Source organism: Mya arenaria, chromosome 4 (genome assembly GCF_026914265.1).
Source record: "Mya arenaria isolate MELC-2E11 chromosome 4, ASM2691426v1".
Lineage (NCBI taxonomy): Eukaryota > Metazoa > Mollusca > Bivalvia > Myida > Myidae > Mya > Mya arenaria.
In genome coordinates, this window is record NC_069125.1 from 8,643,489 (window position 1) to 8,715,577 (window position 72,089).

General features: G+C 34.1%; 1 protein-coding gene across 1 annotated transcript; it reads right to left on the bottom strand.

Moving 5' to 3' along the window:
* Positions 1-41,072: 41,072 nt before the first annotated feature.
* LOC128229868 (octopamine receptor-like) lies at positions 41,073-42,374 on the bottom strand. The gene is made up of 2 exons (XM_052941746.1): positions 41,543-42,374; positions 41,073-41,404 (listed from the first exon to the last, which is right to left on the bottom strand). Exons 1-2 carry the CDS (start codon positions 42,372-42,374, stop codon positions 41,073-41,075), a joined length of 1,164 nt encoding a protein of 387 aa, XP_052797706.1.
* Positions 42,375-72,089: the final 29,715 nt, after the last annotated feature.

Here is a 72,089-nt window from a genome sequence, read left to right on the forward strand (position 1 = left end):
ATGTAAGAACGGCATCAGCATAACATGAACTTTTTATTATGATATTTACAGTGAAAATGGATATATTTGTCTTGTTTGTTTTTTGTTATGAGAATGGCACATGAGTCTTTTCCGATGATCTTTGTTGGAAGCTGTTTCGACAAATTTCATCTAGCCTTTTCCCAACGTACACCTAATGTTTCCCTTGGTATTGCATTTCTGTCTGTGGGTGCTGTCGCTTTCTTTCTGCGTGAGGCCAGTCTTGACCTCACCTTGTGATCAAACGAATGCTCACTGAACACTTCTTTTGTTTTGTTGTATCGCTGTCATTTGTTTTGGTTGGCTGTTTAGATATCCTGCATTCATTTCGTTTAGGTTGATGAAGGGAAAGACTCTCTTATTCGTGTCATTGGTCTAAAAGATAAAAATGCATTCCATATGATATATCGAAAATTGCAAAACATCGATTGACACGTCATACAATAAAAGTAAACTGGTGTGCAGATTTTATCACAGATAATGGTTTAACAATTCAACTCTAAACGTGTAATACATCAATTTGTCACAGAAAACAAATCATTAATGATGGTAACCTTATAAATTTGTAAGCAGAAAAATCAAAAGTATAAAAACAGCAGTCTCGATGTGATTTTCAATGATTTTATGATTTTAGATGATGTTATAACTATGTAAAAAGAACAATGGTATAGAAAAATATCAGTTGAGTTTTATGGGAACCAATATGTTTGGCTTGAACACTAAAACTAAGTCAAAGAATCTGCAGTCCAGACGGCAACCTAAATATGGAACTGCAACCTATCTCTTCAAAAATCGGAGCTGCAACCTATCATTTTCTTTTCATTCTCATATCTTTTAAAATCATTAAAATATTCGTTCCCAAATGCATGTGCCCGTTATATTTAAACAAAACTTAAGTGTTTTATGCGATTTTCCCAAATTAAAACCTCATTTTCCGCTAAATCCGAGCCAAAATGATAAATAGAACTGTAACCTACCAGTCGGATTTCGTACATTTTGGAAACATTGCAGAAGTGTTCTCGATAACGGTTAAAGTTTCAAGGAAAACATGGATATGCTAATACAAACTAGGTAGGTGGGCATATGATAGGCTATGTTAAAAATTAAAGAAACTATTATAATTATATGTATTACCTTGATTTTCGGCTCGAGTCGAGCGTTTTGGTGAGGCCATCTTGCACTGAAACCTATCATTTGGTCACGTGGATTCCCCGCCGTGTTGTCGTATTAAGTCCATTAAGTATCGTACTTTCTCTCATAAACACTTGTGTACCTCAAGAACCTCTCCTTCGGATCTTGTAATTCATCCGAGCAATTTCGAATAACAATCGTTAACGCCTGTTTTCGTACGATAACGTTGTTCAAAAGCAGCTACCAAGTCATTGCGACAAAATTAGATAAACGGCTAGTGACATCCTGCGACACAATGCGCTGAGTGATGCCGGACCAACCAAGACATTTAGTCGAGTATGTTTAACGTATGTACGACACTGTGCGACTGTTCTTCAAGAATAATACACGAGAAGTGTATCTTACAATGCTATTTAGTAAAGTTGCTGCGATTCCTTCAATACATTAAAACTTCGGGTTGTTAAAATCATAAACACATATCAATTTATATAATTTTACAAATTGATAGGTAGCATCTGCAGGTGTTGCGTTTTCTTTTGTTATGAAATATTTTATAATATAATATCAAAATAAAGTCAATTTTACATATACTTGTTTCCAATAGCATCGTGAGTTCTTCTTAATGCCGATTAGAACTACAAATTCTGATAAAGAAGCTATATTCCGGGGCAAAATTTCAGAAAATCTCCGATAAGAAATACACGTAATGATGTAGTTCTAAGCTATATTTCTCCAACCTCAGATAAGTACATCCAAACATGTGTCCATGCTGGACATTCTTATCTTGCATACTGGCAAAAATAAAACAAGAACAAGCATGGACTCCCTTTTTATTGTAATTACAAAGTTACCTCCCTTGTTGAAGACCGTCGTCTATTGCATCATGGAAACATTGTCTTGTTGCAGTATTTAAAACCCAAAGTAATCATTTCTTGCTTCAAATGACACTAAAGGAAAGTTTTCGCGTTGGATTTAAGAATTAATGTTGCACTCTCACTCTCGAAGAACGATTTGACTATTTACATAGTCTGAATCACTGCGCGCATATCCATGACAACCACGATATAACACATATTCACATGCATAATATGTTCACAATGCACAAAAGAGTTGCAGAGAAATCATACATTTAAACTTTATTTTGTTTCACTGAGGTGGGAGAAAATACATCTACCACAGCCGCTCGTGTAAGATAGGTTCATACAAACCCTCGCACAGGGTATCCTGCTAAATAACGGTATCTCTCGTTTCCCAACGCTCGGATTGAGATGAACCTATCTTACATGAGCAGCCATGGAAAAAAAATTATATTCTTGCCAAAAAAAAACAACAACAGAAAATTACTTTTAAGTTTAGCTTGGTCAAAGGTATCCAAGGTATTGACTATCAGAGTTTTATAAAAACGGCTACTGATTAACGTATAAAGTTAATGAATTAAATGTGCACGCGATAATGTTAATATAATGTAGTTTAATCTATATTCTATATAGCTTATAACTAAATTGGGCTGAGTTAATAAAATATTCCCTAGTCTCCCCTAGAATATAATTCCTACTCTATATGCCTGTAAACGTGTGGTCTTAAAGAACCTATTTTAATAATTTGTCTCCATGTCAATCCAGTTCACGAAGGAATTCTATACAGGCATAAATATCACTTGGAAAGGACACGTTTAGAAAACTCCTGGCAATTCTTTGCTTGACATAAAAGCCTTCTCCTTTTTCGATCTCTTTTTCACTGGAGACCATTCATTCTCAGAAACCAGAGACATTCATTGCTCAAATATACTCTGAATCATGTTTGTATTCAGATTAATTCAATATTGCCGTGTTACTCTTTCGCCACGGTCGCTATTCAACATCAATTATAATTATAGCATTCTCTTATTGCATTAGAAATGTCTTTCCGCGGACATTACAGGAAGGGAATTTACCAGAATTTTGTTAAAGCCTATCTAATGGCTTGTTTATTGATTAGTCACACGCGTGACGTGAAAAATAAAACTGACATAGAAAAAGAATTCGAAGAGGCTTCATTCGTATGGAAGAAGTAATTTTGTTCCGAGGTTGTTCAAAGGTCCCAATTAGATACGTTGATGATGACTTACTTTTATAATGATCATGGCATTTCTGTATATTTCAACATGAGCTTAGCGTATAATTGGAAAACACTATTTTCTCATTGTGGCAGTCTGTTTGTAAACGGACTCGCGGACTTATAGTTTATAAATAAAAAACAGCAACAAATAACCATCGTCCACAAAAAGTGACACAAAACAATGTTGAACAGGAATTTTGTCTTTGGCGGTTGAAAACTTCAGACAGTTTTATAATAATGTTTTGATTTGTAACCTATCATCTGTCCCTTTGATGATAGATGATGATTTAAGGACAGAAAAGCAACATCCGGTTTTCTGTTTCAATATTGATACCTGACCTATGTTTAACCCTGTCATGTTATACTGTGTAGTGACATCTTACATGTCTGCATTTAAGAGTCGGTATTTCCTTGTCAAATCCTATAAAATGTATTGTCCTCGAGTTTTATGAATGGACGTCAATTATGTTCCTGGTAAGCCAATACCACATAGTAAGCATGTAGCATGTGGGTTCAAAAGTTTACGGAGACATTCGAAACTGAATGGAAAATTTGTGGCCGTATAAATTCGAGAAATGAATACCACTTAATATGTATCTCATGGGGCTTGTTAGTTGAAGGAGACCGAAAAAAATCACGTTTTGCACTTTGACAACCGAAACGTTCGTCTCCTTTCACAAGGCACGATTCCCTGTTGCCAGTTGAATGAAATTCCATATAACGGCTGCCTTAAATCGCCAATTTGTCTCTAGCGTAAATTGCAACACATACGTCGCGTCACATAGACTTAAGAAAGGCATTAATCATTCCATCAAAGCCTTCATTTCTAGTGAAAAAACAAATCCTGCTTCCATAAAACAAATAAAGAATGACATTTCTCCAATGGCTAATCCGTCACCAAGGCTTCTAAAAGATTCAAAATATGATTTTTTTTTAAGAAAAGACATGTGCGAGGTTTATTCATATTTGTTTTACCTAATGTTTGGGAACTCGCACTGAAGATCCCTACACCAATACAATGTCCTCACGTATGAGTGCAATATTTAGTTTATACATGGTTCATAAATAAACATGTGTGTTATCTCGTTGTGCTCTATTCTGTCTATAATTGTTCTTGTGACAATCTCGTGTTTGGCAAGTTTATATTTTTATTTACGAACAAATTATAGATAACAGGTTGAACAAGGCCTTTTGCTACACTATTACAAGGCAGCAAAACGCGTAGTATATCTATAATTTCCTATACCGCTCGGTTTTGTCTCGGTATTTTGTATTTAAAAAAATAAATTCTAAAAATTAAAAAAGTATTGCACTATTTTAGACCGCATAACACCATACGTTCTTTTTGTAACCCCGGCGCATTAATTCTAGTAATATGTCATGTCAAAAGTAAATCTTACGATACCTAATTTCGATTTGAAATATGCATAAAAATAGACAGGATTTTTTTCGCAGAAACTGTCACAAGAAAAAAATATTAAGCCTCGATCATATCAATGATTTCTTGCGCTTATGAACTGTTTTGCATGATACAGAATGCAAGAAGCGACATGTTTCTGCAGATGAACTGTTTATGTCGGTTTTTTTCTTACAATGTATTAACTGATAGATGCGTTTCAAGGCAACCGAAAAATAATAATAATCTTAACCAACCATGACACGAGCCTGACATCTGAAGAATAATTGGTAAAGAGTAGCACGTATCCTTTTCCCCATTTTTTGTGTTTTAAAACATTCTGGAAATTAGTTTAAATATATTTATTTTACAACGATTGTAAAATATATTATTTCAAAATTATGTTAATCACTATCGTTGGCGCGATGTTACGCGAGAGTTCGGTCATGTGTTGTGGAGGTAACCGGAGTAACTGGCGGAAACCAACTAGTACAGCTTGGTGACCATAAACCAAGCTCACATTCGCCCAGGCCTGGAATCGAAGGCTTACCTTTCGCAAGAAAGGAATATCGTTTGGGATATCTTTAAGTTGATGTTTCCTTGACAGAAATGGTAACAAAACAACTGTTGGCGCCCCTTAGTCCCAGTTTAAGAAGAATTATATTACAGATTATGTAGGATTCGGATATATATCACTACTATGTGGGCGAAATGAATGACACATTCGTTCGGTTTCAGATATATATTGTTCAACAGCCAATTCAGTTCAGAGGTTTCGAAATAACGTTTATCAACGTTAAAACAATATATTAACGCTGTTATCATTTCAGTAAATCCGACTCTTCCATCCGATAGCGCAATGTTTCTGCCCATCGAGATGGGGAATAAAACAAATAGCATCATTTTTCATTTGCGATAAATCTCATAATAATTCCTTTTGTCTCTCGCCATCCTTTATAAGATCTTTGATTCACGGAGGCGGAAATCAAAAATAAGTATATGTTTTTCACTACTTCTAACAGTTTAAAAACCACTTACTCAACCTGAAAAATGAGAATATCCAGAATATATTTAAGGTCCTTGTCAATCGTTTGAATGCAACTACTTTACCGATGCACTTTAAAAAGGGTGTTGTCCGGTCTGTTTTTCAATCTGTTCATTTTGAGAGAACATAAAACTGACTGAAAAGCGTGAAGGATAAGAATTTCTTAAATGACTTTATTGACGGAAAAAGTCTCTTGTTTACTGGTTATTACATTGAATAAAGCGTCACGTAGATGTATTGGCGTCATCAAGATATAAACGGTTAAGCAATTGATATAGCTTTGATAGCGACGCAATTGGGAAGGGTTTGGTTCAATGCGTTGTGTTAATAATCCAAAACAAATGTTATCGTTTCAACTGTTTCCTAGTCGCTGTATAATTCGCTCAATGCAAACCGTTTAAAGACTAAATTGGTGTTTTCGTCCTTGTTGACTGACCTCAATCCAAGAATTAACTTTCCACGTCCAGATATATATACCTATGATGACTTTTGGCTGTTTCTAGGCTCATAAGCTTTATTCGGTTTTCCGTTTCAATAATTATACCTGAAAACAGATTTTGTCATATTATCTTAAGTGGTGGAATAGTATACGTCGGCATTTCAGAGAGGTGACTTCCTGATCCAATTATGTAAAACACAATTCCGGATACAAGATAGAAAGTTAGCATCATACGCAAGTTCAAAGGTTCACAGAGACATCCAAACTTGAATGGAAAATTAGTGGTCGTAATATAGCAAACAGAATATTCAACTTGTATGAATCTAAGCAGGCATTTTATTTAGGAACAACCGGAAAATCTAATTTTGCACTTTGCGACCATGACTGTCACAGCAGCATGTTTTTCTGTTATTAATTTTAGAGCATCTCGTAGTCCTGTTACCTAAAATCGACGATGTGTATCTTACATAAATAACAGCATATACGTCGCGTTACATAGTCTTAACAAAAGCATAACTCTTATATGCTTTCATATATAATGATAATCCCGTCCTGCTTCGGTCAAACAAATCAAAGTTTTTTTATTTCCCCTATTGCTATAATAATACAATATAATCCGTCGCTTAATCATACCACAAATGTTAAAATAAGAAAAAAAATTGACATATTTATGATTGTTCATTTTAAAACTAGGTTTGAATGTGTCTGCATTGTTGAATTAATTTTATTATTGTTCGTATGCAATTTTTAAGTTTGGTAATTATTTGTTTCATATACAAATACAGACACGAGAAACCTAAGTACAACGCATACTTCAGGGAGAAGCCCATGAGTCGAACATAATAAACAGAAATAATCCTGTTTAGAGCCTCATGGAATGGTGTACTAGACCTCTTGAAAAACGCGTATTCAAAATGTTTTAAAGTGTGAACGATTTGCTGCATATATAAACGAAATCATTGAATGTTTGCAACTTCTGTTACCTTGTTGAGGAGGTCCGATTTTATTATTACGAACGTTGTATTATATTTTCAATACCTACTTCTACTATACAAGAATGCTTCTGGCCACGAGACAAAAAGGTCCCGTGATTTAATCGTTAATCCCTATTACCTTTTGGAACCTTATTTTAGTTTTAGTTTTATCATCCATTGCACGACATGCATGGCTTAATTGTAATTTGGCCATTGCGGCCAAGCTTAGTCCAGTACTATGGCATGGCTTGCTATGTCCAGGAAATTAAATAGGTTTAATTGTTTTACAAATAAAAAATCACTATAACCTTTAATAAAAAATATGGTCATTGAGCTATGCCGGTCAGTTCAAGCGAACAGAATTGTAATACAGTACACATTACAATTTCAGTACCTATCTTTTCTCGCATTGAGAGTAACAAAGAGTTTTCTTTGCAAAATGGTGGTTGGTTCACTAAGACTTTTGTGAGTTCGCAATGCTTAAAAATCACAAGAATTAACAATAGGAAATAATTGTTTTATAATTCTTCCATAAAATATACACATATCAAACAATAACAACACATAAACATTAAAAATACGTCCAAGTTAATCAGCACAGTTTTAGAGTAATACGGTACTCATAAAATATATATTTATGATGTAGAATGATTAGTTTTTACATATGAGTGTAATGGTAAAACAGTGTAACATTTAAATGTTTACCACTTATAGCAGTTTTTGTTTATAAACTTGATGCTAATTATAATATGTGTTTCCATAATTCAATTCGTTTGTTTGAGATATAACAATTATTCATGGTGGATCTGAATTGTTTCACTGGCTGAGAACTGACGTATAGAATTTCAAATGGCCAATTGACATGCTAGTAGGTCGGAACAGGTCCCTTCGTAATCGATTTTAAAGATTTATCAGATAACGTCGTTACAAATTCGAAGAGCGGTTAGATTTTACTTATTTATGTGGTCGTCTTTCAAAAAAGGAGTATTTTGTTCCAACTCAATCAGGGTTACGTCCTCGTGGGACACCAGTATTGGTTTCCAACCATAGATCCGCTTCACTTAAAAAAAACGTGCTTCCAGTATGTTTCGTATTATAGTATATAATACTATAAAGGAATCACCACATTGCAATCTAATAGGTTTTTATAACTTTAATCATATTTTTAATAGTCATTTTAAGGTTCAATATTTAGCTAATATAATACATGTGTCCAAGTATCTTTTGCAAAAAATGGTTTTAACATTTATATTCAAATGCAAAAGAAAAGGTTTCAGGTGTCCAAATGTTTGGATTTGTGGTTGTTATTTTTCAGGAATTTATTTGCGTTTACCAGATTTGCGTTTACCAGGAAATATTTACACCTCAACTTCCATTCCTTAAATGAACTGCCTTTCGGCAATTGCGTTTATCAATCGATGTACGCAACATCTTCGGATATGTTCGGATCCCAATTAATCGCATAACAATATACATGAAAACTATTGATCTTGTTATTGTTTGTATTGTGTCAGCAGGTCCCGTGAAATATAAATCAACATTTTAGAAAGTGTTAATTTATTACATTTTAAATCTATTGTTGCCATAAGTGATTCAATTTTATGTTTAAAAGTTATTTCAAGTGGTTGATCTTTTCCCGCGTTATTGTGACGTCATTTGAAAAAATGTGTCAGGTCGTTCTGTTTACAGAATGGGTAAGAAAGGATAACTGAAAGGTTTTCTTAAATAAAATGAAGTATTTTTTTTAACAATTATTGAATGAAATAATGAACTATAGGAGTAAATATAAGTAATGAATTGCGGGGGTGATGTCATTATCCGGGATTTGAACGTGATTGGGCTGGTCAAAGTACGCGTGGAGTCCGAAGGACTCTTCATACTTTGACCAGTCCAATTGCGTTCATACTCCGATAATGACATCAACCCCGTAATTCATTCCTTAAGTGAATTTAAGTCACTATTTTTAATATATTTCTAATCTGAAAATATATCATCAAGCAGCAAATATACATTGTTGATTGAATAGTGTGGAAAATATAACACAGAAATATATTCATTCAGTCTAATGACTTTTCCGTTTGAAAACAAAACGTATTTTAAACAATTTCAAAAACTCTTCTTATATACTCAATTCGTGAACATGTAGCAAAAGATGAATGTTGTACTTAAAAAAGACTTATTATTATAATTATTTTTTGGAGAGTATTATGTTTATCCCTTTCTACTAATTTTGTATTGTGTAAGGCCCTTGACTGTGTAAAGATGTGTCTAATTTCTCTATATAAAATCCGTTTTCATTTTGGCAATCATTAATTAAATCCATTACCAGATTATAGAGTATGCCAACGTATGTCATTAAGGAATTCGACCCAAAACTACACTTGCTCTCTCGATGCTTCTTAATCAATTATGTCTTGATTCCTGCTGACTTATCCGTAAAGTTACATCTTTGTTCCTGCTGACTTATCCATAATGTTAAACCTTAAATCCTGCTGACTAATCCATTATCTTACATCTTGATTCCGGGTGACCTATCCATAAAGTTACATCTTTGCTCCTGCTGACATAATATTTAATCTTGAATCCTGGTGTCTTTTCCATTATGTCACATCTCGATTCTTGCTGACCTATACATTATGTTATATCTTGATTCCTGCTGACTTATCCACTATGTTACATATTGATTCCTGCTGACTTATCCATTAAGTTACATCTTAATTCCTGCTGACGTATACATTATGTTAAGTCTTGATTATTGCTGACTTTTCAATTATGCTGACCGGATACAATTGTGGAGTCATTTGAAAATTTATTTCTTGCTAATTACTAGCATGTTAAATAAATTACAGAGGATCCACTAAACATAATTCTACTGTTTTTGACCTGAATAAACAGATATCGCACCTGAAAAGACATAGTTGTTTGCAATGTTTTCAGACCAACGGCTTGTTATTATAGCATTTAAGGTATGATCTTTACGTATTCTTATACTACACATAAATCGCGTACCTAAATGGTTCTTAGGTATGAATTTCAAATAATTCAATACCTGATACCTTAAACATATAATAGTTCCTGATCCGGTATAAAAGATCAGAAAGATTTATGTTTGCACAGATACTGTCGATCTGAGTAATAATAATACTTTATTTATGACATTGCCTTCTGTCATAATTTAGTTTAGACAAAAACAATTATCGTCGGTTTCCGACAGGTCTGAAGAATGAACGTTACGAAGATCAAACAGAACAGACCGAAGCAGACGTTTATTTCAAATCAAACACATAACATACACTCAATGAATAAGGTCAAAATGACCTATGCTTATTGCAGAAATATAAAGAGTACCTAAAATTCATGGCGATCGACATATCAGAATTAACAAATATTTAAATTAATGATTTCGTAACATACATTGAATAATTTACATTTGTACAAGTTACAATGTATGCTGCTTTCTTATATCGAAATCTCTGTATGCAAACACAGCAAGGTTTCTTCACATTCTTTGACATACATAAATAGTTAAATGGATTTAAACATACTTGGGTGTCGGCAATACTTGAAATACAAGAAATGTATCCTGTGTTAATGCCAAATAATTGCTACATTCAAAATGGAAGTTGAATTCATCTTTCAAGACATTACACGAGGGCCAGTTTCTTTAATGTTTTATTCCATGTACCGGTTTCTATACTTAATCTATGGGACGATACCCTTAACTTGCTGAGAGCAGTTATATTTTTCAATGTTGACACATTTTAAAACTGAAAATTCAAATTGGAAAGTATTTCTATAAAACAAAGCTGTTGGTGAATCGTTGAGGCTCTATTTGGAGACTTTGTTCAAAGTTGTATAATCTTTGTTAAAAAATAAAAACACCTTTGGATAACCATACATCATTTAAGCTAAAATAAGTCACCGTAGCCCCTTTAAGGTGTAACGTATCTAACATGAAAGTAAAGAGAAAAGAGTATGAGAGTAAGGTAGTTCCATTGTCTTAACCCTAGGTAGCTTTTAAATATTGCACCAATTTACTCATGTAAATACATTACTATACATTGATTGTATAACGAGAAACAGCCTACGACGAACATCTAGTCTATATATTTTGAACAACATATGTTTTCTTACAATATAGTCAAAGGCTTTCGTAAAGACAACAAGAGTACAAAATAACTCCTTAAAATGATGAATTGATAAAACCGCAAAGCAAAAACAGCAACTCAAACGGATAAAAGCCGTATTTAGGATCTGCATCAAGGTTAAAATTATGTTATGGCTAACTGTTTCATATGTGTATAGCAAAACAACGCAAGATATCTAAAGGGAAAGCAATATGGTTTTTAACTGTCAAAATATTATGTTATCGTTTTTTATGTTTTTTTGTATTAGTATTTGAGTATGAGGCGCATTGATTCTGCCCTTTTTATTGTGGTAGACCCAAATGCTATCTTTTTCCCCGGCATGGCTAAATAAATTTCTTGGCCTCACTCTGTTTTGAGAAGTGATTTGTTTCACAATATGATATATGGTTTGTCATTATATCCACGATAATGAGTATCCAACAGTTTAAAAAATCAATATCTCGACGGTAATAATTGTTATAAAGGATTGCCAGGATCTAAGCAATTAAATCTCAATAAGTTTCTGATTTGCTCTAGATGGATAGTGCTAGTTCTACAGATAATTCAAAAAATGCTTGTACCTTAAGGCTTGAATGATAAAGTATTTGTAATCTACCGGACAAACCATTGTATTGCCTTACCGAAATAAGCTTCATAATCACTATTACTTTAAACGTGAAGTTTTGCATTTTCTCTGCAGCTCACAGACGTCAAATATCTGTCTTGTTCAAAGGCATAGATAAACAGAATAAAAAATCACAATCGAAAGTATAGACAGTTTATATGGATAACAATCGTTATTCAATTAATAATGAATTGACCATCTTTGAACGACCAGTGTTAAAAATAGAATAATTTCTAGAGCTTAACAATGCAACACACAGTTTTAGAGTTTTATCTAAAAATTTAACAGAACAAAGGCCTTATCAATTGTTATTTCATTCTACGGATTCACATACAATTGAGATAACGCTACTATTTTAAACCACAGAATCGAAGAAAGATGTAGATAACGCAAAACATGTAAAATTGTGTATGTTACAACTTCAGTAAGACTAAAATAATAATATAACATGAATATCTCGTGGAGTTTTTCCTTTGCTTACACTTAGATGGTTAAATAATGTATTAATCGTTCAGGATCATTTTGAAGTTGGACTAGGACTAGGTTTACATATGGGTTCAGATTTTATGTGGAAAATATTTTTTATTTTAAAAACATATATGTCATAGTAAAAATATGTAAAAGTTTGGTCTAAATGTTTATTTAAAACAAAAGCCGTAGCCCCAACGATGCATTTAAACTGTTCCTGATATTTATGGAATTTTGAATATAGAAAAAAATCATTTTGCCTCAAAACTTACAATAAACCGCCTAAGGCACGCCGACTTATTATCTATATAATAAAAAATAATGACAAAAAATGACAAACAACGTCATTTTGTTATCTGAAGTTGAAAAATTCAGACAGTTTCTAATACTGTTTAGATTTTTAACCGATTCATCTGATGATCAATCGATTTGTTTGTGAAAAGTAAGCAACATCCGGTTTCCCGTTTCAATAAATAAATAATACCTGAACAATGATTCACCTTGTCATGATATATGTGGTGAAAATTAATACGTTCTGCATTTCGGAGCCGTCGATTCCTCGTCAAATCATATCAAATGTAATATCCCGGAGTTGTATGAATGAACGCTAATTATGTTTCTGGTGAGCCGATATCAGTTAATAAGTATTTTTATTGCTAGTTCAAAAGTAAATGGAAACATTCGAAACTAAATGGGAAATTTGTTGCCGCAACAATTCGAAAGATAAATACTATTTAGTATGCTTCTAACGGGGCCTGTTAGTTGAAGATGACCGGTAAAATGTAAATTAGCACATTGACAACCACGACTTGCGTTTGCTTTCAAAAGGGCACATTTTCCTGATTATAGTTATAGGAAATTCCTTAGAACGGCTGCTTTAAATCGCCAATGTGTCTCTTACGATAATTACAACACAAACGTCGCCTCACATATGTTTAAAAAGGCAATAATCATTTCAGCGAAACTTTCATTTCTTATAAAAATACCTCTCCCGCTTTGTTAAAACAAATAAAGAATGACATTTCTCCAATGAATTATCCGTCACCGAGACTTCTGAAACATTCGGAATATGAAAAACATTTGCGAGGTCTTTATTTTTGATGGTTTATACCAAGTCCATTCTGCCTATCAAAATAAGTAGTTTTTCATAACTTGCTTGACCTCAAGTGTGTGTCCTTGCACTGAAGTTAACTATACCAATTCAATGTGTTGGCGTACAAGAGGATGACGTGATGTATACATTGTTTATAAAACACCTTTGCAGTCGTTACCATTTGCTATGTCCCTTAAATTGATTTATTACGCTTGCATGCTGAATCACATTTTGCGGTACTCTGCGGTACTCTGCACATAGTTAAGACGTTCATAAAGTTGTTTTTACCACTGCGCCTAAAAACTCAATGTAGTTTAAAATATGTTCTATAGAGCTTGTAACTAAAAGGACCTTCATGAATATGCATGACAATTGGTTTGGAGGAACACGTTTAGAAAAGTCCTGGCAATTCTTTGTTTGACACGAAAGCTTTGTCCTTTTTTCCATCTCTTTCTCCATAGAGACCATTCTTCATCAGAAACAGAGACATTAAATTCTCTAATACAATCTGCATTATGTTCATATAGAGATTAATTCAATATGACCGACCCTGTTACTCAATTCACCGCGGTCGCTATTCAACATCAATTCTAATAATAGCGTTCTCTTATTGCATTAGAAATGTTTTGCCACGGACATTACTGGACTCAATATTGCCTGGAAAGTACCGTCACAAGAAGGGAATATACCAGGATTTTGTTAAAGCCTACCAAATTGCTTTTATTTATTTGTCACGTGCGTGACGTGAAAGATAAAACTGACATCGAAAAGAACTCGCAGAAGCTTCATTCGTTTGGAAGTAATCTTGTTCCGAGGTTGTTTAAATGTTACAATAATATACCTTCATGGTGACTTACCTTATTAATGATCAAGGCATTTCTACATATTTTGACATGAGCTTAGCGTGTAATTGGAAAACAACATATTCTCATTGTGGCATAGTATTTGTTTAGCTTTTGGCAAAGCACCGCTTAAAAACTGTCTAGTTGTTTAACGTATGTTTAACAACAGAATTATGACATCAATTAATTTGTCTTTCGAGTTCTTTGTATAAAACTTCTAATCATTATCATAACCAGCGCTATCGTAATCATAATCATTGTCTTGTTTCTTGAAGATAAAAGGTCGCGGTACTGTAATAGCAGCGGAGTCTTTGTCGTCGACGTCGGTATGTTAAAAAACCTACTAGTATAAGTACTAACAATAGCAGTAGTAGTAGTAGTAGTAGTAGTAGTAGAAATAATAGTAGTAGAAGTAATAGTAGTAGTAGTAGTAGTAGTAGTAGTAGTAGAAGTAGTAGTAGTAGTAGTAGCAGCAGCAGCAGCAGCAGCAGCAGCAGCAGCAGCAGCAGCAGCAGCAGTAGTAGTAGTAGTAGTAGTAGTAGTAGTAGTAGTAGTAGTAGTAGTAGTAGTAGTAGTAGTAGTAATAGTAGTAGTAGCAGTAGCAGTAGTAGTAGTAGTAGTAGTAGTAGTAGTAGTAGTAGTAGTAGTAGTAGTAGTAGTAGTAGTAGTAGTAGTAGAAGTAACAGTAGCAGAGGTAGTAGTAGTAGTAGTATCAACAACCGCAACAGCAGCAGAAGTAGTAGTTTAGTAATTGTAGTGATTGTAGTAATAACATGTTATGCTGTTGTTCTTTGTTTTTGATAATAATTGTAATCACGATATATTATGGTTATATATTAACTTTTGCTTTAATTTCTGGCCTTCCTCACCCACTTTTGCACTGTGAAAGACCCATAGCGTGTTCTGTACCCGATACGAAAAGCACTTATTTCGCACTTTAAATATATATAGTTCATACTTAAGTACGTACTGGCAGCATAAAACACATGAATGCCCTCTCGATACTGACAAACATACTTATATAATGTATGCAACATGTGGATTTAACTCCCAAGAATTCAGTTTTTGCTGACAGTACAAAAGCCGTAGCCCTAACCATGCATTTAAACTGTTCCTGATATTTATGGAATTTTGAATATAGAAAAAAAATCATTTTGCCTCAAAACTTACAATAAACCGCCTTTATCTATAAAATAAACAATAATGACAAAAAAAAGACAAACAACATCATTTAGTTATCTGAAGTTGAAAAATTCAGACAGTTTCTAATACTGTTTAGATTTTTAACCGATTCATCTGATGATCAATCGATTTGTTTGTGAAAAGTAAGCAACATCCGGTTTCCCGTTTCAATAAATAAATAATACCTGAACAATGATTCACCTTGTCATGATATATGTGGTGAAAATTAATACGTTCTGCATTTCGGAGCCGTAGATTCCTCGTCAAATCATATCAAATGTAATATCCCGGAGTTGTATGAATGAACGCCAATTATGTTTCTGGTGAGCCGATATCAATTAATAAGTATTTTTATTGATAGTTCAAAAGTAAATGGAAACATTCGAAACTAAATGAGAAATTTGTTGCCGCAACAATTCGAGAGATAAATACTATTTATTATGCTTCTAACGGGGCTTGTTAGTTGAATAAGAACGGTAAAATGTAATTCGGCACATTGGCAGCCAAGACTTGCGTTTGCTTTCAAAAGGGCACATTTTCCTGATTATAGTTAAAGGAAATTCCTTAAAACGGCTGCCTTAAATCGTCAATGTGTCACTTGTGATAATAACAACACAAACGTCGCGTCACATAGATTTAAGAAAGGCAATAATCATTTCAGCTAAGATATTTGCGAGGTCTTTTTGTTTGATGGTTTTATACCTAGTCCATTCTGCATATCAAGTGTGTGTGTCATTGTACTGAGTTTAACTATACCAATTGAATGTGTGGGCGTACAAGAGGATGACGTATTGTTTACATTGTTTATAAATACATCTATGCGATCGTTACCATTTGCTATATCCCTTAAATTGATTTATTATGCTTGCATGCTGAATCACATTTTGCGGTACTCTACGGTACTCTGCAGATAGTTAAGACGTTCATAAAGTTGTTTCTACCACTGCGCCTGAAAACCCAATGTAGTTTAAAATAGGTTCTATAGAGCTTGTAACTAAATGGGCCTTCATGAATAGGCATGACAATCGTTTGGGAGGAACATGTCCTGGCAATGTTTTGTTTGACACGAAATCCTTGTCCTTTTTCGATCTCTTTCTCCATTGAGACCATTCTTCATCAGAAACCAGAGCAATTAAATTCTCTAATACAATCTGCATTATGTTCATATTGAGATTAATTCAATATGACTGACCCTGTTACTCTATTCACCGCGGTCGATATTTAACATCAATTCTAATTATAGCATTCTCTTATTGCATTAGATATGTTTTGCCGCGGACATTACTGGACTCGATATTGCCTGAAAAGTACCGTCACAAGAAGGGACCATACCAGGATTTTGTTAAAGCCTACCTAATTGCTTTTTATTTATTTGTCAAGTGCGTGACGTGAAAGATAAAACTGACATCGAAAAGAACTCGCAGAGGCTTCATTCGTTTGGAAGTAATCTTGTTCCGAGGTTGTTTAAATGTTACAATAATATACCTTCATGGTGACTTACTTTTTTAATGATCAAGGCATATCTGCATATTTTGACATGAGCTTAGCTTGTAATTAGAAAACAATATATTCTCATTGTGGCATGGTATTTGTTTAGCTTTTGACAAAGCACCTCTTAAAAACTGTCTAGTTGTTTAACGTATATTTAACTACAGAATTATGACATAAATTAATTTGTCTTTCTAGTTGTTCATATAAAACATCTAATCATTTATCATAACCAGCGCTATCATTATCATAATCATTGTCTTGTTGTTGTTTTTTAAAAGAAAAGGTCGCGGTACTGTAATAGCAGCGGAGTCTTTGTCGTCGGCGTCGGTATGCTATATTAGTAGTACTAACAATAGCAGTAGAAGCAGTAGTAGTATTAGTAGTAGTCGTAGTAGTAGAAATAAAAGTAGTAGTAGAAGTAATAGTAGTAGTAGTAGTAGTAGGAATAGTTGAAGTACTAGTATCAGCAGCAGCAACAGCAGCAGAAGTAGTAGTTGTAGTAGTACTAGTATCAGCAGCAGCAACAGCAGCAGAAGTGGTAGTTGTAGTAATTGTAGTGATTGTAGTAAGAACATTTTATGCTGTTGTTCTTTGTTTTTTAAGATAATTGTATTCACGATATATTATGGTTATATGTTAACTTTTGCTTTAATTTCTAGCCTTCCTCACCCACTTTTGCTCTGTGTAAGACCCATAGCGTGTATTGTACCCGATACCTTAAGCACCTATTTGGCAACTCAAATATATGCAGTTCATACTAATGCAGTGAAGACACATTATGTGCAAAACATGATGGGGTGATAATAAAAAACCGGGATTCAAAGGACAGCGCGAAATAGCCGAACTAGTGCGAACTCATACTTGGGCCGCAATACATTTGGTTATGGTTTTGTGCCATTCTGCTAAACAGAGAGCGTAACGTTGTAATTGTACAGGGTCATCATTCTTAATATTAATTATGTGAAAAAATGGTTTCGCCTTCGCCCTCTCTTGTTTTTGACTGAGTAAATTTTTAAATTTATTGTAGTGTATTTGGAAAAAAATGTATGCTCTGCATACGCTCGAAAATATCTAAAATATTTATTTGACATGAAATGAACCGTAAATTGTAACGGTAGTGTGAACTATCTATGGCGACATGCATATCATCTCGCTAGTGAGAACAAATTTATAAAATCATATGCAAACAATGTGGATTTAACTACTAGAATCTGTTTTCGCTGACTGCCCAAAAGCCGTAGCCCCATTATTAAGGCGTTTTGAAATGTTTTATCGATATTTATTGAGTTCAGAACATACAAACATTCGTTTTCCATCAATGTTTACAATCAACTTCCACGAGCTCGTGTTCTTATAGTTTATTTAATAAAAATATCAAATAAACATCTCCAAAACATGCCAAAATATGAAAATATAGAACCAATATTGAACATTTTTTTCATGTGCAGTTGAAAGTTTTGAACATTTTCTGATAATGTTTAGATATGTAACCAATTAAATTGACACCTTTCTGATAGATAGTGACCTCTTTTTTTCATTTCAGAGTCTTAAATTCCTGGTCAAATCATATAAAATGTATTGCCCTAGAGTTTTATGAATGAACGCCAATTATGTTTCTGTTGAGCCGATACAACAAATTAAGCATGTATCATGCAAGTTCAAAAGTTCACGGAAATATTAGAAACTGAATGGGAAATTTACAGCCGTAAAGTAAAAAAGTCGAGAAGTAAATACCATTTAATATACATCTCCTGGGGCGTACTAGTTGAAAACGACCGAGATTTTCTATATAATCTTGCACTTTGACAACGAAGACTTTGATGTTCCTTCACAAGAGCACGTTTTTCTGTTGTCGATTAAAGGCAATTGCTTATTGCTGCTCCCTTAAATCGCCGATGTCTCTCTCGCGTTAATTGCAACACATACATCGCGTCACATAGGCTTAAGAAAAGCATTACTCATTCCGCCGAAGCTCTCATTTCTGGTGAAAATAGCAGTCCCCGTTGGTAAAACAAATAAAAGAATGACATTTTCTTTAATGGATTATCCGTCACCGAGACTTCTGAGTGATTCGAAATACGAATGGCTTAAGAAAAGATGTATGAAAGGTCTTTATGTTTGATGGTTTTATACCTAGGTCTATAAGCTATCATTCTGCTTATCAAAACAAATGATATTCATAATTTGCTTTACAAGTGTGTGTCCTTGAACTGAAGTTAACTTTACCAATATAATAATAGAACCAACAAGAAGAAGACTTATTGTATACATGGTTTATATATAAACATGTGTTTTATCTCGCATTTTGAATCGTGGTTCTGACTTTTATTTATAATGGTTCGTCTGGCTTCGGTTCTCAAGTTTGGCAATATTTAAGTGAAAAACAACAGAAACAAGATCAGTATCCAAAAGTTTAAACATAAATACCGTTTAATGACACAGGGTAAACGCCAAAGACATAGACATAGAACACAACAACAAAAAATCACAAACAAGAAACATGGAACAACAGCACAAAACTCCACAAACAACACAGTGCATTTATACTTTTAAAAAAAAAGGTATATTTATCAGTAAAATGTTAATTTACTTGGGGTTTAAACCAGTTTACGAGCACAAACTTCACTCTTATCCCAACAATCCTGAATAAAGTAAAAAAGTAAAAGGTAAATCTTATCAAAGTATGCATTAACTTGAGGAAACTTTATAATAATAAAATAATAATAATTTAATCAGTCAACCCCAAGTATTTCAATGATTAGGGCAAGTTTGTTGTGCTTTTTAAATAGATAATTAGATAAATAAATAAATAAAAGGTTGAATAAGGCATTTTAATTACTTTTTCTACACAAGTGGATTAAAGCAAAACGCATCGTCAAATAATACAGCTATTTATGTAAGATTCAGTTACAACAAAAAACATAAACATTTCAATGTTAACAACTTTTGATGCAATGTTGACGAGTTCCAATACATTTTAGGTATATGCAATACATTTGAAATTTAAACCATTTATCGTTTAATACTTAATAGACTTCTACGGCTCAGAGATAACGATCTTGTTTATGGATCAAAAAATATTTGGTTTAATCAATCTTATATTGTTTATCTTTTATGTTTACATTTAGGACAATGATTGTATGTTTAATCTCTGTAGCTTAAATGTTTTATGCATTTGTACACAACAATGTATGTAAAATACTGTCATTGCGGTCAAGTAAAGGTCATTATATTAGCTTGGCTGTCTGTGTCCAGGAAATGAATAAGCTTATGTGTTTCACAAAAACAAATCTCAATCACAATCAATCAAACATCATGGTTAATATACTCCAGATTATGTCGGACAAAAATAAGTAAAATGGTACATGTTATGATTTGAGCATTTGTCAAACCTCGCACTGAGAGCATCAAAGAGTTTATTTGCAATAGGCATTTGTTTAAAATTCAACAAAATTAACACTAACAAACCATTTTTTAAATTTCTCCAGAACAATAGCAACTTGAAATAAATAATGCGATTCCAACTAACAAACATTAAACAGGTGTAAATGTGTATCTGATAATTCTGATCCCACAATTTGAGACAAGACTGCTTAAACTAAAACATCATCACCAGACCGAAACGTTTATAATGGCATTTCCCAAAATAAATTCATCTGTTTAGGAGCCATGAATAGTTTATGGTTGACCAAAATTGTTTCACCGTCTTGGAACAAACGTGTTTTAAATACTGTCTGTGGTTTTGAAATACCTAGTGGCATACTTGTAGGACGAGACTTGTCCATATCTACGGTGGATTTAAATTGCCATTGTATTCACTGCCTAGACATTGTCTTTGTATCTCGTGACGAAAGCTTGAATAGTGCGGTATTTAAGATGGAACTGGTGAGGTCGAAACAAATGGAAGGGTGAGAGTGATCTAGTAGTTAACATCTCCGTCTCTCACCAAACAGGTCATGGGTTCGTAAGTCATCGTCTCAACAACGACACTGGAACGCTGGTGATATCGAAAACATTTGTAAATATCTGTTTTACATTCATAGTTGTACGACAGCATGAATAATTGCGGTATATTTAGATTTCATTGAGTAAACGTTATGTAAACGTTATGTTATATTTATATTCCATTCATAGGTAGAAAACTACCTTAACGTTTTCAAAGATTCAAAGTTCAGAGCAGCTTTGTCTAAATTAAGGACATATTTAGATGAGTTACTGTTTGAACGTGGTCGATAAACAAATATAGGAATAAACGTTTATGTTATCAAAAAATTATTGAAAGTGAATATCATGTTTACCTTTGTATATAAATAATGCGAATTTTTCGAAAACGGCCCCAATAACGCAACGTAAAGAACACGGTAGATTTACCCTTATCACATTGGCATGAGTTTGGTTGCAAATTGCAGCGGGCGCTAAACTTGCCTCATGTTTTAAGGAAGTCCACGATATATCGCAAATTTTCGTATAAAGTCCATTTAGTATCGTACTTTCTCTCATAAACACGTATGTACCTCAAAAACCTCTCCTACGGATCTTATTCATCCGTGCAATTTCGAATAACAATCATACACGCCTGTTTTCGTACGGTAACGCTTTTCAAAAGCAGCTACCAAGTCATTGCGACAAAATACGACATACGGCAAGTGACATCCTGCGACACAGTGCGCTGAGTGATGTCTGACCCACCAAAACATTTAGTCGAGTATGTTTAATATATGTACGACACTGTGCGACTGTTCTTCAAGAATAATACGCGAGACATGTTTCTTACAATGCTATTTAGTGGAGCTGTTTCGATTTCTTTCAATACATTAAAAATTCGGGTAGTTAAAAGCATAAACACATATCAGTTTATATAATTTTACAAACTGATAGGTAGCATCTGAAGTTGTTGCGTTTTCTTTTGATATGAAAGCTTTACATTTCATAATATAATATCAAAATAAGGTCAATTTTACATATACTTGTTTCCAATAGCATCGTGGGTTCTTCTTAATGCCGATTAGAAGTACAACTTCTTATGAAGAAGCTTTATTCCTGGGCAAAATTTCAGAAAATCTCCGATAAGAAATACACGTAATGATGTAGTTCTAAGCTATATTTCTCCAACCTCAGATAAGTAGATCCAAACATTTGTCCATGCTGGACATACTAATCTTGCCTACTGGCAAAAATAAAACAAGAACAAGCATGGACTCCCTTTTTATTGTAATTACAAAGTTACCTCCCTTGTTGAAGACCGTCGTCTGTTGCATCATGGAAACCTTGTCTTGTTGCAATATTTAAAACCCAAATTAATCATTTCTCGCTTCAAATGACACTAAAGGAAAGTTTTCGCGTTTCATTTAAGAATAAATGTTGCACTCTCCTCACAACTTTTCAAAGAACGAGTTGATTGTTTACATAGTCTGAATCACTGCGCGCATATCCATGACAACCACGAATTATCAAATATTCACATGCATAATATGTTCACAATGCACAAAAGAGTTGCAGAGAAATCATACATTTAAACTTTATTTTATTTCACTGAGGTGGGAGAAAATACATCTACCACAGCCGCTCGTGTAAGATAGGTTCATCCAAACCCTCACGCAGGGTGTTCTGCTAAATAACGGTAAATCTCGTTTCCCAACGCTCGGATTGAGATGAACCTATCTTACATGAGTGTCCATCGAAAAAACTTATATTCTTGCCAAAAAAACAAGAACAAAACAGAAAATTACTTTTAAAGTTTAGCTTAGTCAAAGGTATCGCAAATGTGTATTGATTATATATTTTTTTTTATAAAAACAGCTACTGATTATCTAAGTTAATAAATTCAATGTGCACGCGATAGTGTTAATATAATGTAGTTTAATCTATATTCTATATAGCTTGTAACTACATTTGGCTGGTTTAATAAAATATTCCCTAGTCTCCCCTAGAATATGATTCCTACTATATATGCCTGTAAACGTGAGGTCTTAAAGGACATAGTTCAATAATTTGTCTCCACGTCAATCCAGTTCACGAAGGAATTCTATACAGGCATGAATATCACTTGGAACAGACACGTTTAGAAAACTCCTGGCAATTCTTTGCTTGGCATAAAAGCCTTCTCCTTTTTCTATCTCTTTTTCAAAGGAGACCATTCATTCTAAGAAACCAGAGACATTCATTGCTCTAATATGCTCTGAATCATGTTCATATTCAGATTAATTCAATATTGTCGTGTTACTCTTTCGCCACGGTCGCTATTCAATATCAATTATAATTATAGCGTTATCTTATTGCATTAGAAATGTCTTGACGCGGTCATAACTGTACTCAATATGGCCTGGAAAGTACCGTCACAGGAAGGGAATATACTAGGATTTTGTTAAAGCCTATCTAATGGCTTGTTTATTGATTTGTCACACGCGTGACGTGAACAATAAAACTGACATAGAAAAAGAACTCGAAGAGGCTTCATTCGTATGGAAGTAATTTTGTTCCGAGGTTGTTCAAAGGTTACAATTATATACGATGATGATGACTTACTTTTATAATGATCATGGCATTTCTGTATATTTTAACATGAGCTTAGCGTATAATCGGAAAACAATATTATTTTCTCATTGTGACATTTTGTTTATCTATTGAAAAAAACATCCTTCAAAGTTTAATCATTTTTTGAAGAATGTTAAACTACAGAAAATAAAATAAAAAGCAGTTGTTGTTACTGTTGTCGTATAAAACTTATAATTATTTATTATCGTCAACATAACAAGCGCTATCATGATCCATTTCATTGTTTGGCGTTCAATAGGTCTTTCTGTTGATGAGAAAATAATGCCATAGCAGTGGTGTCGTCGGCGTCGGCCTCACCGGCGAATTTTCTTAACAATTGTTACCGGGTTAACAGTTTTAAGAATAACGTTTGCATTACGTCATACTTCCGTTGTGGGCAAATATATCTAAACAGAAACTCGTTGGTCGCAAATGTTGATAAATTGATACAATGTGAGATAAAAATGTCATAATTATAAAAGAAAGTATTTCTAAATGTTCTTGCTTTCAACATTTCTCATAGCATAAAATGCTGCTATCGGAAGTGATTTTTTAAATCTTTTTTAGAGGAAACGATATTGAAGTTGGATAAAATGTATGGTTTGCATTTGCTCGAAAATATCTTAAACTTCGGTCTTAAACATTTATTTCATATAATAATATCGGAACTTGTACTGGTAACGTGAAACATCTATGGCGACATGTGAACCATTTCGCTACTGACAGATATATTTATGTAATTTATAACTCACAAGAATATTCTGCTTTTGTCTATATAGGCCGTTTGAATATACAAAACATCATTTGGCCTCAAAACTTTTAACAAACCGGCACGGGTTCAACGAATAATAATTTATAAATAATAAAACAACAACAACAAATAACCATTCTTCACAAGAATGACACAAATATAATGTCGAATAGGAATTTCGTAATCTGGTCCCAATTTCTCGAAACTACTTAAGTCTCTTATAACAGGATTAAGCTAAACCCATTATTTTTGTCTTTCAATATTTTGCGTTTTGAATACTCCTTTAACTGGTTTAATACTTAAGATAGGAATTATCGTTACGATTATCACTATTAACCATTTTTCATTTATACAAATTCACTATAAATATGTATTTTGGCTAATTGAAATAAGCAATTTAAGCCTGTTAAGCTTAAGAAGTTTCGAGAAATTGTGGCCAGCAGTAGAAATCATAAGATAGTTTATAATAATGTTTAGATTTGTAACCAATTCATATGTCCCTTTGATGATCGAGGGATGACTTATGGACAGAAAAGCAACATCCGGTTTTCTGTTTCAATATTTATACCTGAACTATGTTTAACCCTGTCTGTTATACTGTGTAGTGACATCTCATACGTCTGCATTTAAGAGTCGGTATTTCCTTGTCAAATCCTATCAAATGTATTGTCCTCGAGTTTTATGAATGGACGTCAATTATGTTCCTGGTAAGCCAATACCACATAGTAAGCATGTAGCATGTGGGTTCAAAAGTTTACGGAGACATTCGAAACTGAATGGAAAATTTGTGGCCGTATAAATTCGAGAAATGAATACAACTTAATATGTATCTCATGGGGCTTGTTAGTTGAAGAAGACTGGAAAATGCTATCTTTTTTTGCACTTTGACAAGCAAGGCATCCGTTTTCTCTCGCGTTAATTGCAACACATACGTCGCGTCACATAGGCTTAAGAAAAGCATTAATCATTCCGTCAAAGCCTTCATTTCTAGTGAAATACAAATCATGCTTCGGTAAAACAAATAAAGAATGACATTTCTCCAATAGCTAATCCGTCACCAAGACATCTGAAAGATTCGAAATATGAATTGCTTAAAATAGGCATATGTGAAGTTTTTATGTTTGATGTTGTTGTTTTTTATAATTAGGCCACACCAAATTGATATTTCGTTCCGCGGTTTTACCGCTCCTATTTTTTTGAAAATGTAAAAAAAATTAAAAAAAAAATTGTGCACCCCCACCTTCATTTTGATCGCCAAGCAGTCTTTTTTTTCATGTAATAATTTATTAAAAGGCTAAAAATAATCAAGTATTATTTATCTACGTTAGATTTCGTTTTCGTAAAGGGAAGTTACCGATGCGTAGTGTTTTTATACTGTATATCAATCGGTTTAGCATGGGTTTCAATAAATTCAATCAAAATGGCGGCTTCCGGTATAAACAATGTGGCTCGAAGTTTGGAAATTAAATCTTATTTTTTGACAATAAATATGTTTTGAGCATGCTTGAAGTCATTGCTGATAGTCTCATGCACTAAAGGAACATTATTTAAAGCAATCATTATGCAATAAAGCATGTGTATCTGAGACTGGTAGCGATTATATTGCGTAATTAGTGACTCGTTTTGAATGGAAATCAAATGGAATGATCAACTTAGTACTATTTTATTCAAGTCATAATAAAAGGGACCACAATTTTACCTCGTTACGACGATGCTGAAGATGACAGGTATGCTGAACTGGAACATGATTTGTTGTTTGGTCCAAATTGATGCATCAAGCTCATTTTTGATCAAATTCTGACAAAACAACAGTTTTGAACAAATATCTTTTCACAAATAGCGATATAAACACTGGTCTGGATATACCTCAACATAAGTAAGCCTAAGTTTATCACCTTATATTTTGTTTTTATTTGTAGCATAATCCGGGATTGTAATGCACTTGTCAATTGTAACCACTGCCCCGCCCACCCCACGCCCTTGTTCCAGGGGTATACCGGGGACAGCAGAGGTAATGGGCTGTGTTTTTACCTTTCAGGTGGCCCCGCAGTGTCTAGTAAATGTGGTTTTGTCTTCATATTGAAAACAGTCGGGAATGGGCCTCACATCGGTATTCGGGGTTGCAGGGCCATTTGGCAGGGATTATACCAGCAGTGTGTCCCTGCAGGTCTGGTATTTTACCCGGGTTTTGAGAGACCGGAAGTCAAAGTCCCCGTTATACCGGACTTGGGGGGGGGGGGGCATATACAATTGGCTGGTGCATAAAAACATCTAAATAATCAAAAAAAATACTCTGAAAAATACCCTTGTTCTTTTTGTTTTAATAAGCACATGTCATTGCATTTCCTGTGATAACAAAAACAAAATTTAGTCTATGTAATATGGAGTCTGATGTTTGATAATGCCTGTGCAAGTGATCATTTTTTACAAATCCAAAATCAATCCTAAGTTATGTCTAAATACAGTTGCATTTGATGTTAAACTGATTCAGGTAGATTTATATAAGTCGTTTCAAACTTTTTACTAAAAGCAGGGTTATTTATTATTATGAATGATCGTCATATTAAAGTATATTTTAATTATATAAGTAATTAGACTTATCCATATAATGTTTGTACTAAACACGGATGAATAAATAGTATGTATTCCGACATTTTCCTAATGTCCATTAGAGGTTCAGTTCAAGATGGCATTAACATGGTGGTGGTGTTTAGTAGTTTATACTCCGGGTCCCGGCGTGAGCACATTGAAGGGTCCCAGAGTGACAGTTCAACCACCGCACACCTATCCTGGGCGGTGAACCAGTACTAGGTGCCTTCACTTCTGCAAGGAACTGACAACTTCTGTACATGCCAGGGGCAGTGGTACAGTGCGAATGGTCGTAGAAAGGATTTCATAACCAATCACAACAGAGGTGACCTGGTCCGCCCGGGAATCGAACCCGGGTTGTCCGATTAACAGTCCAACGCTCTACCGACTGAGCTAACCGGGCGGGCATTAACATGGGTTTAAGGGAAATTATTTTGAACAATCTTTCTTATTTAATTTGAATATAAGGAAAACTATATTTTTCGCTCTTTGCTCGCTTCGGTTTTTATGAAAACTGACAAAAAAAATTTTTTCGCTCGCTCGCTCCAATTTTTTTGGCAAAAATCCGAGTAACTAAACAATAATTTGGTGTGGCCGTAGGCCTTTAGTAATTATTCCGCCTATCAGAAGTTTTTAAAACTTGTTTGACCTCAAGTGTGTGTGGTTGCACTGAAATAAACTTAACCAATACCATATTCGGACGTACAAAAAAAACTTCTTGTATACATGGTTTATGTATATAAACATTTATCTCGCACGGTGAGTTGTTGTAGCAAAGGCGTCTTCAAAATATGCAGAATTATGTACAATTCAGTGACAACAAACAACATAAACACTTTAATGTTAACAACTTTTGCTGAAATGTTGACGAGTTCCAAAATAAGTTTAGGTATGTGCAAAACGTTATTTTATTTCATATAAGAGTTTAAAACAATATTGGACCCAAATAAAAAAAACAGCATCCACGATTAAATATATGATCGTACATCACCCGCTAATGATTTTCATCTTTGTGTGAAAGTACAGTTCTAATATTTTTGAAGATGTTCTTACGAATATAAATATAAAAGATAAACACGTAGAACATAAATCGAAGAGAATTCTGCTCGTAATTTTGTTTGGCTCTTCTGTTAAACCAATTTGTTGCCTAAATGCATGAGCTTGCAAATGCTGTATTTGCTATGAACATGTATAAACATATATATATTTTATGCAATAATCAATGTTGAGTTGAATTTATTTTCCGTCAAATCTTGGTCAGACAATTTGGTCTACAAAATGAGCATCTTATATAAAGAAAAATGAAAGAATATTTACTATGGAACATGTTTTTTTAATTAAAGCAAGTATAATAAGTTCATTTGAAAAAATATAAATAGTTCGTTTATACGTCAAAGAGGATATGATAGAAGCAATTGAAATGATTAGTACTAGGTTTTGTAAAACGGCAAATTTCAACGTCTATAAACGCATGGAAATGAACAACCATAATCGATGGTCCAATCGGCAAAAATCGGTTCATACATGTACAAGCCCTAATATTTCTGTAAACAACGCGGAATTGCAATTTAAACAACCGAAAAAAACATTCCTATTTCTTTGAATGTTTTGATATAACAGACACTTAACCAAAACTTTTTGACGTCATTAGCTAATGACGCCACAAAAGAGCTTACATTCTATTCATTTTAACACAGTTCTGCACAAAGAACGGCTTTGTAACGTATACTTTATCCAATACACTTTTTATGTCTTTTCCATCTGCCTTATCCCTCAAATTGTTTTAATATCCGCTACGCTGGAGGGCTGAACAATAGTGTGCTGGCTTCGGCAGATAAAGACTTTAAAAAATGTATTGGTACCAAATTCTGTATTTGTTTTTTTTATCTATTGAAATAAAATATGATATTTGGTTACATGCGTACCGTAGGCTATAACTGTATTACTTTTCATTAAACATTACGGCTGTTTTTTTCCTCTGTGAAGCTACAACACTGCTCAGCCGTCGATATAATTGCCCTAGCCTTGTTCGAGAAAATAATACCCTTATTTCTTGCCGTCCGCGACTCTACCACTTAGAATGTCTTCTGTGAGTGGATTTCTTTGACATACTTATAATTTGCTAAGCCCTTAAAAAAAGTAAATACTTTATTAATAAAAAGAGAGTTGACGACGTGATAATTCGGTAGAAAAGTCAGGAACAGACAAGTTTGCGAGGTTTCTCGGCCTACCACTTTGGTGACGAATAGAATCCGTTTTTGTTGTGTTGCAGCTTCATAAACCCTTCATTTTATCTGTGTCTGAATGGATATTTTATTTTCGAACAATGGCCGCATAAACACAACATATGAATTCGTTAAGACCCCGCCAGATTGCCCTTATGACAATGGCATAAGTTTTGCCACAATTGCAGCGCACTCTTATCTCGCATTCAATCGACGATAAACGAGTGTTTGCGAGAAAATACGACTTATAAAATTGGCGATATATTTATCAGATATTCATCATATATTTTTTACTTTTAGATGTAAGCACTCTTCGTACGGATTTTGCAACTTATCCGTACAATTGCGAATTACAGTCGCACACGTCAGTGCCTGCAAAATATGCCCTAGTCATCCCTAGAATATATTATTTACTATATATGCTTGTAAACATGGGGTCCTAGAGTACCTATTTTACCACTTTGTCCCCACGTCAATACAGTTCTCGAACGAACTCTATACAGACAACAGATGGTCCCAAAATCTGCAAATACATCATTTCCACATGACAAGCCTAGAATTGTCAATTCAAGCTAGTTTAATGCCGATATTACTTCGTTTTACATAATAAAAAGTATATATTGTCGCTGTCTCAGCTGAGTTAACCCGGTTTAAATCAGAGCATAATGGTTTCCCAGGTTATAGTGAGTATATTAATTAAGCATGTGAACGTCACGTGATTAGTACCGATGAATATACCGCACTCTTTTTGAAATTAACTGAGATTTACGCGGTAGACAACCCCATTATTTTCTAAATTGAAAAATACACAAACACTGCGAAAGATACAAGTGTTGTTATTGACGTTATACATCAGTCAGTAAGATTCAATGTGTTGCACACAACGATATCAATTTTATGTTTTGATAATTTTCTTTTTTTTCTTGCAATGTTATCATCAGGTGTCTAGTCCCATTAAGTTTTCTACTTAATAATATTGATAAATATCAATCGAGTTGAATAGAACCTGCCGGATGAAAAAGAGTACTACTCATATCTCAAAGGTTTGGTTTTGCTGCGAATTGCAGTGGGCTCATAAGCCCCCTCTGATTTTACGGAAGTCGATGATGTACCGCTAATGGTCATATGAAGTCAGAAGAACCATAATTTAGTTAAAATAAATTGCTACTGAAGTTATTAAATTATATGTGCACACGATAGTGTTACTAGATTTTTTCTATATGCCATTGACATGGTAACTAAAAGGGAATGGGTTAATAATGCGTGTACATGTAGCCTGGTCTCCCCTAGGATTAAATCCCCTTTTACAAATGCCTGTAAAAATCAGGTCCTTAGGAACTATCTTTATAATTTGGCACAACGTTACTACAGCTCACGAATGAACTTTATACAGGCAATGGAACACGTTTACAGAAGGCCTGGCGAATCTTTGTTTGACATAAAAGACTTGTTCGTTTTCCATGGAGACCATTCTTTCTCAGAAACCAGAGACATCCAAGGCTCTAATACAATCTGCATTATGTTCATATTGAGATTAATTCAATATGTCCGACCGTGTTACTCTATTCACCGCGGTCGCTATTCATCATCAATTCTACTAATGGCGCTCTCTTATTGCATTTTAAATGTTTAGCCAGGGACATTACTGGACTCAATATGGCCAGGACAATACCGTCACAAAAAGGAATCTATCAGGATTTTGTTAAAGACTATTTACTGGCGTTTTTATTAATTTGTCACAGCGTGACGTGAAATATATAACTGACACGGAAAAATAACTTGCACAGGCTTCATTCGTTTGAATGCTATCTTGTTCAACGGTTGCAATATATACGTTAATGATGACTTACTTCTATAATGATCATGGCATTTCTTCACATTGTAACAAGAGCTAAACGTATGATGTGAAAACAATATCATCTCATTGTGACATGTGGTTTGTCTAGTTGTAATAGGAGAGGTAGTAGAGGTAGTAGTAGTAGTAGTGGTAGTGGTAGTGGTAGTAGTTGTCGTTAAGAAGTAGAAGAAGAAGAAGTAGTAGTAGTAGTAGTAGTTGTAGTAGTAGTAGTAGTAGTAGTAGTAGTAGTAGTAGTAGTAGTAGTAGTTGTAGTTGTAGTAGTTGTAGTAGTAGTAGTGGTGGTATGCAGTCAATTTTGGCAAACTTGCAGGGATTGTAATAAAAATAAAAAGCCAGAATTAAAAAGAAAATCGATAAATATCCAAGTAGCGTAAAATAGCTATGGCGACATGTAAACCATTTCGATACTGACAGAACTATTTAGAAACGAAATGCAAAAAAATGTGGATTTTATTCCCAAGATACTTTTGTTTTTGTTGACTGCACAAAAGCTAACACTAAGGCATTTTTATATGGTTCGATATTTATGGAATTCTAAATATACAAAAAATCATTTTGCCTCAAAACTTACAATCGACTCCCACTATCATAAAACTCAAATAAACATTATGCCAAAAATAAACAACTAAATACAATATCGAACAGACATTTGTCATCTGCAGTTGAAAATTTCAGACAGTTTCTTACAATGTTAAGATATGTAACCAATTCACCTGACCCATTTATGATCGATGAATGATTTATGGACAATTAAGCAACATCCAGTTTTCCGGCTCAATATTTAAACCTGAACTATGATCAACCATATCATGTAATACTGGGTGGTGACATCTTATAAGTCTGCATATCAGACTCGTAAATGTCTTGTCCAATGATATCAAATTTATTGTCCAAGAAGTATGAACGCCAATTATGCTTGTGAGCCGATACCACATAGTTAGAATATACCATGCGGGTTCAAAAGTAAAAGGAGACATTCGAAACTGAATGGCTATTTGTGGCCGTGTAAATTCGAGAAGTAAATACTACTTATTATGCATGTCATTCGGATTGTTAGTTGAAGACGACCGAGAATAGCTATCTAGTTTAAACTTGACAACATGGATTGTTATGTTCTTTCACAAGGGCACGTCTTCCTGTTGTCGATTAAAGGAAATTACTGCTGCCTTAAATCGCCGATGTGTCTCTCGCGTTAATTGCAACACATACGTCGCGTCACATAGGCTTAAGAAAGGCATTATTCATTTCGCCAAAGCTTTCATTTTTGGTCAAAATACCAGTCCTGCTAAGGCAAAACAAATAAAGAATGACATTTCTCCAATGGCTAATCCTTCACCCAGACATCCGAACGATGCGTAATATATATTGCTTAAGAATAGACATATGAAAGGTCTTTGTGTTTTATGGGTTTTATAACAAGGTCTTTATCATAAGTTATCAATAAACCTATCAAAATGGGACGTAATTCATAATTATTTTGACCTCAAGAGTGGGTTCTTGTACTGAGGTTTACTATGCCAATAAAATGCTTACACGCATTAGAAGAAGACTAGTTGTACATGGTCTATTGATAACGTGTGTTTTATCTCGCATGGTGAAACGTTGTTCTGTCTATTGTCTATAATATTTAGTTTGATCATATCTAAAGTATAGAAAGCTTGATTGTTTCTTTTAACGAATAAAGTAATGAAATAAATAACAGGTTGAATTAGGTTTTTAAATGCTTTTACTACACTTGTGTATGAAAGCAAAACACGTCGTCAAACCTAACAACATAACCATATAAATGTGAAAAACTTTTTCTGCAATGTTGAGAAATTTTAATATAATGTTTTGCTATCTACAATACGTTTTATATTAAATTCGTTTAATACTTAATATACCTCTACGGCTAAAATGTAACGATCTTGTTTATTGACCAAAAACTATTTGGTTTTATCTGTGTTGCCCTTGCCAACATTCTCTTATTGTTATCTTTTATTTTCACAATAAGACAATAAGACAATAATTGTATGTTTAATCTCTGTACTTTAAATGTTTTGCATCAATTCCACACAAAGTAATGTATGTAAGATACCGCCATTGTTGTCAAGTAAAGGTCAGTATTGGCTTGGCTCTCTATGACCAGGAAATGAAAAAAGCTTATGTGTTTCAGACGAACAAATTACAATCACATTCAATGAAATATCATGGTAGACTTAGTCGAATTAAAAGCGAACATTGTTTGGAAAAGGTACATACATGTATAATGATTTGAATATGTGTCACTCCATGCATTGAAAGTACTAAAGAGTTTCCTTGCATAAGGCATATGGGTTTCTTTATTCGGGATTGTTGGGATTAGAGTGAGCTTTGTGCACGTAAACTGATTAAACACCCAGTAAATTTACATTTTACCGACCGTTCCAAGGCGGTACCTAACGCTCCTTGATAAACATACCTATTTTTATATATATAGTATATGTACGAACTGTGCTGTTTGTGAAGTTTTGTGCTGTTGTTGCATGTTTCTTGTTTGTGATTTTTGTATTTGTGTTCTATGTCTTTGGCGTTTACCCTGTGCCATTAAGCGGGATTTATGTTTAAACTTTTGACTACTGAGCTTGTTTATGTAGTTTTTCACATAAGTATTGTTGCCTTCTTTGAGGAACGCCGGAGGTATCTACACAATTGAAAATATGTGTTTTGGATTTACGTTGGTACGGATTAATTTCTTTCTCATTTCTTACATGATTTCTTAAAAAAAATGTTTGTACAATTGTATTCACTTGAAGATGTCATGGAACAACCATGAAATGGACAACCATAATCAATTGTCGAATCGTATTACGGTACAAACATGTATAAAACCTAATATTTCGGCAAACCACATGGAATCTGAAACAAGAACATTCATATTGCTTTGATTGTTTTGATATTACAGACGCTTAACTAACATATTTTGACGTCATAAGCAAATGACGTAACAAAATTGCTTGCATTTTTTCTAATATCCAGTTCTCACAGTTTTGAACAAAGAACGGCTTTGTAACGTATGCTTTTTCCGATAATAGCGTAAATACACATTTTCTGTCGTTTCCATCCGCGTTGTCCCTTAAATAGCTTTAGTATCCACTACGCTGGAGGGCTAAACAATATTGTACGGCCCTTTGCAGATAATAAAACTTTAAAACGTGTATTGGAACACAATTTTGTATTTAGTTATATATGTTCAGTGTTATTTTTTTTATCTATTCAAATCAATTAGATATAAATATAACATTTGGTTTCATCAATTAATTGACCTAGTGTGCACTTTCTTCGATGCTACTTTCTTCTGGGAAGCTATAACACTGCTCAGCCGTCGAAATAATTGCCCTAGCCTTGTAGGATGAAAATAATACCTTTAAATCTAGCCTTTCGCGGCTTTACCACTCAAAATGTCTTCTGTGAGTGGATTCCTTGGACAGACCTATAATTTGCTCAGCCTTAAAAAGTAAATAGTTAATTCAGAAATAGAGAGTTGACTACGTGATAATTAGGTAGAAAAGTTAGGATCAGACACGTTTGCAAGATTTCTCGGCCTACCATTTTGATGACAAATACAATCCGTTTTTTGTTTTGTCGCAGTCTCATAAACCCCTCATTTTATTTGTGTCAGAATCGATATGATCTTTTTCAAAAAGGCCGCATAATTACAACATATGAAAACGCCAAGACCACGGTTACCATAGTGTACCCATATGACATTGTCATACGTTTTGAAACAATTGCAGCGCACTCTCGCATTAATGTTTACGACAATCGACGATATACATGAGTTTTCGAGAAAATACGACAAAAGATGGACTTCATACAGTTGGCGATAACTTTATCGTCGACCTCACACATGACATTTCGCAGTCAATAACTCTTCGTACGGATCCTGCAACTCATCCGTGCGATTGCGAATTTCAGTCGTACACGTCAGTGCCTTCAAAAAATGCCCTAGTCTTCCCTAGAATATAATTTTTACTATATATGCCTGTAAACATGATGTCCTAGAGGACCTATTTTACTAATTGTCTCCACGTCAATACAGTTCTCGAACGAACTCTATACAGACATGAATTTCACTTGGGAGGGTCACGTTTAGAAAAAGCCTGACGATTCTTTGTGAAAGCCTTGTCCGTTTCGATCTTTTTTCCATGATGACTGTTCTTTATCAGAAACCAAAGACATTCAATGCTCTAATACAATCTGCATTATGTTCATAAAGAGATTAATTCAATATTGCCGTGTAACTCTATTCGCCACGCTCGCTATTCAACATCAATTCTAATTATGGTGTTCTCTCATTGCATTAGAAATGATTAGCCGCGGACATTACTGGACTCAATATGGCCTTGAAAATAACGTCACAGGAAGAGATTTTACCAGGAATTTAGTAAAGCCTATCTAATGGCTTGTTTATTGATTAGTCACACGCGTGACGAGAAAAATAAAACTGACATGGAAAAAGATCTCGCAGAGGCTTCGTTCGTTTGAAAGTAATCTTGTCCCGAGGTTGTTAAAAGGTTACAATTATATACGTTGATAATGACTCATTTTTATAACGATCATGGCATCTCTGTATATTTTGACATGAGCTTAGCGTATAATTGGAAAAAAATACTTTCTTATTGTGGCATATGGTTTGTTTAGCTATTGACAATACATCGCTCAAATAATATGTAGTTGTTTGAAGAATGTTTAACTATAGAAAAAGGACATAAATAACATGTATGGTTCTTGTTGTTAGTATGAAACTTAACATCAGTTATCATCGTCATCATTACCAGCGCTATCATGATCATTATCACTGTTCGGTGTTTGGTTGGTCTTGTTTTTGAAGAGAAAATCTGTAATGTTAAAGCTGTAGTGTCTTTTGTATAATTTGCATAAGTACTACAGTAGTAGTAGTAGTAGTAGTAGTAGTAGCAGCAGCAGCAGCAGTAGTAGTAGTAGTAGTAGTAGTAGTAGTAGTAGTAGTAGTAGTAGTAGTAGTAGTAGTAGTAGTAGTAGTAGTAGTAGCAGTAGTAGTAGTAGTAGTAGTAGTAGTAGTAGTAGTAGTAGTAGTAGTAGTAGTAGTAGTAGTAGTAATAGTAGTAGTAGTAGTAGTATAGTAGTAGTAGTAGTAGTAGTAGTAGTAGTAGTAGTAGTAGTAGTAGTAGTAGTAGTAGTAGTAGTAGTAGTAGTAGTAGAAAATGTAGTAGTAATAGAGCTAAAGTGTTCTTTGTTGTTGATAAACATTGTTATTACGATACATTTGTGTTTAATAGTATGCATGCAATGCCAAATAGGAAAACAAAACATCTCGTAATACACAAAAGACAATACCATTCGCTTTTCCTTTACTTCGAGTATGAATTGTCACCATGTGTTTCTGTTCAAACGTGTCCTATTTAACATTTAATATACTTTAAAACAATATCTAGATCAGGCGCCTTCCACAGTGCATAAGTTGGTTTGAAGGACCTTAACATAAAATGTTTCAAAATTCATGTTTTATTGAGTTTTGAGGTTCAAGAGCTAGCAAAACAAAATTATACAAATATGCTTTGTATCATATGTAGGGTTGTGTAAATTTTACAAACGAAGATTAAATCTGAACTTCAATCATTTTATTTTTGCTTTTTGGGGATTTCTTCTATTTTAAGAAAGAGAGACTTATGTTTCCAGAAAATAAATTTAATTCATTATTTTTCACTACATGTATTTTATTGAATATTCTTATTTGAAAATATATCATCAAGAAAGCAAAAATACTTATTTGATTGGGTAATCTTGGGACTTTTTGACACATAATAACATTTATATCATCGACAAACTTATCTTTGACAACTTCCAGTACTATATACATTAATCTAAACGTTTTTGAGTAAAAATTCTAACAAACCTTATCCCGCTCCCAATCTGACCAGTGCCGGTACTACACCCCTCCATTTAACCTTCTCTTTCTTCTACCTTTATCCTTTCTCCCTTCTTCCTAATTGATTACACCCTTAAAAAACTTGTGTTTTACATACCATAGTTTACACCATAGGCCTTTTTTAAATAAATTGGTTAACGGATCCGCCGCCCAATTATTTCAAAATTTTATTTGAGAAACAAAAAACAGATTTTTTTTATCTGCGAACGTGAAAGGTGATGTATGTTCATGTAAAACCTGTTGTCTGTTCCTTTGTGACATTAGGGTGCAGTTTTAAAAATTGTTTACAAAATGGTGGCCTCAATGAAGCTGCGGTCATACATAAAATAAATTCCCATTTTTAACATACCATCTGCATTTAAACGATTTTTGTAAGAAGTGACAACTCAACTGTAAGCGATCTAATCGCATCAGCATCAGATGAAGCAAAATAAACTATGTAAGAGTCAACCGATAAAAGACTGGACGGAGATATCACCAGAAGTGACCTGCCAGGTCTTTGATTTGGTGATAATTTGCATATAAACAGTGTTAACTGTGTTGATAAAATATGTCATTCATGCATATTTGTGGTTAAAGTGTTTACTTGTACCAAACATTATTCACAGTTTAAATGTAATAAGGTCTCTTTTAAAATGGGCCTGATCCAGTGTTAAGTTTTTTCAAACAGGACTTCTTCTTAATATACCTGTCAAACGTATTTTTTCTAAATATTTCATTTTTAAAATTGTAGAGTCAAATGCTCGTAAAGCCAAAGAAAAGAAAACTACAACTTATGCCTTCAACACCATGATGTCATTCCTGAAGGTTTACAACAAGTTGCCAAATTATAGGTACACTCTCTCACTGCTCATTTTAATTTTAATAATAGTATAATAACTAGAAGTCATTAGCTTGGATTTTGTTATTGTCTCTTTATCTTTTTTTTTTATTTACTTCGGATGATCAACTGAAACCAGATGGAAAACATAACCTGAACAAAAATATATGTAAATATACAAATTTATATTAACTCTAAAAGTTCTAAGCTGGCCAGGTTAGCACAGTTGGTAAAATGCTAATATACTAATTCAAAGGTCCCGTGATTCAATCCTTACTGGCTACAGTCGTGATTTGGTTCAATTTAAGTTGAGTCGAGGAATGAGCTGGTTGTGAAGCCCAAGTCTTGTGGCATTTAAGGGGCATTTTATTATTACTTTCTATCGATAAATCTTTAATCCGTAGCCCAGGCTCAAATTTCCAATTCTTGTCCAAGCTATGGGAAAAGACGTGTTGTTATTGTCAGCATCATCTGACATGAAACACCCAAGACGCTTATTTTGTGGAGCTACTCTTTTCTCAGACCCAAGTCCATGTCACAACACTGTGTTTGTCTGAGGGGGCATTAATTGTTAAACATGTATGGAGACCACCTACTATTCAAGTAGTCAAACCTTGGATAACTTACATTTCGCTTAAGCTACAGAAAAATATATTAACTTCAAAAATGCATTTGCTGAATATAAATTCATGTTTATTATTTACATTTTCTTATTCCATTTAAAAAAATAATTGAGTCTTGGAGCAATGTAAATTTTATACATATTAGTTTTTATACTGCATGTGTATCAGTGAAATATGTTACAGTGTGCGTTTTCTGTTGAGAAGAAGTAGTGCCTAGCAATGAGGAGCCAATTGCCGATCAGACACAGGCATATTTCATTGTAAGGCAAATATGTGGCAAAAGTGTTTGCCAAAAGGAAAACTCTTGCAGTCAGGAATGCGCTTCAAATAAACAACAACAAAAAGTGACACTAAAACTGAATGTTTGTAATAATATTGACTTTATGTGGCATTATTTTATTATGTGAAGTGATTAAAACGTTTATATTAAGATAACATTAATTTAAATCTGGAATTGGTAGGAGAGAAAATTGGACTGTAAAGCCAAACATATGTGTATGACAAAGTGAGAATTTGAACATATCAATATTTATTATAATATTGAGGCATTGCAGACATTGTGTCGCATAGAAAACAAAACATTCTTAAGCATTATTCATTTTCAAAAGTCATTCATATGTGTCTATGAACATGTCTTTTCGGTTTGTTGATATTTTGATCTTTGGGTTTTAGGTGTCGCCATCAATTACCGCAATGAAAAATGCATGTATTGTAAGAAATGAATAACTTGTCTGGATTCCTTTTTTGCCACCACTCGTCCGACATTTTTGTTAAAAATCCGTTAACCAATTAATAAAAATTGCCAATTTCGACTATTAGATTATATTTATCAGAGTCACTGCAACTTGCGCACCAGCCTAAGCAGCGTGAATGACTTACAGAAGCGAGACATAGTATAAGCCTCAAGGCTGTCTTCTCGATTCTGTTTACACTATTGTTTTGTGCATAATTTACATGTTCGTTGTTTCAATGCATTACATATTCAGTCTTTGTAAATTTTGATTGTGCTCAAATTTGTTGAACTAAACTTATTGTAAATTATAGATCGAAATAACTATTGTTTAAACCAACTAATCCTAAAAAAAAAAATAGTTTTTTACCCCACTTACTAATCGCCCAAAACTTTAAACTTATTTGAACATTAACCTTTAAAACATTTTTTATTCTGAACTTCTTAACCTACTATTGCACTGTGAATGGTAAATATCGTTTCCGCAAAAACCCCTACGCTGGGGTTGGGATGAACCTATTTTAAACTCTCGGACCAGGCTATACCTAAATAAATCCATACATTCATTTAGAAACTATTTCTAACAACACAAACCAGTAAATATTTTATTATGCATTTCTGAAATATATTTATATTTTCATTTCTAAAACAATGAATTTGAATAACGCAACGAAAATTTACAACTAATAGAGGCTTGTAACGCAGCTCCGATTGTTGCTTTTTGTTAAACACACACAATTATACCCAATTACCCAGAATCTTTATTACTCTGCGTGATAGCAATACATCTAAAAGGCCACATCACGCATGCATTAAATATTTATATTGTCATCAAATGTCAATGAACTTTCTATCGGTCATCGGGTTACGTTCGATAATTTTTTTGCCAAGTAGTTATAGATATTCTTTTTTCCATCAATCAGTTCTGAAGAGTAAAGCTACGTTTAATTTGGGGTTATCCCAAATGTAGTGCTATAGAAAATATTCAGTAATTTTGATATTTGCTGGGATAGGTGTAATGTAAAGGGGCTCAATCAAGGAGTTTATGATGCCAACGATATTTTTCAACTTTGTTGAGTTTACTTTTTCTTAATTTAATGAACAAATAGCCACTGGCAGCTAATCATGTCAAGATAATTTCGTAGATCCAAACCGAAATAGATCCATTTATCAAATGTGGCACAGATGCTTTTCGCAAAAGAGTTGGGGGTTTTCCTGTCACATTTTAATAATTGTTATCAATGGAGCTCTAAATTGATTTTTCGACGATCCTTTATCTTCGTAACTAGCATTCTTTACATTCAACACGATTTTTCGTAAATGAGTTCCCTTAAGGGCTTGAAAAACGTTTGACCCCAACGCCTGTTGGATCTTGTTCGTCCCATCAAGCAATTTAAAGGTGCACAAATGTTAATGCAAATTATTTTTTTTTAGTTTTTATGCCGTTTCATTTTATCTCAATTGACTTGAAAGATACAACAAAAACAAAAGCAAATACTTTAGGTACAGATACAAAATTATTAGTATTTTTTTTTAATTTTATAAATTGATTTTTTGAAATAATAGCTACGTAGCCACAAATTTCCAAGTTAAAAAAGCGCCAACATATTGCTAATATTTTTTTAATCTGTACCTTAATCATATGTTGTTTTTTTTGTTTTTTTTGTTCTAATATTAAAGTCAAATTTTTATTGAGCCTTCCGACCTCAACTGCAACGCATTTGAACCAATCAAGAATTGTTCATATGAGTTCCAGATATGGTTGGAAAGTTAATAGTTTAAGTTAGACCTTCAAACCATGAGTTTCTGTCCCAAGATATCGAAAAGCTTTTAACAATGTTACACCGTTTCCAAGAATGAGAAATAAAAACCTTTTTATACTAACTACTTTTATTTTATTATAACCTTACAAGCAATATCTGTTCTTAATAGAAATAATCTACGCTGAAAGGCATTATACAGAGAGAGAGAGCAGTCTGTATTAAATATATTACAATGTTTAACCAGGCAAACATAAATGAAGAACTATTGGATATTCAGATCTTTACTCCCGAGAAAGACCTGGTACACAGTAAAATAAACAATTTATACACATGTTCGAGTCAATGCGATTCGTCCAGAGTCGTTGCCTCTACATTTTGCTGTAATCCTCTGGAAGGCTTTACGGAACTCCATATTGAACACAGTATATATGATGGGATTAAGCGTGGAATTAACATAACCAAGCCATACAAATAATGCTTCAACTTTCGTCCCTGGATAAGTACACGAGTCACAGAATGGTAAAATGAGATACATTAGAAAAAACGGGATCCAACAAAGAACAAAGGTTACCATTATAATAGCTAATGTTCTGGCAGCTTTTCGTTCCTTCGAGAGCGAAATCCTTTGCTTTTCTTCAAAGAAGTTATTTATAGATACCCTTGGACGCAAATGTCGAGCGTTGTCCTCAAATTCCATTTTAGCACTGTCGATTTGTCTCTTACCACGTGTTTTCTTTCGCTTTTTCTTGTCTGTGGTTGTTAGCGCTACATTTGCACTACCATTACAAACATTGTTTGCTGATTCGGAAGACGTCGTATTGCAATGGTTACTTGGTTCTTCTACAATATCTTCATTCCTTTCATCGTGATCATCGTTCGTACTATCGCTGTTATTTCTTTTTTTATTTGCGTTTCCGTCCTTGTTGTTCACAATATTTCTCATCGCAAGTTTAGTTTTCTTCGCTGCTTTTGTGCGTTCTCTAAGTCGTCTTTTTGTTGCAATGAAAATATGAATATACACGAAAGACATTACTGCGAGAGGTATATAAAAGGACCCGCATGCCGAATACAAAACATAACCTTTATCAGAAGATAGCGTGCATGTTTTAACGTCGTCGTCATATAAGCTATCGTCGTCTTTATCACCCCATCCAAAAACGGGTGGAATTGATATCATACCGCTGAGCGTCCAAGATATTGCTATCATGACTAGCACTCTTTTGACCGTTCTTTTCTGGGCGTACCTGATGGGGTCATGTATTGCCCAATATCTGTCCAATGCGATGATGCACAAGTTAAGAATCGATGCAGTGCAAAGAAATACATCGCTTGTCAACCATATTTGACACAGCACTCCTCCGTAAATCCACGCGCCGGTTATATTTGTTGAAATATGAAATGGCATCACTAGTATCGCCACAAGTAAGTCGGCAACTGCTAAGGAAACGATGAAAAAGTTTGGAACAATACGTAGGGCCCTGTTCGTGAACACTGCATGGATTACAAAAATATTGCCGGCTACTGTTAGTATAGCCAAAATAATCATTGCCAGACTAGTTAAAACAATGTACCAAGAACTTACTCTTTCAGGCAAAAGGACACTATACGAAGTATTATTCTCCATCGTTTTGCTTCAAAGAAATTCAGCTCTTTATATCTAGCACCTGTTTTTCTGTTTTTCAAACAATATCACTTTCTGACGTTATTAATTTTCAACACTATTGTAAATATTTAACGTCTGAAACGATATACGGATGCGAGTCCCCGAAAAGGTTATACGCAAGATTATTCCATGAATTAAGCAGCTCCTTTGTTTGAATAAGGACCCGCGATATACCGATGCGAGTCCCCGAGAAGGTTATCCGCAAGGATATGCCATGAATTATGCAACTCTACGGTTTGAATAAGGCAATTTTTAAAAGAGTAAGTATATCCGATGTTATTTCACTGACACTTTATACCATTGGCATCGAAATAAATTCTTTCCTCATCTCATGAATTTGTTATTGTGAACAATTATCAAAACTTTAATAAAAGTGTTATCCTGATGCGTGAATCAAAAGATTGTCTTTCGAAAAATCCATTCTATTGTTGTTGTCATATAAAAAAGTATTTTCTTTTGCACTTCTCATATTCACCATCCTTTCAAATATGCTATTCGATGTAATTTCTTTAAACCGAGTTCTTTCTCTCATCACGGAAATAATTAGTGAATTCCACTTTGAGGCGGCGACGCAAATTTTATCGGCTTTTATTGACAACAATTCTGTTCTGAGCTCTCTTCTTGTCAACAAGCATTCAGAATAGCGCGGCGTTTAAGATCTGAGAGTTTGAGAAACCGTTCCAGTAATTCCAATACATTTCAGCCAGTGACTGCCCACACTTGAGTCAGTTGAATATTTCCTCCAGGGATCTATTGGATTACAAGGACTCCACCAATATTGTCTTTTGAGGTATAATTGGCGTCAATAAATGCATAGCTGTTGTGGTATATTAGTACGACAATATTCAGGTTCATTTTTCGATTGTTTTTATAGTTGAAATATTGGCCATACAATGGAATGGTTACGTCGAAAAATAGAATGTTTCAATGGAAAGGCATGATTGTTTTAATTTCCGATTTGTATTAAATTCATGTTGTGTAAATCAAAGCAAATATAGGGATTTAAAAAAAAATGATATTGTTATTTGTTCACGATCGGTCCTGCAGCATCTGACCAATATCCATTCGATAGTTTTACATTTAAAACGCACATATTTAGTAATTTAAACACATGTAATTCAACATATTACGTAAACAATATACAAAATATTTACAGTTTGAAAATAAATTATTCAGAGGGAATGAAACGAAAGCATAAACATTCAATCACTCAATATTAGTATAGTGTTTCTCTCAATGTTTGTATAGTGTTTGCCTCCATGTTTGTATAGTTTTGACTCCATGTTTGTATAGTGTTTGCCTCCATGTTTGCATAGTTTTGACTCCATGTTTGTAGTTACCTGTCACAAGCGTATAGTGTTTGCCTCCATGTTTGTATAGTGTTTGCCTCTATGTTTGTATAGTTTTGACTCCATGTTTGTATAGTTTTGACTCCATGTTTGTATAGTGTTTGCCTCCATGTTTGTATAGTTTTCTCTCAATGTTTGTATAGTGTTTGCCTCCATGTTTGTATAGTTTTGACTCCATGTTTGTAGTTATCTGTCACAAGCAAATATTTCGTGTACATGAATAAAATACAGTTCTGTTTTCTTCTTAAATAATACGCACATTTGTTAAACTACATAACTCTAATATAAGATACGTAACCGAGATAGATATGTAATATAACATATATTATTTTAATTCCAAAACGAATTCTTCCATTCACTTAAGCTTTATGTGTTACAAAACTTACATATTTGGAATTTAATCATTTTTCTTGTATCTGTAAGGGTTTGTGTATTTTCAAGAGAATATTTTTTGTATTGGAGAAAGTTAGGAAACAATGGTATAAAGAGATTTTTGCGTTTCTTAATGCACACGTACAAAAATGCACAGCATATTTATAACGCAGATTTCCTTTGGGCATTGACGAATGGCCTCGAGGCGTCTATCAAACGAAGCAATACATGTATTTGTTGTCATTCTTCCATTAATGTAATTTGTCATCTGGGGTGAACGCTAGGACAATTGTATCGGCTTACAGATTCGTGCGTACTCTACCAATACGTATAAATACCATGCTCGCCTCAACGAACTGCGCACGTGTAAAACCTATGTACACGAATATGTTCCCATCAAATTAACACGATATTTGTTTAAGCATTACTTTTTTCATGAACATGCATTCCATAATATACGTTTTTAAGTTTCAGAAATGTGAAGTGTAATGTTTTTACAATGTTAACTATGAAACAACTGTGCCAATAGTTAACTTTATTGCCTATCGGATTGGTTCTGGTACTGGCTACAGACCACGATTTTGCCCCTATCAATTATTCGCCCACCCTGTAAATCCCTTGTTCAGCTGTTCCTTGAGAATTGGTTTTCGTATAAATTATAGATTGTCAGAAATGATGGTTCAAAATGGGAATAGTAATATGTTTCTCTGAATATGAGCAAATTTCGAGCAATATTTAAATTGCACCAGGTTGCGGCGGGGGGATATCAACTTTTTCCGTTCAAGAAAATGGGTAATATTTCACTCTTAAATTCTTGTTTAATCAGAAAAATATGTTCAATTATAAAAATAGAAAATAGTAATATTGATATGAAAACGTACAGACACAAGCACAGTAGTCGAAAGTTTAAACATAACCCCGTTTAATGGCTAAGGGTCAACGCCAAATACATAGAGCACAAAAACAAACAATTACAAACCAGAAACATGGAACAAAAGGACAAAACTCTGGCGAATTATTGTTTCAGTACAGTGTCCGTTTAGTCGATTTTACTGGGTGTTTGGCATGGAAATTCTTTCATACAGAAACATACAAAATACAGCTTTTCATACCGATTTTTGGAGGAAATCTTCTTTCTATTGGAAATTTCTCATTCGGAATTTTTCACCGTTTGTCGAGTTATTCAAGAAAATAATAAAACCGGACGAATAATTAATGGCAGACTGAAAGTGGGAGGAAAACGCAATACAAAGGTTTTTGGTCGAAACATACTTTGGAATGACAAATATGTTAAGTTCTACATTCATTTTCTAACAAGCTATTATGAATAAATTCTTGAATGTAATATTAAGTATATTTATAATGAGTCAATAATTTCTGAATTTGATAATCTATCTAAAATATGAAACAACTTAAATGAATTTATTGTTTCAATCATAAACTGTGTTGCCAATCGGATTTTTTTGTTCCCTAGGTGTTATTTTCTTCGACAAAAGCATCTTTAAAACAGAAGATGCTGAAGGCCAAATGAACATAATTACGTTTGAGAATAAAGTTAAATTCTGTATGGTGTTTCCGAGACACACGAAATTAATCAAATAATGCTAAACCAGGATGAAGCCCTAACCACAAGTAAAGACCCTTATCTTGGTCCTATTCATACAATCGACTCAAAAACAAAAGTATGCCGAAATGCAAAAGAAAACACTTATGAGTTTTACGCCATTCGTTTGCAAGCGTTACGGGTATATCAGTTTATAAATGTCATTAAGCCATAAGCGATGGAATATCTATCAGCGATTAATCGGTTTCTAAAGGGAGATTACTGCGTACAAGATTGGAAAAACGTATGTGTTCCTAAATGCTTTAAAATGTGAAACAATGTAGTGATATGTCTTCCCAATGAATGATTCCATTTCAAGAAACTTATGATATACAGTCGAAACTCGATGGCTCGATATTCTAGGGACCGGCCGAAATACTTCGAGGCTCGAGAATATCGAGCCAAGCGGGATTGTTACAGAAAGTTTTGTGTGTTTTTTATTACAAAAAGTCTTGTTTACCTCGTTTGTTACTGGCTACGCAATCTCCGCAAGAGAATAGTATTTATTGGACATAGTTACACATCGTACAGTTCGTAGCAAGACTTATTTGATATTTAGGAAATATCATTTGATTTTTATATTTATTATAAAAAATACATTTATGCGAAAACAACAAACAGACAATTTTAACAGTGAGAAACACAAACATTGCTTATAAGTTATATCGACATGCATTGAAATTTATATATGGATAACAATTAGAGACAGAACTAAAACTGATGGTATGTTTATTCAAACTTTTAAACCATTTAAATTTGATAATAATTATAATAAAATCAAGCTATTTTTATCGATTAGCGATTGTGCTAAATGAAGCTTAGCAAATAAATCAAGGTGTGAGATTCTTACCTGAACCCGCGAAAATGACATCGACTCAAGCAAATAAAACAAAGTGTGAAATTCTTACTTGGGACCGCGAAAATGACATCGAGCGAGGAGAAATATCGACCCTCAGCATATCGAGATAAAACAAATGGTCCTTTTAATCTGGTTCGAGCCAACGAGGATATCGAGCCATGAGATATCGAGCCAACTGTATGTTGTTTTCTTAATCATTTCGTCTAAGCAGTGCAATATATTCTAGTTAGATAGTTCAAAGTATTACGTATTTAGTACTAAATAAACTAAAAATAGAGTACTTTTTGAAATATGCTAGACAAATTGACTTTAAATGAGCTTGCATGTTTGCTTTGAAATGTAGTTTGTCCTTGCTATGAAACCTTTTTACAAGCATCTCAATACTGAAAAAGAATCCATAGATTTCATGAAATAAATTGCATGATAAATGTATCCGGAATTATCTGTGTCCTAAAATGGTCTTTAGAGGCCCATCCATCAATTGAAAGAAGGCATTTTAATCTCGGCATACAACAGGTTTTACTGCTTTGTCGTGAAGTCATTTCTTTTCCTCACGCACGACTCTCTACTGCACAAAATAATCCAATTGTCTCGGCATTCTAAGACGCAAACAAGGCAAAGCAGATTGTTTGTTTAAAACGCTGAACATGGCATTTTTGTCAAATATTTAGACGTAATTCAATTACCATGTCTGAATAAACAAATGCAAGGACAAAATGTGATAACGGAACGTCTTTGTATATGTCGTTTTAGCTTGTCTGGAAACCGACTTTGTTGAATTAGAAAAAAAAGCCTTAAAATGTCAATTCCGGAGTAAGATAAAGTGAAATTGACAGTTTTGCAGTGACAATTATGGTTATATCTGTTCGTTTGCTTAGTTGAGGAACAAATGCCCGTGTTTGAATTATCAACGCTGTCAACGTTGTTGTTCATGTTGTTTGGTGGAAACTGAAGATCCGTTATAGTATGTACAAAAACACAGTGGGCATTAACTGAAGAACGTATTTATCAAGAAGTATCCAAACATTTTTAAAGGCAACCAATTCCATTTTAAAAAACATAAAAAGGAAACCTTTGCGAGAGAAAGATATATACCAAAAATCAAATACGACATCTGCCAATTTCTACCCATACATTAAGAAAAGAAATTGGAATTTTCAATTTCTGATTAAGATTGAAAAAAAAATCTATTTTTAGATTAATTCTGTTCTAGTGTGTTCAGTTTATGCAGTATTTCTTCACCATTTTAAATGAAACATAGCGCAGTCTACACCGGAGCCCTGCCTTCTGCCTTTTACCAGAATTTGATTGAGAATTTAGTTTCTTTAAACACTTCGACAAAGCTTTTCACAATACGGCCGTCTGACGGAGCACTGTCAAAACATTATTTTGGAAACAGGTTTGTCGAAGTGTTTGATGAAACTAATGACTTTATCAAATTTCGGTAATAAAACAAATGCGGGGCTCTTTAAGCGGCATAAACTGATTTTTGTTTCATTTAAAAATATGTTGTGAAAGAAAAGTTATCTTTGATTTAAGTCTTCTTAAGAAAAATATTGCCTTCCGACGTACCATATATGACTAATTTATCACTTGGTATACACACACTGGTATTTCCATTCCTTAAATGGACCTGAGCATTCCGAATCGTATTATTTTCGCAATTTTCTTTCAACTTAAGCACTGATTTTGTTTATATGTACACAAATATTGTCCACACTTTAATTGTTGTTGTTATATGCAATTTTGGTAACAGAGAGTACAATAATTATAAGTGTTGAAGGTGCCTTAACGGGGAAAATATTTTTGGTACCAAAACATAAGCGAGTCCCTTTAAGAGGAATAACATTTTCAATCATAACTATTATATACTAGTCATACTCAATGACCACATTGTTAACTAAGCTGTGAAAAAAATCACGTATTCCACACGTAAATGATTATTCTGATTGCTAATTGTGACGATACAAAAGAATGTCTGACAGGAATGTATTGTTACTGTTAAACTAGAATGTTACCAGAATGTCAGTGTCCTGAACTCGCTAATGGAGCCTTGTGCCTCTAGCTTCATTGGTATGCTACCTGTGTATGGGTTTTTTTGTTGATTTTCTGACTAATTAGCACTATGAGAAAGAAATAGAAGAGTTATATATTACAGTGCAAATAATTGTATGTACACCGAGTAACGGACCAATGTTTAAATGACTTCGTTTTCGTTCTGCAAAAGGATATGGTGTTGCTTCTGAAGAAAGGAATTCGGTGCAAAAGGCAGATCGTTAAAGCTCATAATAAAAAAATGACGTCTCTATAAAGAGCTCTTTGTGAATAGACTTCATGGCTGTTCAAAAAGATATATACGTGTGTTTCAGTGCATATATATCTTGGAATATGTGGCTGTTTTTTTCTCTGTGAATGATAGTTCAGTTTTTCTATTGAAACGCTTTGTGGTTATTAAAAACTTCGTTTTCCTATGACAAAATGGTTGACAGTCCGTTGTTTGGCTTGGCTATTTATTTTTCTCATTCTTCAAAATTGATGCTGGTTTCAATCAGCTTTATCCCTTTCAGTTTGGCTCTTATTCGTAAATGCTAGAACAAGTGTGAGATTAAGATCTAGTTTAACTATCCAATAAACTGTTGTGGTTATGTAGCTGACGTTTCCAACGCGCTAACCACAACATATAATGAGATTTTAATATTAATGAAGTCTCTTTCCTTTATCTTACGACGTCGAGTGCCTGGTTCAGTTGCTATTGGGCTTTGATTGTCGTGTCTTTTAACATCTGCTGGGCTCGTCCTTAAAATGACACTCTTATTCAAAATCAATAGATACACATGAATAACAAACATCATTTTTTACTGATAAACCTTTAACTACTAACTAAATAATGCATTTCAGGAAAATATTTATTACTGATAACAAGATTGTAACCGTGTAGCAGAAAGCGCAAACATATTAAATGATTGGTGAATGCTAAAAGATTTACTGTGATCTACTTTAGTCTCATAAGGTAGATACCGTGTGTTTTGCTCATTTCTTTCAAATTAAACTTGGTATCCTTCATAAGAACCATTGTATTCGACATTTATTCATCCTATTCGAATATTAAAACAATATTATTAATTGTGGTAAATCTTATCTGGGAATAAGAGTGCATCTCTAAGGTTTCCATTGTATTAATCTGATCCATGTTTCGTTTTTAAATGTGGCAAGGTGGTTAACCGGTTTAGAATAAAAATGACGCTTCAAGCAGTAATAACATTTATTTTGAGAAGGAAAAAAAACCATTATGACATAATAACAGACAAAACTTTAAGAACATTATATCTACGATGTTGCCTGTGATAAAAACTATTTAAGTCAATAATAAAAAAATAAAAACATTAGCTTTATAATACCACATTTAAATCACAGTTAAATGAATACGTTAAACACAGATTTTCCTGTTTATAATGTAATAAAAATGAGAACAATTTATTTCATACACTCCCCGCAGACATTACATCATTTACCATTTAATGCGTGTTCAAATAGTTTAGCATGAACATAATGCAACTGTGCTGCAAGACATCGTTTTTACGTTTTCTTTTTAATTATCAATTGCATCGGACAATTTATTACGTAAATCTGTATTTCTATACTGTAAAAGCACGTTTATATTGAAAAATAAACTCATAAGTCTCACAAAAATTCAAGTGAGCCAATTATTAACGTACAAGAAAATCAACCGAACTACTTTTTCAAATATCGTAAACAAATACATGAGCAGATATATTCCTACGCATGGACTGACCTTGAACCTTCCATCCACATTTCCCGCTACGTAGAAAGCTTAGCACGGCAATGTACGTTTTGTATCGTTGCCTGACTGACCCTACATCCCTCTCCTATGTTATTCATTCATGAAATTGCATTACTTCTCTCTTCTCATCAACCAAAAATCTAATACGTCGTGACAGCAATATTGGCTCCTGGAATTAGTTAATAAAATCCTATAAAGGAACAATGGAGAACTATTTGTCCTGTTCCTGTATTAATAAATTTTAGGTCGAGCTTAGGCATTTCTCCATATAGAAGATACATTCAAATGGTAAATAAGATTATACGTAGGGATCTTTGTAGGAGTCTAACTTTGGTGTTCCAGGGGAAGCAACTTCGGAGGCGCAACTTTGAACTTGTGCCTTCTCTTCCGAAAGTAATATGGTTTAAATGGTATAAGCCGGGCTTAGGTATAAAGGTTTTGGGCGAAACTTTAACTTCGAATTGACACATAGTTTAAGTTGCACATTCATTTGTATGCTGAACCAAGTTAAAACGAATGCTTACTTGAATATTGCATTATAATTGCATCATAACTTTATTGACATAGTGCCGATTGTTTAGTAATTTCACTAATTTGGTTATTAAAAGGACTGGGCAAGTCATAACTAGAAAGAACACTACAAACCCGATTTTTCGTCCATTATATTGTTAGTTATCACTGCCTTCTGATGGTTATAACAGGGAAATCAAGGCAAAACTCACATGTTCATGATTTCATTTAAATACGGCAAATGATTTAACTTCATGCGAAAATAGAAAGACGCAAACTGACACGGTCAATGGTCCTTTGGTATATTTTTTGAAGGAAATCGATTAGACGATGCACGATCTTTAATGTTCGTCAAGAATAATGTTCACTTTCTTTCATTAATTCCTAGCACAACCGCTTCTAATGGGAGTTAATGGAATTCGTTAGATTGCGTCTCATTTGACGGTAAAATTGCTTCATCACAAGGCGGTGAAAAAATTCCATTCTTAATTGCCATTTGGAAATGCCTTAGGGAAGAAAATGTGCCAAGGGAAAAGTACGGTCTTACTCGTATTTGGTGTAGGCAACTATATGTGTTAGTACTGCACTGCTGTCCTTGTTTTCTTTGTATGCCTTGGCTTTTAAACGAAACATATTTTGCGTACGCTTTGGTTTTGCCTTCTCTAATTTGTAAAGGCGATTCAACACGATGTACATGTATTTAATTTTGAAAAATAAAAAATACTAGCAAGCTGTAGAGAAACACTGTATATGGTCAATGTTATTAAAAAATTTGCAAACTCAACCTGAAAAGGCTTATCAGAATTTCACACTTTTTTCGCAACAGAGCACATGTAAGTAAATAATTCACGCAACTAATGTAACGGCAATAAATAAAAACAGTACGTATCTCTTGTCCCATAAATGAATCCAGATATGTAAGAGCGAAAAAAAACATAATTTATGAGACGAAGGAAATATTCATTGATTTTTATTAAGCGCATTTACATTTTAATTCTCACAACGGCGGGCAGACAGGGGCCGATTACCGTGGTGTATTTTTTTCATTTCAACTAATTAAATGTAACATAGCCTGTTTACACCCGAATCGTGCATTCGGAACTTATCGGCCATTTTCCTTAGAAATCAACCCCGGATGTATATAGACGGGTTACAATGTCAGAAATATCTACAGTTTAACTACGCTGCAAGTAGATCGCGTAGTAATTTCTATTTAGCAATTAAACTTTATGACTGTACTCATGGGATTCTTAGTTATTTATGCAATTATACACTTCACTGGCAATCAATTTAAATTTGGTATTACAAAATACACGTTAAATCACTTCTATTAATCAATACTATTATTATTTTTTACGAACTACTTCAACTGATGTACCGGCATACATCCGTTGTTGTTTTCGATGGAAAATGGCCGAGTTGTTCCGAATGCCGAATCGTGGCGGAAGTTGCGCAGGAGATCATTGAAATTTCCAAGCTCACGCAGATCTACAAGTAGCTTCCCTGTCAACTATTTTTAAAATGTGTGAAGAATCTTCAACAATTGTGTGTGCTACAGGGACAAAGCAGAGGACGACGCCGGACATGGTCATCCGTATGTAATAGTGTACGATAGGCGAAACAATACCAGGATAATTATATTTACACAGTAATGTTTTACGAACAAAGCTAAGGATAACCTGATGTAAATGCATAAACCTTGTAAGTATCAACTAATTCTTTAACGCATTGATATACAGTAAAACTGCGATCGCTCGAGGACACCGGGACCGAACCAAAACCTCGAGGGAACCGATGTTTCGAACGACCCGAATTTCAGTTTTCCAGTCTGATATAAAATATCTTTCAGTGTAATTACAACCCAACTGTTGACTAAGAAAACGATTATGTGATGCGTTGTGGAAATCGCTTATATTTTCAAAGGCTGTCGAATACTAAATGTAAAAGAAATATCAATAATTGAATGAATAGAAATGTTTATTTTTACAAATTGGCATATTTCAAGGCAAAAGTGACAAGAAGGAATTATTTTCAGAGATTCCGATGTTGGATCGATATATATGGTAGTGTTTATTCATGTTTTTATTACTCATTTACATTTCTCACAATTAACTTCTCGTCATTAACTTCTCATAATTATCTCATTATCACATTAAAATGCCCTGTATTAGCAAAGTGTTCCTGATTTTTTTTGCAGAGTCCATCGTCGACAAAACAATAACTGCAATTTTCCAGTTAATTCAGGAAACACATAGGAAATGCATGCAGATTCAAGCTTCTCTCTCATCCTCCTCATTCCGAAGCTGCATCATTTTGTTATCTCCAGCTATCTGGGACGGTCGAGCAAACTGAATAAACAATTTGGTAAACAAAAAATAGTTAAGAATGTGTTGTGATATGCCAAGGCTGCGTTTTGATTTTGAAATGCTGATGCTGCGTTTTGATTTGTGTATGCCGTCTCCGTGGCCTAGCTTCCGCCTACGGAGCGGGAGGTTGTGGGATCGATCCCTGGCCGCGTCATACCAAAATGGGTTAAAAATTGGTACAAGTAGCTCCCTTGCCTGGCATTTAAAGGGTAGTGCTTGGAAAACTGGTGTACTCAGTACCGGTTTAACCCAGGAAAGTTGTACCCCGTGTATCGGTTTTTTACACCGAGCACGTAAAAGAACCAAAGGGTCTCTTCGAAAAAGAGCTAGGGTATCGCACCCGGACTTCCTTGTATCCAACCACTGTCTCTTCAGCGTGCTGTATCTTCAGCAAAAAACAAAGGACCCCGTTGGAAATAAGTGCTTGCACTTTCACGGGTTATTCTTGACCGCAAGGTCTAAAGAATATACATACATACAATGTTGCTTCATATTTTGTCATATGCCAATGGTGCGTTATGTCTTAAGATATGACACTATGACTGTACAATGATCTGTGTTATGCCAATGCTGCGGTGTGTCTGTTGATATGGCAACGCTGCGGTTTGTCTGTTGATATGTCAATACTGCGTTATGTCTTGTGATGTGACACTATGATTGCACTATGATTTGTGATATGCCAAAGCTGCGGTGTGTTTTGTGTTGTGACCATGCTGCGGTTTGTTTTGTGATGTACAAATGCTTCGTAATATTTTAAATATTCAGAAATAATTTTGTAGAGAATGTGTACTTATTATTACTTTTCCTTTGGGAAAAAGAATTTAAAAAAAAAGATCATAAATATCACGAATACTCATCGAAACACACAAAAATGAAACGCCTCACGGCTGTTTTCAAGGTAATTACTAGTTTTCTATTTCCCCGTTAAAATCTATATTACCAGAAGTGTCACAAATATAATGGTTCAGAAAAGTTTTAAAATGAATAAAACGGAACTGCGTCTGTTTGTAACAAATAGCTCTCGACAATAAATCCCACTCAGGAGTAATGCACTAGTCAATTGTAGCCATGCCCCCCCCCAGGTCCGGAGGTATACCGGGGATTGCCGGGGAAATGGGCCGTGTTTTTACCTTCCAGGTGGCCCCGCAGTGCCGGGTGAATGCGGTGGTTTTGTCTTCGCAAAAATATAGCGGGGAATGGGCCTAGCCTAGGTTCCCTGGGGTGCGGGGGCATTTGGCGGGGATTTTGCCATCTGTTCGTCTCCGCAGGGCGGGGATTTTACCCGAGGTTGGCTGGACCGAAAGTCAAAGTCCCCGCTATTCCCCGGACCTGGGGGCCGTGGTTACTATTGACTAGTGCATAACAGAGTAGTTGTGATATTATTTCGAAGTAAACTGGTAAGTTATCTCTTCCTTCGTTTCAATTGTGTTTATTTGAAAGATTATTGAACTCGTCGTCAATATTATTTTAGTTACATGGAAAACCATCCTCGGCACCACCAGCGTAACATCACCTATAGGATACCCTGGGCAAATTGGCTAGGGAAACTTCGTAAATCTTGAATATTCATAAGCATTTTCCGACCATTAAAATAGGCGATAACAAAAATTTCCTTTGTGAATAATTATCGGCATATTATCCTGCCTAAAACGATTGGTAAGCCGTGATCTCATTGGATTATTTCAAACCGAGATTACATCCGTAACTTCTCGGCCATTTCCGCACCGCATGAGGTGTGTCCCAATCAAGCGGCTGGATTTCACCTTATTAGATATGAGTACGATATTTTTACAGCTGATTTGCCCAGGGTATCATATAGGTTATGATACGCTTGGGTGCTGATGATGATGGAGAACATGTCTTTCAATACCACCAGCGACCAATAAACAACCCTAGTAGAGATGAACTTGATACAGTGGACACATACATTATTTACTTGCATGTGGCGTGAGACCACGGTTATTTTTACTATATGTTTCATATAGACACTAACCTGGCTTTTGACTTTTGTACACACCCCAATTGAAAAACAAGGACATGGCATCTCTAGAACAATTCAAGACACAAAATATAATCACAAGAAAACACCATGTTGACCATTGACCCGACTGTCAAAATTGAGTTCAAATTCATAACCCTTCCGCCAGGGAGTCAATCGGCTACAAACAACTAATTTTCAGACTTCCACAAGCTATGATTTTTCCAATATTTACATTGAAAACTATCAATTTCTGCAATAGAGTGTCAAATTCAGTCAAGTTCTCTGCAAAAAGAACATTTTTTGCTTCTTTATCATTCAATTTTAATAAAATATTGATACTTGAACACAAGCACTCTTTTTTCTGTATTCACATCCGGATCAACGGGGGGCAGATAACTGTGGTCTTGAGCCTATTTAAGCAACATTTTTCCGGAAACAGACTTCAAAACTCCTATAGTTCAGCTTCAGGCTATATGCAACACATACTGAAAGTTTGGCAATGATATATCAAACATTAAATGAGTGAGACAAGTATTAGCACCTGTGGTATTTTCATAAAAAGCAGAAACAGCCATTTCCCTCAAATGTTAAGCCGCAAACCTTTGAAGAGCCATTATTTCCTTATGCATTGGAATAATATGACCAAGTAAAGTTTTCCTTGTAGTTTTTAATGGTGTCTATAGAACAGCACCACAATAATGGCCTGCCTACTCTTTTAAGATTTTTTTCTAAGCAAAATAAGGTTTTTCCACTTCATCGGCTTAGTGTTTTATATGAAAAATGACATAGAGCCAAACTGAAATGCCTCAACTTGTCAAAATTTTGCTTTTCTGGTCCACTTATATAAAAAGGTAACAGAACTGTTCAGTTTAACACAAGAAATTTAGTGATCATGTGTTAATAGACAGTCTAAACAACACTATATGCCAAATTGTTGGCTTCCGGGACAAATGGAGCAACAAAGGAAATGGCAAAAAAACACACCAAAACTTAAAGAGTCATGACAACTACTAGTGTTTTCATGTATGAGGTGGCTTCATGATGTAGAAAATGCAGAGATAGCATTATTATGCCCATTTTTAAAAAATAAATATTTTAATAATCTGTTTTGAAGGCTAGATTTGGCATTAAATTCAGAGTACAGCACTTCACCATTGTCTATAAGATGCTTATTTACACCTAATTTGCTATAAATCTCACTCATTGGAATCATTAACACACAAACAAGTACTACAGAGTTGACTAACATCTTCATTCTTCTGAAATATTGGATTCAGAGCTGCATCTCCTGGATTCAGATTGCAGGACTACCGCCTGGGGAAAAGGCCGCAGCTAACTGGAGCTTATTGGCACATCATGATCTGCAAGCAAGACACAAAAGCAATGTTTTACACAAATAAACTAACTGCCACTACTGTTAAAGTTTGAAAAAGGCCTGTAAACACTCATTTGAGGCATACACAACCTTTAATATAGTCATAAATGTGATAAATATGCAGAAAAGTTCATGAATTCAAAGATTTTTAGGACAAATTTATTAGAATATGTAGTCTTTTGGACATTTTGCAATCAGTTTTTAACAACTCAAAGGTAAATCTCATCTTATTGAGTACCCAGATGCATTTTGCAAGCATTCAAACCAGACATGCTTAGAATTTCTTCTTACTTGGAGATGATATTCCTTTCTTGAAAATCCTTGCCGAGAGCCGGTATGGAAAACCACACGAGACCACAGTTTTACCAGCACTGGTTCTTGTCCTTGAAAATTCCTCTGTGGCGACAGCAACCAGGCTGGCTATTAAAATAAGCAATAAATTAGGGTTTTTAAAACATTTATAATGTATTAAGGTTGTGTTTTTTTAATGCATGAAGGGAAAAGGCTCTATTCTTTATGAAAGCTGCTCACTTTTTATTTATTTTGCCTTGAGAAATGTCAAGTTTTTCAATGAATAAACTGAATAAATGAATGAATTAATGAATATATATGAATGATTGATAGAATGAATTAATGAATTAATGAAAGGTGGCATTATTTCTTTAAAATTGGGATCTCATTGTGTTGCTGTGATTGTTGAAGTATATGTTTTCTTGTCCATAAGCTGAAAATCATATGCACACTAAATAAAACATCATTCTGCATCCTATGTGCAGTAAGTTTTGTTTAATTGCTTATAGAATTTGCAATTAATGTAATGTTTGCTTAAAAGAGCAAACAAAATGTGTGAATAGATGCACAATACAGACCAAAGACTGATACAAGTCAGCAGTTTCATTAGAAAATAATATTATTATCAAAGTCACATCAGAAATGATTGACAACATGAAAGAAATTCATTTAGGAATGGAACAAACAGTCTCAATGGGCTTTTATGACCAAACTGTCTCACTTTGTACTTCAGTTTGGATACAATTTTCTAATATATTATCTTGAAGTACTTACAAATTACAGCATGTTGGCAAACACCAAGTACAGCTTGGCCTCTGGTGCCAGCTTGGTGTGTGTGGGGGGGGGCTGTCTGGCTGGTTCTTCAACAGACAGTTCGTCCTGGGTCTGCTTCGTATGTTTAAAAATCCCTCCATTTATACTTTGGAATTGAAAGTGAGGCTTTCATTCATTAGTTACCATCATTTGGAACTATTTCCAAACAATAAATTGAAAGTGAAAGTAGTTTTTTTAAAAAATGTCAAAAATATATAAGAAAATTATATATTATTAATTCGTATTATGTAATAAAAGATTTTCACATTTCATACTCAAACACCAATATTCTATGGCTAAGCACTGTCAACTGACCAAATTTCAACCAGATAGCCGTATAAATTAAGAATTTATAACAATTTAAAATAGGCCACCCCTCCAAAAGCTTCCTCTATATATTTAAGCAACATTTTTTTAGAAACAGACTTCAAAACTCCTATAGTTCAGCTTCAGGCTATATGCAACACATACTGAAAGTTTGGCAATGATATATCAAACACTAAATGAATGAGACAAGTATTAGCACCTGTGGTATTTTCATAAAAAGCAGAAACAGCCATTTCCCTCAAATGTTAAGCCGCAAACCTTTGAAGAGCCATTATTTCCTTATGCATTGGAATAATTTGACCAAGTAAAGTTTTCCTTGTAGCTTTTAAAAGTGTCTATAGAACAGCACCACAATAATGGCCTGCCTACTCTTTTAAGATTTTTTTTCTAAGCAAAATAAGGTTTTTCCACTTCATCGGCTTAGTGTTTTATATAAAAAATGACATAGAGCCAAACTGAAATGCCTCAACTTGTCAAAATTTTGCTTTTCTGGTCCACTTATATAAAAAGGTAACAGAATTGTTCAGTTTAACACAAGAAATTTAGTGATCATGTGTTAATAGACAGTCTAAACAACACTATATGCCAAATTGTTGGCTTCCGGGACAAATGGCGCAACAAAGGAAATGGCAAAAAAACACACCAAAACTTAAAGAGTCATGACAACTACTAGTGTTTTCATGTATGAGGTGGCTACATGATGTAGAAAATGCAGAGATAGCATTATTATGCCCATTTTTAAAAAATAAATACTTTAATAATCTGTTTTGAAGGCTAGATTTGGCATTAAATTCAGAGTACAGCACTTTACCATTGTCTATAAGATGCTTATTTACACCTGGTTTTATAAATCTCACTCATTGGAATCATTAACACACAAACAAGTACTACAGAGTTGACTAACATCTTCATTCTTCTGAAATTTTGGATTCAGAGCTGCATCTCCTGGATTCAGATTGCAGGACTACCGCCTGGGGGAAAGGCCGCAGCTAACTAGAGCTTATTGGCACATCATGATCTGCAAGCAAGACACAAAAGCAATGTTTTACACAAATAAAACTATCTGCCACTACTGTTAAAGTTTGAAAAAGGCCTGTAAACACTCATTCGAGGCATACACAACCTTTAATATAGTCATAAATGTGATAAATATGCAGAAAAGTTCATGAATTCAAAGATTTTTAGGACAAATTTAATAGAATATGTAGTCTTTTGGACATTTTGCAATCAGTTTTTAAGAATTCAAAGGTAAATCTCATCTTATTGAGTACCCAGATGCATTTTGCAAGCATTCAAACCAGACATGCTTAGAATTTCTTCTTACTTGGAGATGGTATTCCTTTCTTGAAAATCCTTGCCGAGAGCCGGTATGGAAAACCACACGAGACCACAGTTTTACCAGCACTGGTTCTTGTCCTTGAAAATTCCTCTGTGGCTACAGCAACCAGGCTGGCTATCAAAATAAGCAATAAATTAGGGTTTTTAAAACATTTATAATGTATTAAGGTTGTGTGTTTTTTTTAATGCATGAAGGGAAAAGGCTCTATTCTTTATGAAAGCTGCTCACTTTTTATTTATTTTGCCTTGAGAAATGTCAAGTTTTTCAATGAATGAACTGAATAAATGAATGAATTAATGAATATATATGAATGATTGATAGAATGAATTAATGAATTAATGAAAGGTGGCATTATTTCTTTAAAATTGGGATCTCATTGTGTTGCTGTGATTGTTGAAGTATATGTTTTCTTGTCCATAAGCTGAAAATCATATGCACACTAAATAAAACATCATTCTGCATCCTATGTGCAGTAAGTTTTGTTTAATTGCTTATAGAATTTGCAATTAATGTAATGTTTGCTTAAAAGAGCAAACAAAATGTGTGAATAGATGCACAATACAGACCAAAGACTGATACAAGTCAGCAGTTTCATTAGAAAATAATATTATTATCAAAGTCACATCAGAAATGATTGACAACATGAAAGAAATTCATTTAGGAGTGGAACAAACAGTCTCAATGGGCTTTTATGACCAAACTGTCTCACTTTGTACTTCAGTTTGGATACAATTTTCTAATATATTATCTTGAAGTACTTACAAATTACAGCATGTTGGCAAACACCAAGTACAGCTTGGCCTCTGGTGCCAGCTTGGTGTGGGGGGGGGGCTGTCTGGCTGGTTCTTCAACAGACAGTTCGTCCTGGGTCTGCTTCGTATGTTTAAAAATCCCTCCATTTATACTTTGGAATTGAAAGTGAGGCTTTCATTCATTAGTTACCATCATTTGGAACTATTTCCAAACAATAAATTGAAAGTGAAAGTAGTTTTTTTTAAAAATGTCAAAAATATATAAGAAAATTATATATTATTAATTCGTATTATGTAATATAAGATTTTCACATTTCATACTCAAACACCAATATTCTATGGCTAAGCACTGTCAACTGACCAAATTTCAACCAGATAGCCGTATAAATTAAGAATTTATAACAATTTAAAATAGGCCACCCCTCCAAAAGCTTCCTCTATATATTTAAGCAACATTTTTTTAGAAACAGACTTCAAAACTCCTATAGTTCGGCTTCAGGCTATATGCAACACATACTGAAAGTTTGGCAATGATATATCAAACACTAAATGAATGAGACAAGTATTAGCACCTGTGGTATTTTCATAAAAAGCAGAAACAGCCATTTCCCTCAAATGTTAAGCCGCAAACCTTTGAAGAGCCATTATTTCCTTATGCATTGGAATAATTTGACCAAGTAAAGTTTTCCTTGTAGCTTTTAATAGTGTCTATAGAACAGCACCACAATAATGGCCTGCCTACTCTTTTAAGATTTTTTTTCTAAGCAAAATAAGGTTTTTCCACTTCATCGGCTTAGTGTTTTATATAAAAAATGACATAGAGCCAAACTGAAATGCCTCAACTTGTCAAAATTTTGCTTTTCTGGTCCACTTATATAAAAAGGTAACAGAATTGTTCAGTTTAACACAAGAAATTTAGTGATCATGTGTTAATAGACAGTCTAAACAACACTATATGCCAAATTGTTGGCTTCCGGGACAAATGGCGCAACAAAGGAAATGGCAAAAAAACACACCAAAACTTAAAGAGTCATGACAACTACTAGTGTTTTCATGTATGAGGTGGCTACATGATGTAGAAAATGCAGAGATAGCATTATTATGCCCATTTTTAAAAAATAAATACTTTAATAATCTGTTTTGAAGGCTAGATTTGGCATTAAATTCAGAGTACAGCACTTTACCATTGTCTATAAGATGCTTATTTACACCTGGTTTTATAAATCTCACTCATTGGAATCATTAACACACAAACAAGTACTACAGAGTTGACTAACATCTTCATTCTTCTGAAATTTTGGATTCAGAGCTGCATCTCCTGGATTCAGATTGCAGGACTACCGCCTGGGGGAAAGGCCGCAGCTAACTAGAGCTTATTGGCACATCATGATCTGCAAGCAAGACACAAAAGCAATGTTTTACACAAATAAAACTATCTGCCACTACTGTTAAAGTTTGAAAAAGGCCTGTAAACACTCATTCGAGGCATACACAACCTTTAATATAGTCATAAATGTGATAAATATGCAGAAAAGTTCATGAATTCAAAGATTTTTAGGACAAATTTAATAGAATATGTAGTCTTTTGGACATTTTGCAATCAGTTTTTAAGAATTCAAAGGTAAATCTCATCTTATTGAGTACCCAGATGCATTTTGCAAGCATTCAAACCAGACATGCTTAGAATTTCTTCTTACTTGGAGATGGTATTCCTTTCTTGAAAATCCTTGCCGAGAGCCGGTATGGAAAACCACACGAGACCACAGTTTTACCAGCACTGGTTCTTGTCCTTGAAAATTCCTCTGTGGCTACAGCAACCAGGCTGGCTATCAAAATAAGCAATAAATTAGGGTTTTTAAAACATTTATAATGTATTAAGGTTGTGTGTTTTTTTTAATGCATGAAGGGAAAAGGCTCTATTCTTTATGAAAGCTGCTCACTTTTTATTTATTTTGCCTTGAGAAATGTCAAGTTTTTCAATGAATGAACTGAATAAATGAATGAATTAATGAATATATATGAATGATTGATAGAATGAATTAATGAATTAATGAAAGGTGGCATTATTTCTTTAAAATTGGGATCTCACTGTGTTGCTGTGATTGTTAAAGTATATGTTTTCTTGTCCATAAGCTGACAATCATATGCACACTAAATAAAACATCATTCTGCATCCTATGTGCAGTAAGTTTTGTTTAATTGCTTATAGAATTTGCAATTAATGTAATGTTTGCTTAAAAGAGCAAACAAAATGTGTGAATAGATGCACAATACAGACCAAAGACTGATACAAGTCAGCAGTTTCATTAGAAAATAATATTATTATCAAAGTCACATCAGAAATGATTGACAACATGAAAGAAATTCATTTAGGAATGGAACAAACAGTCTCAATGGGCTTTTATGACCAAACTGTCTCACTTTGTACTTCAGTTCGGATACAATTTTCTAATATATTATCTTGAAGTACTTACAAATTACAGCATGTTAGCAAACACCAAGTACAGCTTGGCCTCTGGTGGGCAGCTTAGTGGGGGGGGGGCTGTCTGGCTGGTTCTTCAACAGACAGTTCCTCCTGGGTCTGCTTCCTATGTTTAAAAATCCCTCCATTTATACTTTGGAATTGAAAGTGAGGCTTTCATTCATTAGTTACCATCATTTGGAACTATTTCCAAACAATAAATTGAAAGTGAAAGTAGTTTTTTTTAAAAATGTCAAAAATATATAAGAAAATTATATATTATTAATTCATATTATGTAATATAAGATTTTCACATTTCATACTCAAACACCAATATTCTATGGCTAAGCACTGTCAACTGGCCAAATTTCAACCAGATAGCCGTATAAATTAAGAATTTATAACAATTTAAAATAGGCCACCCCTCCAAAAGCTTCCTCTATATCATATTTAAGCAACATTTTTTTAGAAACTGACTTCAAAACTCCTATAGTTCAGCTTCAGGCTATATGCAACACATACTGAAAGTTTGGCAATGATATATCAAACACTAAATGAATGAGACAAGTATTAGCACCTGTGGTATTTTCATAAAAAGCAGAAACAGCCATTTCCCTCAAATGTTAAGCCGCAAACCTTTGAAGAGCCATTATTTCCTTATGCATTGGAATAATTTGACCAAGTAAAGTTTTCCTTGTAGCTTTTAATGGTGTCTATAGAACAGCACCACAATAATGGCCTGCCTACTCTTTTAAAAAAAATCTAAGCAAAATAAGGTTTTTCCACTTCATCGGCTTAGTGTTTTATATAAAAAATGACATAGAGCCAAACTGAAATGATAACTGTGGTCTTGAGCCATGTGCTATGTTGCGAAAACAAAGTGTGAAGTTCTGATTAAGGCCTTTTTTATGGTTGTGTTTGCAATAAAAATATTAAATTCTTTATGACATTGGTAATATACAGTGCAGCTCTCACTCTTAATAATATCTCTTTTTTCAAAACTAAATCCGCCATTTTGAAATAACTTTATTTATTAATCAAAAACAAAATCACAGCGTATGCATAGACAATGAAGAACTTTACAAAATAAGTATCAAAACAAGGACTGCAGTACAGTATTAACAAATATAGTTGCCTACACAAAATGTAACCGTATTTTTCCATCGGCACAATTTCTTCCCTAATGATATTCAAAATCGCATTTACGATTGGACTTTTTTCCTCGCCTTGTGATGAAGCAATCTAACGAATTCTATTAACCCCCATTAGAAACGGCTCAGCTAGAAGCTAATGAAAGAAAGTGAACATTATTTCTTGACGAACATTAAAGATCGTGCATCGTCTAATAAATTTTCTTTAAAAAATGCCAAAGAACCATTTACCGAGTCAATTTTCGTCATTCAATTTCCGCATGGAGTTACATCATTTGCCGTATTTTAATGAAGTCGTGAAAATGTGATTTTTGCCTTGATTGCCCTGTTATAGCCATCGGAAGGTAGTAATAACAAGAATCATTCTTTATTAATTAATTGAATATGCATAAATCTTCAAGTTCAAATATATGTCATTCCGATTTTCGAGTCTCCATCCAAAGCTTAGTAATGCGTTTACCCCCACCATGTTTATTCACCCAACTAGTGGACTGGGTGGTTCTAATACCACGCATAATACAATCCTCTCTTATTAACCTTTTAGACTGATCCAGCATTTTTGTTTTTTTGCATCAGACAACAGAAAAGCAATCACAGGAGAAAAAGTGCGCCCGGTGTGGAGCTCGAACCGATGACCGCCAAAACACTCGCACGACGCTCTAACTAACTCATCTAACCGGGAGGCTGGTTCTTACCCAAGCACTCTTCACGCAGTCATCTTCGTAAAATAAGTATACTAGGATGAATTTCATGGTACATGTACTATGAAAATTATAAGGAGGTGATCTCAAATTCACAATTATCAATAAGAGCAAAAATAAATGTATAAGCCGTATTGTCACCAGCTTCGACTTTGAAAAATTAAAACAGCAAATGCAAAACAATACATGCCATCCCTGATTAATAGGAAAAGTAGGTTTAAATTACCACAAAATGCTTCAATAGAAATACAAGACGATCGTTCATACATTCGGAAACACTCTCGGATATATATATGGACGGTTTACAATGTGAGAAATATTTACATATAACTACGCTGCAAGTAGATGGCGTAGGTATTTCAATTTAACAGCTAAACCTAAGGACTTGCTCTTAGGTATGTTTATTATTTAGCAATGATATACTTCAATGGGAAACAATTTGAACTTAATAGTAATATAAAATATAGGTTAAAACTATTTATTAATATTATTGTTTTTATTAATTTTAAGAACGACCACTTCTGATGTACCGGCATAGATCCGACGTTGTCATAGATGGAAAATAGCTGAGAAATAACCGATTGGGGAAAAGTAGGTTAGAACTACCACCAAGTGTTTCAGCTGAAATATACAACAATCAATCACAGAGATTCTTCTTTCTTTCGTTCTTTTATTATGCTAGAATAGAGGTAGACTTAAATTTGTAAAGACATAAGATACACTTAAGCATAACTAGTTAGAGCCGAACTACTCGTCTTTAAAATACTAGGTTATATTGCCAGGTGGGTTTCGCAATGTTTTAAATACAAAAGATATGAATTTGCTTGTGAGTATTAGCTTTTCACAATCATTCCCACACATTATCCATTTGGAAAGATATTATATTGACATCATATTCTTGGCATGTATATGTGTGTGAAACTTAATTAATATCGGCATTGTTTCATCAAGTGATGTATTTGTCAACAAATGTTAATATGTCATCAGATAGATCAGAGGGAATTCCATGATCTGGAGCATCTTTGATGCATATGAGCATGTGCATGTGGGGAGGCCACCGATACTGAAATTCTACATGATAGAAATAATCAACGACTTGACCAACTGGTTTATTTTTTTAACAAATACTTGATGAACGTTTGCATCCGTGTAATAGTGACTGGGTCCGACTTAATTTGCACTTACCAAGGCAATTTGTTTATTTCCTCTTATGACAGATGTTCACCATTCACAAGTTTTGACACCGAACGCAATAATGCCTTCCACCTTGTTTCTGCAGAAGAAAAAGAGGCCCAGGTTGGTGTGCATAGTTCTCGATTTCCCAGTATGGTGGTGAACTACGTAAAGTGCGAAGTACCTTTAAGCCATCGTTTACATAGTTAATTTGTCAACAAATCAAGGCGTCAAATATAACACCACCTGTGAACTTTGCTCGCTTTGTTTTACATTAACTGGCAACAAGAGTGGCTTTGTCTCTTATCTGCCTAATTTGAAGTCTATTGAGTTTGAGAAAAAACATACTGCAACTCTTCTGTCGACTTTTCCCACTTGCAAATAGAGCTTTAGTGAAGAGGCACATCAGGTTTTCTGTTGTCCACACGTGTTGACCGCAAAATATCTAAGAAAAAGAAAGGAACTCAGAATGAAAGTTCTGAATGAGGCAAACAAGGGAATAGCACTCATCAGGGGCAACACACAATATTTGATTAAACTCTCTGAAAGTTGGAGGAAAGTGTCAAAATAACCAATAGGCCGGTCAAAAAATACAATCTTCGGTCCATCAATCACTCGTATCATGTGCATCATGTGACAGAAGTAGGAAATAGTTGTTCACTAGTTTCTGATACCTCATGGCGAGTTATTTTAAAGATTGAAATGTCTTTATTCTTGAACAAAGAAGTATTGCCCACCAAGACTGTGCTGCAGCAAAAAAAAATTATGGCCTTATGTTTTCAAATGTTACATGGTGTTTGTAAAACAGTCAGCGTTTCAATTTCAATTTGATTGTTTTACTTTCGTTTATCATCTTTGGCAGAGACTTGATGGTGCCGTTGACATCTGAAAGCACATTTACAATGCTGCCTTTCAATTTTTATTGCCTCATCGTGGCATTTCTCGCCATTGCATAAAAGGCAACTTTGGCGATTTCAACCTTAGGCAATAGCTTTTACGCTGTCAGACTGTTGATATATACACAACATGCAAGTTTCATTAAGATATGTGCTTACGCACGGTACTTACTGCTGGTCGTTAAGCTCTTTCAATGACTGAAAAATCAGGTTGTACTCTAATCAAACAAAGTTTATGAATCTCAATTAATCGAAAACCTAGAAATAACTTTTACCAGTCTTTTTATTATATAAATCAAAGGACACTTACTTGTACTACTGACCTTGTCTATGCGACACCGCACGATAGTTTAGCACACTAAGTTTGGTAAACGTATGTTTATGTGTTACAGATTTATCGAGTAGGTAGACGGACGGACAACGCCAACACTATATCCATCTGCCAAAACGTTCGGCCGGGAACCACAAAGCAGGAATCGCTTCAATACATGATTATGTATGCCATGGTGACCACATATAAACAGACAAGCCCATGGTGGATCCAGTTGTTCGGCATCGTCATAGCTCAGACCGACGACGTTATCTCCTCTCACCAACATGTTGACTTCTTTCTTTTTAAAGTTTTTTTCTCTGCTATAACTGTTTTCCGCCCAGGTCATGTCGCCAACGAAACACACCACTTAGAACAATGCGTTAACTATGTGTACCATGCTACGGATGTCTTTCTGGATTTTTTTTTAATTCAACTACTAATAAATGAATTTAGTGAGAATAATGCTGTTTGTTTATTCTTATTTTGCGCTGTCGGCAAATCACCCTGAAGTTTCAAAACTATATTAAAAGGCCACCTCAAGAAAGGAGATTGCATAAAACTAGTTAAGCTTTAGTGATGGTCAAAGTTATCCGAAATGTTTATTGATAAATTAAGTAATACTTTTTATCTTAAAAATCACTTAAATATTAAAAATATATCGAAGTATATAAACTTATATAATTTTTGCTATACATGTGCAAAGGAGACAGAAGGAAACTATGTTTACGTTTTCCTAGTCTATATATATATATATATATATATATATATATATATATATATATATATATATATATATATATATATATCATTAATTTTATGTGTATAAGGGACATATGCTATTACTTTTGTTATATTTTCCTAACCTTTATATATTAAAACACACACACATATAGTATATATAGGCTCTCAAAACATAACAAATAGACCGCTTCTGTGCCCTGCGTACTGGGGGAACCGTTTTCCCAGAAAACAATCACTATTCCAAGATTATGTACATACTGTTCTCCCAAGATACGAGTGGTCTGGTAGTAATGAAGCTTAGGTAATATAAACGTTTAAATTCCTCTTGGATTTCACACTTTCATTAAGGAAAGGTGAAAATGGTATAAAGGAGCGTACTGGACAAATCAGAAACACAAAAGAATGGTTAGCAGTTGCCTCCCTTAAACAAGGCAGTAATGTCAGGGGCGTCCAGGTTTCCTGGTTCAGTGTTTGTGGTGAAAACGCCCTCGATTCGGTGAGTATACACATCGTTTTCTATATGTTTTAATTATATTTTTAGAAACGACATTGTGCACCAAATGAAGAGCAATTGATGACTTCGCCAACCCGAAAAGAGACATGACGGGAAAGAACTCTACAAGTGTGTTGTATCCGTCAGGGAAATGCAACACTTTCATCCCATGAATTACACATGAAGTGAAAGCACCATCCAGACAAGTACCATGTGTGTGAAAAATTTGGCAGTCTCTTTTCGTGTTGGCGTTGTGTTGAAATACTTTTAAAGAGTTCCCCCAAAGTGATGACAGACTGAGGCAGCTGACATTGAGAACTGAATTTGATGATAAAATAATAAAGAAAATGGTGTTTAAAGTTTATTAAATATAGCTGTATTGTATTGTTACGTGTTGATCAATCGAGTTGGTGTAGACTAAACTCTTAGCAATAATGGTAAATCCGTGTACTATTTAAAATTGCCTTTTGGAACAAAAATAATGAACAGAACTAAAGAGTTTACCTTACAGGGTATGCAGATGTCTTAAAGCAATATGTTTGAAGTTGACAATAAAAATAAAATGGGGAAAACCCTTCAGGAAACAGCATTCACTATCTTAAATGAAGTTCGTCACAACTTAGGTAAATTATGTACTCCTCAATTAAAGAATTGGTCGCGTCTCGACTTACCATATAGCCGCCAGACTATAAATACAGTTCTATTTTCAGCAGAGAGCTCCGAGACCAATCGTAACAACTCGGCCATCTCCGGCAAGCTTCGAGATAGACATATCTTGATACTAGCCGAGGAGTTCCGATTGCTCCGAGACCCTTCTTACACGTGTTATTATACACATAAATGGATTAGGAAGAAACAATCGACGTCTTTGAGTCGTTATTTTAGTGTGCCGTAGATTTATCAATATTGGATGAATCAGGGTTCTAAAAATGTACAGAATGAACCAATAAGCATTTTCTTTAATGTACCGATTTATCTCAAAAAACTGGTGATCTACACGCACTCGGAAAACAATAACATTACCTTTCATAAACCAAAACAATGTATCGAGTGAGATTTGCACGAAAGAGAACGGTATGAAATCGTAGTTTTGAAGTAATTAGTGCATAGAATGAGTCGGTAGGCCTAGGAAGGCTACCAGACAAATCGGCCCCTTACCAAATCGGCCCCTAGCTCAAACGGTTACCTTTTCGGCCCCTTACCAAATCGTCCCCATCCCGTAGACGTTTCGGCCCCTGATTACCGAGACGTTTCGGCCCTTATTTATATTTTATTTTATTATTTCTAAATATAAGTAAAAAAACATGTAATTTCATTTTTTTTATTTTGATAGACAAAGCTATATACATACATACAAAGGTATAGATAAAAATAGATTTAAAGAAAATATCTGTACACTTGAAAACATGTAAAGATTTATTCACGAGATATTTTTAAAAAACGAAATAGAGTTGAAGAAAAAAAAATAAACTTCATTTTTTTTAAAAATAATCTTTAAATATTATACATAACTATGTTGCTAATATTATGTATAATGACATGTCCATTGTCTAACATCAGTCTTGACCAAACATCTATCGCCCGCCGTAGATGGCACCAACATTTTTCAGGAACTCCTCGCAGGTGACATCATGCGAATCGTATGAGTCCCACTCATCCTTGATCCTGGCGTCTAGAGCGGATACTTCATTTAAAGTTTCATCAAGGAACGATTCCGCAGTGGCGAACTGCGAAACATCTGAATTGATGGATAATGATTTATGAAAAGAAGAAAACAGATTTTTTATAAGAACTAATATACAGTACATCTTCTTATTAACTACAATTTAATAATAAATAAACAAACACATGGTAAGACATAAGTTATACATTTTATGAATTTATATTTTAAATCAGGTAAGGATAAAATAAAAACTATTATTAATCTTATATTGAATACGTATGCAAAACCATACTGGCTTAAAAGATGTTTTTAAACAGACGGTCTTATGCGAATTGTCACATTCCACAGGGGTATCAGGCATTGGAATTATGACACTTTGTGTTTACAAGCTTATAAATACGTGTACAAGGTTTGTCCCGACTTTCCCAACCGCTAATTCTCACACTTACAGAATAATACCAATTATCTCTTCGCACCTCAAACAGAATATTATTATTTTATTACGGATATATTGTTTTACTCTTTTTAAAATGCATATTTGTTGTAGAATATCTGTAGAACTATCAAGTTGTCACTTGTTTGCAAGTCATATCTATAAAACAAACATTATTTCCTAATTACTAGTATGTATAGATAAGACACTAATTGTCAAAAAATAATGATTTATAATTATTCTGGAGCAATAGTATACCACATACATAACAAATTAATGGTTGAAACGTAAAGGCATTTTTAAAAACCTTGCTTAATAACATAAGTTCTATTCTATCATAAGTTTGATAAAAAATATTGTGAGAATGTTATCGATATTAAGGTATAATATGAAAGGTAATGATTTCGGTGTTATACATACCGCAAGGTACATACAACACAAAAGAAACAAGAATATGTACATCGCGTATGTCCTAAGGAACTACAGAATTGTGTTTAAACACTACCGTTTTTGATACAATAAACATAACAAAGAAACAAAGCAAAGAATTTATACTAGGGAATCACAAGTCAGACACGCGATGGTACCCACTAAACAAATGGTTCCCACTTTTAGAAACGATTTAATATATATACTTACGGTGTTTATATTACTCAAATCTTCTTGAATCAACTGTAAATAACATTAAAAAATTAAAGACAATATTTCATTCACACGTCTTTGAATGTCTTTTTCACACCCACTTGTAACCGTTTGCCTTGTAAAGAACGCATGGTTCAAAGACACATTTTCTTTGAAGTCTTTAATGATCAATTAATAATTATAACAGTTATAACAAATAAACTTTCTTAGATTTTCTAACATTTTATATTAAAAATCAGGGTTAATAGTTATTTAGATTTTAATTATATTTTTTATATCAGTCATATCAATGTTTTTCATGCATATTTGTCTATTTGTAAATTTAAAGATGTTATTTACAACTTATTTACAGATCTCATTTACATTTATAAGACGACCTACAATGTTTTTCTTTATACTCAAGATAAAAATAAAATAAAATTAAGGGGCCGAAATGTCTCTGTTAAAAATCACTAAGGGGCCGAAACGTCTCGAGTCATTTTAATTAAGGGGACGAAATGCAGGGCCGAAACGTCTTAGGGGCCGATTTGGTAGTAGGCCGATTTGGTAAGGGGCCGATTTGTCTTGCTCCCCCTAGGAACACGTGCAATGTTTTCACAAGATATTTTAATACAGACATGATTTTCATCTAAAACAAGTGTCATCGTAAAATCTAGATTACTAGCGTAATGCAAGTTCACGCTAAAATCCATCTCAGATTTGAAACCTTGACTTCGGTTTGCCTATACAAACTTAGCGCTTCTAATGGTAAATGTTTATATCAAATATCGTGTTGACAAAAAATGTAAATATATGAAGTACATGCAGTACAAAAATCTAGATGTACATGTTTAATTATATTGTATATTTAAAGTTTATTCAGGAATATTATACATTAACATTGCGTTAACAGTCATAACTCAGTGATTAATCAATGCTTTTCTTTGTTGGTGAGCGCGATGAAAGAAAGAATTCACACGTGGTCGTGTATGCTACAAAAACTATCCAATCGACTTTATCTATTTCTACCAGAACTTATTTTCTTTCACTCACACTATTTTTAGCCTCACTGCTTCCCCATCACCCACTTTTACTTCAGTATTCATTTTATCAATAATTATCTCTTCATGTCCATACCAACTCACTTACCCTATTTCCCTTTTCAATGTTACCGTGCAGCTCTCATCTCCCATTTTTTTACTTCTTTATAACTCTCTCCACTTCTTTACCTCACATTCTGTCCCCCCCCCCCCCACCCTCTTATTTCTCTTCTGTTTCCTCCACCCATTTA

Coding starts and splice junctions, on each gene's coding strand:
- LOC128229868 (XM_052941746.1), bottom strand. CDS start 42,374: ATGGAGAATAATACTTCGTATAGTGTCCTTTTGCCTGAAAGAGTAAGT. Junction 41,405..41,542: donor GTCTTCCGAATCAGCAAACA/ATGTTTGTAATG, acceptor GTCCAAGGGTAT/CTATAAATAACTTCTTTGAA.